Source organism: Ceratosolen solmsi, unplaced genomic scaffold, assembly GCF_000503995.2.
Source record: "Ceratosolen solmsi marchali unplaced genomic scaffold, CerSol_1.0 scaffold11, whole genome shotgun sequence".
NCBI classification, from domain to species: domain Eukaryota; kingdom Metazoa; phylum Arthropoda; class Insecta; order Hymenoptera; family Agaonidae; genus Ceratosolen; species Ceratosolen solmsi.
Genome location: NW_011948416.1, coordinates 11,749,266 through 11,821,354, shown reverse-complemented (window position 1 = coordinate 11,821,354; position 72,089 = coordinate 11,749,266). Strand labels below are relative to the sequence as shown.

The window sequence follows — 72,089 nt, the reverse complement described above, 5'->3', positions numbered from 1 at the left end:
TTTTTCCATTAGTTTTTGCTTTTCGCATTCATTTCTAATGCAAAATAATATTTGTTACAGAAATATCGCGCTGCCATCATTATATAAAACAAAGCTTTGCCAAGCAATTTACTAACGGCCAACTACATTTTTACAGAATAATTAATATCAATGTACCGTTAAAAACCAGCGAGTATCTTATGTTTTATTTCTTGGTCAATGAAATTAATGAATATTCCAATTTTTTCGTTTTTTTTTGTTTTTTTTTTTGTTTTGTTTTGTTTTTTTTTTGTTTTCAATTTTAATTTCTAATGAATTTATTCGATTCGTTCATCTATATGTAATTACGTTATTAAAGCAAAATGTTGTCGCCAACAACTGACAAAGTGCAGCGTAAGTACAGATTTTTTGCCCGCGTAGGAAAACATTACCCGGCCTCTTTAAGCGCAAGAGAAAGGAAATTAAAAGTGCAACAGGTGAAAACGGAAAGCCACCGGTGCGTTAGTATATGCAAGCTAATTGACCGTTCGATGCATGTCAATGTGTACTATGGCTTATTACACGTATGTCGGCTACGTGCATGGAATTATAATTTTACATATTTTATCCACGAATCTCGAACTTTCCATCTCTGATAATATTTTGCAATAAAGCTTATATCATGTAAGAACAATTAGCCTAGCATTACTCGTTTGCTTATCATCTACTTATTTTAGTTTTGTATAACCCATTTTTAATTTAGTGAACTTTCCAACGCATTAATAGCTTCTATAAATTCATAGTCTCTGTGCTTATCGATTCTACGACTACAAAATTGTCTGCAAGATAAATAAAATCAAAGATTCATTATAATAATTATTATTATTGCATTAAAAAAAAATTTTAATTTAACGAAGAAAAATTATATTTATCATAAAACGACTGGTATTATTGTCATTAATATTATTTTAAATAATAATCAATCCGATACAGTTTTGAACAAATTGCATAGTAGTTATCTTTCAACAATTGACAAATTACTTTAATATTTTATGCTTAATGTACGTGCAATTGTTGTTGTTATTGTTGTTATCGTGTTCAATTAAATTTATAATTGAATGTATATTTATGAGATAAAATGTTATTACGTTATACATATATATATATATATATATATATATATATATGTGTGTGTGTGTGTGTGTGTGTGTGTGTATGTACATATACTATGCAACAAATATGGAAAATGTTTTATATTTTTATTATGCTTATAAATTGGTACACATAATTGGAAGAAATATTTTATGTTTGTTTTATAAAGAAGATTTTGAAGCACCATGTAGATTGAGATATTTAAAATTAAATTCACAATTAAAGTAATAATATAAATAATTTTATTATTTACATAGAAAGCATAGTAGAAATTTATATTATATTTTCATTTTTTCACTTTTACTATACAAACTATAGCCAAGTAATAGTTTCTCTTCTTTTTTTTCACATCAAACTTACCGATCCTGGGTAATAAATTATTCAAGAAATAGCGGAAATTGCTTATAGAAGACAATTGAGCAATTGATGCGATCGCGGTTTTTATGAAACATTATTATTATATAATGGGAAACAACATAAGATTTAGTCATATGACGAATATCGAGAGTACAAACGTTTTGCTTATTCGCTTTGAAGCTTCGATAATGTATTTGATTTAAATACAAGACACACTGATAATATGACTCCTTTATAATACGACTAAGGCATATCGTCCAAATAACTCTACACATTCTGAATTTGGGAATCAATTCTGTGATATACATTACAACGAATATCAATTTTTCAATGAAAAGATCTTTAGATACAAACAATTTTACACATAATAATGAAACAATTTGTTGTTTTAACATATGTAAATTAGTTTATCGACCAATGGTATCAGTAGCTGATGATCGATCACATTTCCCGTCAAATTGCTAATTAATCCTGTATATTGAATACTTGCATAAATATATTTTTGTTACATCCCATTAGTTTATAAATTGTTTTTATTACTTTTATGATTGTACTGAGAATCTAGAATGAATAATATGGACATTGTGCGATTTTTCTAATTTAACAACTAATAATGCTACTAATTTTAAACTAATAGTTAATCATAATGAGAAATTAATAATAGTGGTAAACGAAAAATAATAATTAACTTGAAGAAACGAAATCCTAATACAACGATAATAGATAAGATTTTTTTCAAATTCTTCTCGCGGATTATTATTTTCACGACATACATTTATATTCCGGAGAAGATACTTTTGAATAATTACAAGACTATAATTATAATGTTTTAAACGGTTAATTGCTAATAATTTGGCGGAGATACTGCTCTGTAACTTCTTAAAATCTTAGTCTTGAAAATTTCACCTCGAGCGTCCTTTCACTACGCGCAATTAAAAATATTTTCGACATTTAGAATAATGAACAGCCATATGTATTGCGAAAAGTGATTTCTCTCCTCCGCGCTTGAGATAACCCCATCTACTTCTTGTAGAGCACTTATCGTCATCACTCTCCTTTTTTGTTTTATTTTTTTTTCTCTTTCATTTTTGTTTTTTGTTTTTATGCCCTAGGGGCCTCTAGAAAGCTCGTCAGCGCGACCATGAGAAGCGCCTAGAGACGGAAGGTCTCAGAAATATCTCGAGGAGTTTGCCGAGATTATCCAGCCATGTACCCGGAGGCTTATGATCATGGCAAACATTTCATTCATTCGCCCATGCTCCGCACTGATTTCATTACTTTCTAGGCAAAAATTTAATGAAGCACACCAACGTCCAGATTGGTTTATACATAGTTAGTGGCGAGCGATTTGCACACATTGGGCCAACAACGTTCACTACTTCCTTTAGAGTTTAATCTAACTGTGGCGCTATTTCATTCGATACAGAAGCTACTTATAAGTTCCCTCTTGAAAAAAGTGGGAACCCGGTGGCACTGATACTCGAGGTATGTGGGAAATTACGACACATTCTTCGTAGTGCTTACGGTTATGAGGGTGTTTTTAATAGGCATAATAAATTTTGAAGACGTTAATTGCAGTCTAAACTGTGCCTCGCTGATAGTCGTCTCGCCCAAGCATCGATACGCACTTGATGTCGGCTTTTCGTGGAAATCCTGGAAATCCTGGTAATGCAATGCTTTGGTGTTCTTTTTTCGACACCGTCTCCATTCAGCATTGATGGATGCATTGCTTGTCACTAATTCTATTTGATCAGAAAACATAAATTCTTTCTGGATTCCAATCAAGTTCTTCAGTCATCGATGCCTGCCCTGCCAGCCATTAATAGCGTCATTACAAATGAAGTATCAATTAAAGATTAGAATTTAATACTTTTTACTCGAGTAAATCGAATCCACAATTAAGATATTTATCGTGCCGAGGATCGCGGTAGAACACAGTTTTGACGTTTCCACTCGCGATGCTCATTCTATCATTCTATCATTGCTCTTATCTGTATCTTAATTCCTCGAATCGTACGAGAATTATTGAATATGTCGAGTATTTAGCTAGCGAAGCATTATTGCGGCCATTTGTTCAGCAAACCTCTGAACTAAATCTCTCGGCTTTCGGTCAACATTCATCGGCGCAAAAGAATTACTGCGGTTCTGCTCACAATGCTACTACATTGCTACGGTCTGAAAACAAAGATCCTTCCAGTTCGAGTCCTTGTAGCCTCGGCTTCTATTCGCTAAAGCAGCATATAATCTGCCTTTGGCACTTCATCCTGCAATAATATGACGCAACCGCACACAATTTCGATTCTCGTAGGTGACCATCGACGCAACACAAAGTAAGTAGGTAAACGCCAAAGACTTATTACAATGAAATATTAATAATTGCATTATGAATATTGTTGATTATTAAAATAATGAGTAATCGTCAATACGCGTTTATCATGAAGGCGATAAAGAAAATAAAAAAAACAACGCCTTTTATTACTCACAATAATACGATAATGAGCTATTAATATAAGTCACTTTTATATTACGTAAATTTATAGCATATTTTCATGAACTAAACATTTATATAAAATATATTTCGTTTTAGATATTTCTTTTCTTTTTTTTCTTTCTTTGTTTTTATTATTTTTTTTTTTTTTTGCAATCAGTTACCATAAAAATCTACGAATTTCGTTCCAATTTATTGAAGAAGAATGTTAAGCATTTTGAAAATTATGTATCTATTGTAACAAACCATTTAATTATATTTCACCTATCCACCTTATTATTATCAAGAACATCATCGTTTATTTAGCGTAAGTTAATACAAAGTTATTAACAAATTTAGTTGCATACATATAGTGTAAGGTGATAAGTAAAAAATATAGTATAAGAAGCCCCATGATAAGCTAAGGAGGTCTTTTCAATTACCATCGACGCCATCACTCTTTCAACTTAGAACTCGAAACTTTCACCTTCGTCATTCGGCTCGAGTATTGATTCACACCACCTTTCAGGAAAAAAAATAAGTCAAACGAAAGAGATGTTTATTATGAAGTTGGTGATACTTGGTGCCTCTAAAATTTCATGTATTTGTGTCTTGAAAAGGGAATTTTTAAGGTAAGAACATAAACGCACAATGCGAACGAGCGAAATGTGCGTGTTTACGGATGCGCCTGTTTGAATGAGAGAGGGGCGTGGTGGGGTTACGATTGGTAGGGCCGGCAGGGGAGGGGGATCCGGGGTCGAGCTCTGTCTCAGAGGATGTTTTCTTTTCAATTAAAATGTGTTACGCATCTGTTGAATTTCACTACAGCATCCCCATATTGTTTTCTCAACTCACACGACCGCGCCTAAGGGTTTGTCTTCGTGGGCTATTGCTTATACGCGGTCGCGCACTTTTTTGCGAGCGGGTCGTGGGTACGATTTTGACAGTTTAAATATAACTTCGAAACGAGTGTATAGCTTTCTCTTCCGAGAACACATACTAAACTGCCCGATCTATTACGAGTGCCCCGTATGAGTAGATTGGCTTGTGTTCGTAGAAAGGGATTTGAGTAGGAATTTTAATGGCTGTACTGAGAGGATTTTTATTGCTGAAATCGGCGTTTTTAATGTTGAATGGGTTGCGGTCTTAAAAATCATTCTGTAACTGATTCATGTGCTTTGGGAGATTTGTTTTCTGACAATTTCACCCTATCTTACGTGGATGATCTATTCGATTCTTTGTCATCGACCATCGTTAAAAACAATGGTGACCATTATTTTTATTTTTCTCCTTGGAGGGTAATTAATTAATTCTGCATAAATTATACGTATCTCGTAGGAAATTCTTGACCTTACGATCTCCCCCAATGCGGGCCCACATTGCATTTAACGGCGTGCGAGTGTCGCCCTAAAAGACTAAGCGAATCAAAGCGCCGCCGAGCGTCTTAAGCGTCAACGAGTCACGCGGAAGGCGAAGCCATTCTCCTCCTTCCGAGAATGCGCGAGTCAATTATAATCGTAGATGCGTTAATGAGAAACAATAATTTAGTGGTATTCGTTAACCTTCTATTCGACGGTCTTTGGCCGTTCATTTAAAAAAAAAAAAAAACCGGGAAACAAGATCCGCTATCTATCGACTAGATGGCTTCCGGAGTACCTCAGACCGGTAGCTGTATTCCTTTATCGGCATTTACAATTTTCACTTACTGCCGGGCCGCGATAACGAATGAAGCAAAAGTAAATAATTTGAAGAAAAAAAAATTTCGATTGCCCTGCCATTGTTGCGCTCCTATGCGCTTGAAAATTTTACTTGCAATTCCAGTGACATCCCCACGGGCAAATTGCATCAACGATACACGAGAAGCAAAAACTGCCCGGTAGCTGCAAATAAAAAAAGTTTGCGTATAAATAATTAACGCACACGTTTACGTATAATATTCGACGACAGGCCTCGTATTTATTTCGATTTATCATTCCGGCGGAATTCGTATAACTCAGCTCCATATAACTATATAATACCTTGTTCGATTGCGCTCGTATAAGTGAGAGGTTGAGCGCGTCACGAGGGAGGGAAGGAAAAAGCTCAGAAATTCGCCCAAGGCAGAGCAGAAAAAGAAGACATTAGTCAGCGGCCCAGGCATACGTATGCACGCAAGTACGTACGTACACAGTCGCGGGCACGCGCGCGTACACACATAGAGAGTAAAATTGCAGAGCGAGCAGGAGAGAAGTCTAGTGCCACTTGGCGGACAGCTGCCGACGCTCCGTAATATCGATATACGGGCATATATATCCGCGAGCTGCATCACAACGACGTTTGCGATGTCGTCACTTCCTGTCCCTTTTTCCTACGCCGGGTGAGGACATCACGGCTTTATATAAGCAAGCGAATCCTACGACATAATTCGAGGGAGAAACTAGGCCTGGCGCGATAGTGCCCCTCTCTCTTGCCGACTCATGGGAACTCCGAAAATATATGGCGCGCACTAAGCTTCGTGCAAGCGACTAACGCGAGGAATGTCTCTTCGCACTTAGTCGTTTTATTTTTGTTTTGTTTTATTTTTGTCTTACTCCCCTCCAACCACGACTAAATTATTGGCGCGCTGTCTATTTTTTTTACTTAATTTGTTCTTTTAAGGCCTTCGCGAATTTTAACTCGAATGCTATTGCATCCAGCGCGGAACCAATCGATGCGCGCTAATCGCGTCTCGTTTAACGTAACATAAACCTCGCTTTTATTTTATAATTAGACGGGCTGTATGATCTATGAATTAGTATTCATAGTGTTTGTACGGATTCGTGGCCGTGAGCGCCAAGTGCGCAATTGGAAAGAAGAGTAATAGCTTCGAGGACAGTAATGAGCAATAATGTCGACCCTTGACGAACTACTTAAACGGAAACATGCAAAATTATACGATAAAAATGTCTTACTACGCCATGTTAATTGATTAAATTTTTTTTTTGCTTTCTTTTTTTTTTATTATCAATAGTCGTTTAATTGTCTATTAAAAGATTTAATTTAGTAATTATTAGTCTGAGTATAAATTGTCTCAAATGTTTATAATAAGTGAATCATGTTATCATTAAATACAAAGATGTGAGCATTCGTATGACTACTTTTTCGTAATGTCCAATCGGAAAAAATTATCTTTTTATGCGACAAACCCGCTCAATTATATTAGATTATATAAATCTGCAGCACTAATTTTATTATTATCACTTCATAGTTTTATAACTTAAAACTTAATTGATATATATGCCAAAAGTAAAACGACCTGAAAATACGTATTATTAAATGCTGTATTTCATTAAACAATATGAAATTAAAAATTAACTACGTATGCACGTGTAATTGCATTAATACTACATACATACATTTTTTAATCGTTCCAAAACATGTTGTCTTAGACCATTGTCTTGTTCTTTCTTTTTCGTTGCTATTTCTTGTTTGTTTTTTTTTTTTTTGGTTTTTAATTTTCATTTAATTTCAAAATTATGTTATAACTCATTTATAAGTTTTGATAAATAAACCCTCGAGTAACATACATCGGAATACGCCAGGTATAATAATTTTAACATAAAATACTTCGTTTACCGTTAATTTAATTAAAATACTCGCATAATAAGCTTAGGTAAACGAATTTATGGTATAATTAATATAAAATCACAATTTATTAATTTAAACAACAAGATTTTGTGCCTATTTTATTAACTTTATATAATTAGATAATATTTATAGTCAATCGTAACTCTAAATAATTATTCAAGTGCTAGTAAGATGACAAGTATTTTTAAAAACAGTAATATATTTTAAGTCGACTTTATGGCTTAAATGGTTAACATAAGCTGTAATAGATGTTATGGGTGTATGAAATTGAAAAACAGTTCTTTTTTTTTTAAATCATTTATGATTGGCTTTTGAAAGCGAAGCCATATATTATTAGAATGAAAAAGATTTTTATCAACAATTTTCTTTCCTCATTTTACGAAATATTTTTATTAACTTCCAGCATCAATTTTATCAATATGATTATTAATTTATTAACTGGTAGATATAACTTTCTCTTATTCAACTAAAGGCAAGTAAATCCTAATCATCATAAAAACTAGTTAATAATTTAATGGTCAATGTGTGATCAGTGACGAAACTACAAGACAACAAACGAGCCAAACTACCAGATATTATTAGTTTTATCGAACGTGAATATAATAACACTATGAATGTTTCCGAATTGTTTAAAATTAGAGTATTCCAACGGAGTTAATTAATTTTAATTTTATTTTTGTAAGTATAATGAAGCCTATTAAAAAGAGTATTGATAATGAATTATTTTAAGGAATTTATTAATTGATCCTTGTTTAAAGCACATGAAGAAACGATAGTTAAATTTATAACTGGTACATTACCGCATTACGAATCATCAAGATTCAATCAATTACCAAAGATTTAGCCGAAAATATTTGTCTAAGCAATAATTTCTGTCCTTCCCCCTTTCAACGACCCAAACCTCCTTCTCTGCCTCCCCCTCACCCCGCCCCACCCCAGTGATAATCTCCAATAATGTAATTATTTTTGTTTGCTGTTAATAATATTAAATAGGTCAAGCGAGGAAGATGTGCATGAAATGTGCCAATATGGAGAAAGCACGAAACGGCAAATTTTGCCCGTTAAGCCAGCTTTTTAAGACATTCAGTCGCGGCGTAATACTTTTCAAACGTGTTTCAAGAATTAATAAAGTCAGTTGGAATTTTCAAAAGAAAACAGTGCTCGGATTAAATAGCCGTTTATTAAACGCTTTCTCATTACGAGCTGTTTTTCTACAACTTGGCTATAGATTAGAAGAGTTGTCGAGACGTCGATTACGCGACTGCACCGCCAAGCTAATCACCTCGATCCACGTTCGGCTTATTGGCCGATGCGTAAGCCACGAATTAACGCCTCGCGAGCTGCTGCTTTTTACCCATTTCGAGTTTATAAATCGAGATTTGCTTTGGTTTCGATGCAGGACGTAGCCTCTACAATTGCAGTTTCTCCATATTATACTCGTCTCCATATTATATTGCTGTAATTACATCGAGTCCTGTTTGCAAATACTTCATTAAATGAAATCGATACTCCAGGACGCTTTTGATCAAAATGTTTTGTTACAACTTTTCCATTTTAATAATTGCCGCGAGTTATAATGAATTGCGCAATTAATCGATCTTTTCGGAGCACCGTTTTCCATTTTTTCTTATCTGTTTTTACTATGAAATATGTCTAGCTGGACTAGTAACGCTGGAGGTAAAAATAAAAATCATTCCTCCCGAATTCTTATTACATAATAATAATTCCTTCAAATTTCATATAATCGCTTGGCGAGTATTAAACTAATTATTTTAATTACCTAGCCGTCTGTATAATCCCATCGATATTATTAATAAGAGCCGAGTATATTCGTGCGAGAAAATATGGAAAATAATGGCGGAAGACGTAGAATGTACCGATATTGCACATAGTGCAAGCAAAGTGCAATGGCCCTCAATTACGCCGCTCCTTTTCAAAATGCAAAATCACATGTGTGATTCATAATAGCCCTGGAAAAGGGAGCCAAGCGCTATCAAGTGTAACTCGAAGTTTAATCAACAGTAAAAATTCAACGTAATAATTAATAAGTTCATATTACGGTAAAATAACAAAAAATTGTTTTCATTTCAGGCATAATTGAGATGTAATTGAGATGTTGATTAACTACAAAAACAGGGTGTTTATGCACAAATCTGGCTGCATTGTGCCTATTGATTATTCAATCATATTTATAAATACATCGTATATGTCAAGTATGATAATGTAAATTATTATCTTAACTATAAAATGCAATGAGTGATAACTGCCTACGTTGTTGGTAATACCAATTGGCAATTATTAAGACTAATAATAACGTGAAATATAAATGTAGAAATTTAATTTTACACATTGAATTTATTAAAATGTGTCTGCTCTTCTATATTTTAGAAGATAATGTTTTATAATAATAAAGAAACAGATATGATTAATTCAATAGGGAATCTTTTTTTTTTCTTAAAATTTTAAGTGTTCTAAAAAACAAGAGTATTATGCTGAGTAAAATGCATACTAAAGGTTGAAGATCTTTTAAGATAATCAAAAATAGAGTTGAAAACGTAATAAAAACGTTTACGTCGCATATTATGTAATAGAGCGTGTTTTCATAGATGTATGCATTATAAAAATAATGTATTACTTTATTGAAAATTTCGTTTTGATATTTTATTCAAAGCTTTAAGGTTTTAAAGTGGAAGATATTAATCAATACCCATGTAACAATACACAATGTAAATAATTATTATAATACACATAAAAGAATTGAAATTATATCGAATTGTAATACATATAAAAAAAAACACTTGTACTTTATTGTTGACAGTATGGTCGATACATTTTCCTACTAAAAATGTGTTTAAAGAAAGAAAAGAAAGGCTATGTAATTTTATTAACATGCATTACTATAATCGTTCAAAATTACATGCGAATGAATTTTAAATTCTTTATGGCGAGCAACAATAGGATTTTCATAAAGATGCTCATGGGACTGAAAACACATTCATGAGAAAATAAAGCATTCCATTATTGTATATAATATGATGTTGCGATTACTTAACGTAGAAGCTTAAAACAATTAATAATTTATAATAATTACGTAATAAATGTTTATAACTAAGATATAAAAGATCATGCGCTTTTAATATTTTCATACAAATGCGCGTGTGTGAATTATTAGTAAGTACAATTAAAAATTGATAAAAGCCGAATATTGAATAGAATGCCAATAGAGCTATTGATCGCATAATGCTTGTGAAAATTTTATAGTTTATAATTACAATTGATTACGTTCTATCTCAAAAAGGAAAAATTCTCTTTCAACGTTTCTTTCCTTTCATACATAAATAATATATATTTTAAAGACTTTTTCTAGAATGTTTTTACGATATGCATAATCGAACAAATGTATTAACGTCGTAAATTCCTGTCCCAATTCATTCGTATTTTTTGTTATTCTTTTTTTTTCTTTTGTTTAATAAACTATTTGAGATGCTTTATTATGTAAAAATTTTAATCATTTTACATTTAGAATATTGTTTACATTTAGTATTGATTGCAATGGCGTTGTATTACAATAATAGTGGAAATAATTTAATAGCCTCGTTTAAACGTGTTCCAGCATTACATGTGTTATTACAATCAATTATTTTACTTGATTTTCTTATTATTCAAGAACATTAATAATAATCAATTATTATTCAATATATTTTTATATTTATTTTTACAATTTTATATTACTGCAAGAATACTTATTTTATGTATAATAGCATATGATTATTTTGTCAATTGCAATAAATTGAGTTTTCCAATTTTTAACTTTCGAACAATTATTTAAACTAATCATGTTATTTATCATAATTAAGACATTCTTATGTTCACATTAAAGAGTTACTTTCAATTAATAAATTTATAAATGTAAGGTATTAAAAATTTATGCAGTAGGAGTTTTTTAATTTTGATTTTACAATTAGTTAAAAAAAAAAAAACAATTCAAAAGTATCAGAGATTGAAAAATTGAAATTTATTTAGAATTTTAAAGTATACTTTTAGTCTCTTGCAGTGTAAAAAAAGTAAAAATGATCTTTTATCTTTTAAATTCATTTTATAAACAATAAATTAACATGTTTTGTAAAATTGCAACGAAAATGACTATAATGACTTTTATTCATTATTCGAAAATATAAAATCAGAAAGAAAATATTTTTAATTTGTATTTTATTCAATCATTCTCGTCATTTAAAGATGTAATTTTATTATAAATTCATATTCTGAACATTGAATCTTATTATCTTTTATACATTGTTTATACCAGTTCAAAGAACAAAGCATAAGTAAAGCGATCACTTTGGCTTGGAATATTTAATATTTCAAATTTTTAGTTGAAGAAAAATATGCATCAGTGACTCTTTCTTCAAAAACATTATAATGAATTGTTCACAAACGAGATCACACAATTTAAATTGAAATTCATATTATTATTAATTATTACCCATTATGAATCTTCTCCAATGTCCATTATACCTTATGAACTGTAAGGAATCTTGGGAGCTGAATACTTAGGAGTTCCGTTCGATTAATTCCCATGGACTCGATCCAATAGATGATTCCACAAAAGATCCATCATTAAAATAGTAATAAACTAGCATTAAATAACCGTGTTATGCTGCGGGTTAACATACATGAGATAATAAAACTGTAGGATATTTATATGAAATTTTTATAACGTTAATTTTTATTGCAATTTTAAAGAATTTAATAATTTAATATAACGATTAAGCACACGTATAATCATAGTGCCTTATAATTATAACTATTCGATAAATTTAAATAAGAATAGAATATTTTTTTAATCTTAGGCTCCCATTGTCCCTTCATCTGCAGTTTCTAACACCCAGATGTCCGGATTTGCATAGCTCATTATATTATAACTATAAAAGATAAATGGATCTGTAATATACACATTAAGTAAGATTGATACTATGAAAGCATGTTTGAAAAGCTTAAATAAACTTACGGAGCCGCTTAAGAAAAATATTATGTGCGCCTTGTAACTTCATTAAGTCTATCGGAATATTTGCTCTATTACGCATGTATGATTGACAAATTGAAAAACTATTAACCACAAGTAGGCACAGATCGCATTTTCTTCGTTCGCGATACTTGATTTCTGCATAAACTTGTTTTTATTTACTTCTTCGATTTACAACAATTTTATCACGGTTGGATTTTATAGCATTTTTTAATTTTCTTTCCTCTATTGCTTATAAAAAATGGATAGTTGATTAAGTATCTTTGACATACGTATACGAAGATATTGATTAAATGTATTTTTCTTATATTATATTTTCAGCTTTGAACGTATAATTGTGTATGTATTTATTTTTCTCCTTTACTCTTTTATTTTCTGAAAATTTATGTTTCTGTTGTATGTCGATCACCGCTATTCAATACCCTATATATACCCTTTTATTCGCTCTCTCTCTCTCTCTCTCTCTCTTTCTCTCGTCATTTCCCACTGTTTTACTTTCCCTTGAATTGATCTTTATTTATTGTTTGGCTTGGCCAAACTTCGTATTATATTGCTTGCTATATTCATTCCTGTTATATACCATTTATATACCATTGATCCCTATTTTTTCTATTCGTTTTCTAAAATCGATTTTTATATGCTGTTATTCAAAAATATTGTTTGCACTTGAAAGTGATTAGGATGCAAGTTTCGCTGAACGTGTTCACTTTTATGTATTAAGTTTGCGCTTACACTATGAGCTTTACGTCTTTCGTTATGACCTTTTTATGCTGTTCATAGGTACTCTGTTGCACATGCACACAAGTAGTGTCGATTTACATCTGTGTGTGATTTCGGTGTAGCATACAGTTTGATAGCAAACAGATGGTATTTCTATTGCATCTTCTACAAATCGCACATATTAAGCAAATAATATGTTATATATTGACTTATGATCGATTATTAATTAATTAATTAATTAGTTATTGAATTGATCGAAGTAAAGAGTAAGCATTTTACTTGCACATTCTAATAGTATAAATAAATATATAGATTTACAACTTATTATCTATTCTTGAATCTATTGTCTAAATTAGATTGTGGATGGAGCTGAAATATATTGAATATTATTCAATATTGAATTATTTTAATTTTTACATGTTTATTACGTACATTGATCGTGAAGTGGGTTGTTTTTTTTTGTTTTTTGTTTTTTTTTTTAATTAAACAATAGTTTTTTTAAAATCAACCATTTTAAAATCAACGCTATGACATATTTCTTTTAATACCCATTAGATAAACATATTTTACATTTATATATTAAAGATACATCATGATGAAAACGATGTTAATATAAGTGCATTTAATATATTTCTTCGCTCAATTCTAATAATAATTTAAACAATTAGTTGCTTATTTTTAGTGAAAAATAGTTTAAAATTTAAAAGCGATGATTTCATTTTTTTACACTAAGCTCTTTATTGAGCTTCGCTTATCGAATATTTTAGTTATTAATAAAATCCTTTAAGGTGGTCGCATTAAAAGTTTCAGATATTTATTTTTATTGCTCATAGAGTAAAATCTTTTAAAGAAAAATTGATGCTTATTCTGATAAAGTATAATATTAATTCGAGAGGCTCACCTTAACATCGCAGTTGTCGAGTTTAGTCACGATCGATTTAACTTATATACAAGCAACTATAGTCTTCCACAAATGTATTATCCAAATGGAATACGAGATGATTCGCTCTTCCTATCTGTTAATATCGACACAATTTTTCTTTTAGCTTTTTAGAAGGCTTATAGCATCGAATTAATCATCGTCATGGTAGTTGTGGTACATCCGCAGTAAATGTATCTATCAGTTTTTTGAAATGTTTACCTATCGGTGTCAAATAGACTTTTCAAATTTCAATAAGATTCCAATCTATCATTTCTTTCTATAAGATATATTTAAGGAGGAGGGAGGATATGAATTTACACTCAATGTTACGATAATAGATAATTTTAGATTTAAGGAATTTATATGATTTCACTTTTAATTCTTATTTTCTCTGCTGAAAGTATAATAGTAAGAAATTAAATGATCTTAATATGTTGTTGTATTACTTAAATTCTTACGTATTTTATTTTGTTTTAATTAGGAGGAAGTACATGAATATTGGATATTATTTAGTGTACAAGGCCTTTTACGATATCGTGATTCAGAGAAAAGGGATAATTTGCTTTGTTATTTCTTTCTTCTTACTATAGATACAATGTGGATTTAATAAGAAATTACTCTATTCACGGTTTTAGTAGATATTTTTTACCTATTTTGTAAGTTATTCAAGGTAATAATTTTCAAGAACATATAGACTTGATAAATAGATTGTAAGCATGATTTATGCATCGTTGAAATATACTATTCGGATGGATTAAAAATTATTTTATTTCAGATCTAAAATATTCAAGTTACTTAAATTGAGCTATAAATATCTTTAAAAAACTCCAATTGAAGGTTAAAAGCCTGGTATATGAGAATAAAAATGATTTAAATTAGTTAATAGATAAACCATATCAAATAGCACCAATGGAGTAATCGCATTAAGTATTAGTATTGAATAATATTATTGTAAAATAATAATGTTCGTTGCAGTTTTGCGTTAATGTTGAATATGAAATCTTAGAGAATGTGAATTTATTAAATATAAAGTGTTTGAAAATAGAGCGCTCGAGTAAATATGTAGGACAAATCGAGCTAATAGTATTCTAATACATGAGATTGACAAATGATATGAAGTTTATCATAAGTAAGAAATGCGAAAATTATAGCTCGTTATGCGTTGAAAATAAACTTAAGAATTAAAAATAAAAAAATAGTAGTCAATATTTTACTGGTAATACTGTCTGGAAAATTGAAAATAAATGACACTTAAATATAGCCCGAAAACTATGCATTATTTAATTAAACGCATTAAATTAAAATAGAGACAATTTAAACTAAATCATAATTATAATTAGCGCATAATATGAAAATTGGGCACTTTTTCAAATGTCATAATTTATAAATCTTAAAGCTACAAGATTATAATAGATCTAATTACTAATAACACTAATTAATAATAGCTTTATTAGAATAATATTTGGCTAAACCGCGTCCCTACACAAGGGCAATTATTAATCAATATTTATCCCTTTCTAAGAAACTCATTTGTAGTTCACGTGTTCCTATAGTAGACCGAAGGGAGCAAGCGCCTAAGCAACAAATAAATCCATCGCTACAGTCATCATACTCCACCGTCCGAACAATCCACGATCCAAGCACACAAAGATGCCGTTCAAATTTCCCCACGTAACGCAATTTCCACGTTTCCTTTAAAATGTGAAAAATCGATTATGCCCTCGAGATGAGATATAGAATATCGCGCCTGTCAGATGTCGAAACGAATATAGCCAAGACGGTTAGAGATGCTTCGTTGGAGCATCTCTCGTCGCGTTCGTAGAGTCGCCGTACTCGAGGCATCTCGGCGATCCGCCGAGGCTTCGGTAAATTTAGACGAATACGTTTAGCTCCGACTTCATTCCAGAGATAGAGGGAGATTCGGGGATGTCGCCCTTTCATGGGAAAAGTACATTACTTATGCATAACGCGCCGAATCTCTTTTACTCGTGCATAATGCTTTTAATTATAGAAAAGACACGTTAATCCTTTCTATGTAATTGAGAAATTCCAGTCAGCCGGGCCATTGGTATTTATCTGTCGATGAGTTCAACCCTGCACGCCTTTCTATTCTTTCTTAACGAATGATTATGGAAGATTATGACTTTGCGTATTTTATACATCATCTTAATTAGAGGGAAAAAGTTCTTGGCTCCGCGCTGTTTAGAAGTTATTAAAAAATAAACTTACCGCCCACAGCGCTAACATTTCAACAGCTCTTATCTATAAATCTTAATGAATGCGAGTAATATGCATGGAGAAGGTTTATAGTGTCAATAAATAAATTTCTCTTTGTATATTCAAAATTGACTTGGCTCGGTCGACTTAACGCCACTTAACTTAACGCGACGACGATCAAATCCGATCGTACGTTGTGCCGAATTAATAAAAAAAAATAAAACTCCTTCTATAAAATATACACGAATATTTTCATAACAAAAGTTAAATATTATATTGACACTGTGAGATTAATGTTTGCCTAATTTTTTATCGATAGTCTTTGTTTATCTAAACTATCAAAACAATAAGGGACAATTTTAAATGAAAATTGTTCTTTATATTGTGGAAAAATGCAGATACTGTTTTTCGTTCTTTCCTCGCTCTTTCCTCGTGAACTTTAGTATGCTAATCAGCTGAATTTGAAATTGCCAAAGTATTACGATCTTAAATATTAAGGGAAGAAGTAATTTTTATAGTTAAGTACTTGTAATGAAACTGAAGCAACTTTAAAAAAAACAAGAACGAAAAAAAATGTAAATATAAAAATGTGTCTAGACGGATCCCAGGAGCTATGTTAAATACAAGTGTAAAAAAGGCATTTATTTAAATATTTAGCATTAACCGAAGCGATTAATGCAAATAAAATTAATAAAACATTTAATAAAAATACAATCGCGCAGACATTTTCTCAAGTAGGCGGTCTTACGAACGCATTAATGATCGCGTTTTCATATATTCTTTTCGTAGTGGCGCTGCCGAGCCTCGATCTTCATATTTTCCTTTCTCATCTCATCGCGGGCTCTTCATAGAGGGGAAGGATCGTCGTCATGACGTCATTTATTAATAATGACATTAAGCGGGGTCGTCCGAACGACTCCTTCCCCTCTTACGTGCGCTTTCTCCCTCATGAATGGAACACAATGAAAAGACAGAGACTCCGCTGGCTCGGTTCTCATTTGCCTTTTACTTCTCCCCAAATTTAACTCTACGACGATTATATTATCTACCGTCTCGCTTTGTGCGCATTTATGCGCCTTTATTATTATTTTTTTCTTTTGGCTGAGGTGGCGAAGAGATCCATAAGAAGGGGAAAGTTTTATCATTGGCGAAAGTTATACATTGTTTTTACATTTTAATGATAGACTTACTCTCGTATGCAAAAGAGTCTTATAAACTAAATTAGTGCAATTAGTTTGAGGAATTTATAAGTTGGTGAATTAATATAAGGTAAGAATTCTATAGGAGACAGCACTTTCTTTTTCGAAATAAATTACAATATAACATCTCCTTAATGCTGTTCTGTGAGTTTATTCAAATTTCTCTTTAATTGGTATACAAATAATATTATTACAATCTATGATGATTTAATGGAGATTGGATCCTTGTAAAATATAACTATCAATTACATATTTAACATAAAAACAAGAATGTTTACTTACAATTGCCCAAAATTTTATATTAAAAAATTAAACGAAAACTCTAGTTAATTAAGTGCTATTTCGAATGTAATGAGACATTTTTCATAAAGAAATGTATAAATTTTCAAGACATCGTAATTAGTAATCAATCTCATAATGAATGGCTTTATTGATAATATACGGATGAATAAGTATTCATCGATTATTAATAATAATTATTAATAATAGTCAATGACTAAAATTAAAAACAAATCGATTCAATGTTCAATTTTTGGCGTTAGCAGTTGATAAAAATAAACGTATTTCATTAGTAATGTAAATGAAAATATAGCTGCGATGAAAATTTAATTAATTGAATATAGGAAAAGCTAGTTAAGCTAATCAGCTAGAACAGCTAATAAGCATCAACTTGACATTTACAATTCAATGTTTATTAAAATATTTCAATATTCTTCAAAATTTCGTTATTTGATTCTTTAACCGTAAATTCATAAAAAACGTATTAAACTCGTATTTTATTTTAGAGCAAAATGTCCATTTTTCAATCTGATATTCTGAATGTCATACGATTTTATATAGTAAATCGTCGTATATGAGTTCGTTAAATTAAAGACAAAAATCTGTATTAATACTAATTATTGAATAAAAAGTAAATATATATATATATATATATATATATATATAATCTATATGTATGCTAAGATCGAAATGAGAGAATATAGATTTTCATAATAAAGAGAAATAAAATAAATGCAAATATAGGAACTAGATAGATTAATAAGAAAAATTTCTAAATTTTAATAATGTAGGTAAGTTAAAACGTTTAGTTAAAATAACTGTAACTATTGTACAATTCTGTAAATGAAGTTTTTATTATCATAGCAAACTATTTAATTCTCATCGTTAATATGTAATTTGAATGTTCGTTTTTATGACGCAATATCTATAGACATAAAAATTTCAAATATTGGAGATAAAAATATATAGGTGAAAACAAGTAATTATAATGCATGAAAAATCAAATAATTATAATAAAAAAAAATCTTCACTGTGTACGATAATTCAAAATATCATTAAATATATTATACAATAAAAGTAGACTATGGAAATAAAAAAAATTAATATAACCATTGATACCAATCTTATAAATATTGCTAAAATCTTAAATCTGAAATTTTAATTTAATATAACAATTGAAGGATAAATCTAGTTATGTATATTTATCATTGAATTTTATTTAACATTTTTCTTGAAATATCTTATAAAATAGCGTATATGACTTTATTAAAACTATATTACATATATATACATCTATATGATGTAAATTCGTATATAAAAACGTGATGTTTAGTTTTTATTTTGAAATTTTTAGTATTTTTCTTCTTTTCTTTTCGTTTATTCGTACAAATTGCATCTCTTGTGTTTGACATTTCGTTACCTTAATTAAGCTATCGAAATAATTTCTCTTTATGGTCGAGAAAGTGAAAATGAAGAGGGGACAAGAGTAGAAAAAGAAATGAGCGATGAATATAAAATTAGTAGAATAGAAAAAAAAGATATAACCGAAGGAGAAATGAAAAGAGAAGCACTAAATTCTCACAAGCGGACAAACGACTGATTTTCTTTGCTCTTCGTTTTACACATGCCAATTCTACAGTCTTTGTAATTTTACTTCGACAGTTCTTCGAGACAGTATAATGATATTGTTGTATATAACCAAGTTGAGAATATATAAACGTATATATTTGGCACTTTTATAATGACGAAAAATAATCAGAAAAAGTAGATATTGGCGGGAATTGGGTTTATTTTGTCGTGAAAACTCCTGAGAGTTTAAAAAAATCTTGAAATCATTTAATTAAGTTTATAATAATACAATTTGCTCACTACGTTATTTAATAATATAATTTTGTTCAACATATATTTGTTAAATTTTTTAAGACTTTACCTAAATTACGGTAATTTAGATATTTTTCTACTAATAACGAACAGTGGCTTATTTTAGCTGAGTGCTCGTGCATCTGAAAGAATTTATCTTCAAGTGTTACGACTAATAACAAATTATTGCTTCGACATGTGCTTGGCTAAGTTGTTGTATCGAAATCAGTCGTAATTTAACATGCAAACATTCATCATCATCTAAATGACAGCTTTGCCCATTATATTTATGTAAATCATTAATAGTCTACCTTAACAATACTAATCCATCGATATTAATTATAGTTAATGTTTTTCTTTTTTATGTTCGTTAATTTTTTGCGAGTGAATAAGGTACGTAAAATATGAAGTTATTTCTACCATCGGTCAAATAAGAGTTTTACAGAAATTTGTTAAATTACACGCCATTACGATTCGTTGATAAACAACAGCGATAAATAAAAACTTTAACGTTTCAATTTTATTCGAATAGCCAATTTTATTGGACCTGCGAAAGCAAATTGAACATACATTTATTCATGTACGTCTTGCACGTCTCACCTGAATAAAAAAACATTCAAACGTAAGTGAAAAATAATGAAAATGGAGCGGCCCATTTGAGTAGCAAATACAAAGCAAAATCCAACCAATGATTTTATAATCTTGGAAGAAAAATAATTAAAGGACCCAGCGAGAACTCTCAGCGCGTAACTCAATTTTCCATCCTTATGTAACAGAGACACAATTGCGCACATCTGCGTACGGGCTTATTCTGTTTGTAAGCCATAAAACGGATGCCAGTGGTCATCCTACCGAGGGTAAAATAGAAGGGAAGACCCTGAGGAGCTCCTCTTCAATACGAATAATTGGCGGCGATTTTTCCTCGGCGCATGCTGCGCATATGCATGGGACTGTCGCATGTATATATGCATACGTTTGTGTATACGAGGTCCCCGTATAAGCGTAGCACGACGATTCGTATGCGAACTCTTAGTCACTGGCATCCACAGCATTTCCGGCAATGCGACGCCTTGCGATGCTGAGAACGTGAAAAGGAGTGATAGGTTGCCGGAGTAGCAGACTAAACCATACTGTAACCGTCGGAGAAGAGAGAGATAGAGAAGAGAGAAAGAGCACGCGTGCTTGTGTATTTGTGTGATTGCGAGAGAAGAAAGAGATTGGGCGGATGAGTGGGGAGGGGGAGAGCGGAGGCGATAGTGTGCAAAGGAGTTTACGGAATAAAAAGAGAAAATAAATTTGAGTATGGAAAGGAAAATAAGTATTATGTACGAATTGAATATTATAAAAGAATTATTCAAAGCAATTGATTCGTAGAATGAAAATTAAGTATCCTGCTATTCTTTAGATAAGATATTTTATAAGATAATTTATATAAAGGAATATTAGTCTTACACTATTAGTTCTAGTTATTTCACATATTTTTGTATAAATTATTTTGAACTTAATTATTGAATTATTTTACAATTAAAATATATAATACAAATGATTGGCATACCATATAACCTAGTTAGCAACACATTTAATTTCAATTATCATACTTGCTATAATTATATTTGTTAATTTAAATTATTTGATTATCTCTATTTTGCTTCTTGTAAAAACTTTCTAATAGTAATAATTAGTTCTTGCAATAAATATGATTGTACCACATAATTGCTAAAATCATGTTGTAAACACTATGACTTATTTATTCTAATTTAAAACAATTAACTTTAATATTTAATTTTCCTAACAAAAAGTTTTAACATTTAAACATATCGACGTTTTGAAGAAATACATTTTTTTTATAAACTCAATACAGGAGTGGTGAATATATATATATATATATATATATATGGATTATTTTTTATTTGTTTTATCTTATACTGCAAATTTGTCGATAATATTAGCCTATGAATAGTGTACGATAATGTTAAATGTATTGTTATTTTAACACAATTTTATAATGCGACTTTAAAAATAAAAATTAATAGTAATGTATAATCGGTATTAACGAACTGTTATAATTAATAATTAAAATCATTAAATTATACCCTTACAATGATAAATAACAATTATTTTATGAGTTTATCTAATTTTATACATTTAAAAAATGTATTTGAGTTCAAGGTAATTTAAAAAAATTCAACTGTACGTTGATTTTTTTAACACAGCAAATATTAAGTTCATTTCAATATAAACAGATAATGGAGTTAATAATGAAGGATTTTAATTTGAACATAATTTAAAAAGCGTAATGACAATTTTTACCTAACATTAATAAAAATCGTACGTTAATAGATAATAAATATGAGGTAAAAAGTAATTACGAGTCAACAAAGAAATATTAATTGAAGAAGATTGAAAAAAAGTCGAATGTGAGTTAAATTGAAAATGATGGCTGAACTAATAGAAGCGATGGTGATTAAACATAATTATGAAAAATTTAATGAATTTTTAATGCGTTTCACCGAGGAAAATGGGTGGGAGGAAACGACAGTTGGGAAACCGAGGAAAAAACTAGAGGAGCCAAGGAAGTGTACACGAGAGTGCGTGAGCGTACTGTACATTGAGTACTGTATTTAATTACAACGGCTAGCGAGTTTATTTTAATTTAATTTTAATATTAAGCCGCATAAAAGTTATTATTTATCTTACACCTTCCTTTATGATCATAAAACTATGGTCTTATGTACTAGATAGAGTTGTATATTAGTGAGTATAATCGAGCCTTATCACATACAAGAAATGACTAATTAAAAGACTGCAGTCGAACTTAATGTGTTCATAAAGTGCGCCGATACTCATGGTTATACATATTATTATAACGCATAAATAAATTTTATATCACATTTTCATTGACCGTATCATTCGCGTATATTTTTAATTCGTAATTAAATCTATTAATTCATTGAAATATTAGTATTGCCGAATGAGTTGATGAAAATATTCAGCAAATTCAGTTAACGCGCTAGCTTATGGAATTTCTATTAATAGTTGTATTAGTGAAATTAATTTCAATGCTTCATTTATGCATTAAAGATAGTTAATTTGCGATCATTTTCAGCGAACAATTATGGTTTTCAGCGGTATGTTGCCAAAAGATAAAGAAAGACAAACAAAAAAGAAAAAAAACATCAAACGCCATGGCACGGAAAATTTAATGTAGTTGGGACGTCAATTTAATTAAATAACAGATACTTTGTTGCCATTATACTCTCATTAAATTCATCGCTTAATATATAATTTTGATTGAGAATAAATTTTTAAGAATATCCTCCGTCATAGGAACATCGTATTTTACTAAAACATAATTATTCGTCCTTATAAACCGGAAGCAGCTAATATGTATACATTTGAGCAATTAAAAATTTCAGAAAAAAAATTAAAGATATTCACCCGATTAATAAATAAGTGTAGCGTAATCTACACTTAAATGCCCTTTGTTATCAATCCAACTTGTCGCGTCAAGCGTCCATTTGCAACTCTTGTAAAGAGTCAAATTAACGAGAGTTCCGATCCTACATCAATGGGAAAATTTCATTTACCAAATGAACAAGTCAAGTTCCGGTTATTACCAATGGCGCAAACGGTGCCATGAGGCGTTTAGCATTGGCCGACTCCGGTGCCCTTTTAATATTCCAAGACAAGTTCTTGGGACTGGGCACATGGTAAGTGCCAATCCCGTCGCAAAGCCAATTCATACTCACGATTACCTAATACACATCGTCAGTAATGCCGAAGAAAATTATTTCTCGCCGTCGAGGGGGAGAAGGAGAAGACCGGCCGAGGCACAGAAACCCGACAAACGGCCGCCAAGCGCCGAATGAGAAAGGAATAGAGAAGCGGCGGGACGGGGGCGAAAAAAGCGAGCGCGGGAGCAAAGAGAGAAAAAGGCGCAGACGGATTCCGAAAGCGATGAATGCGAGCCCCAAGCCCTTGTGAATAAGCTCGTAGAGCCCGGCGCGATTATGCCCGACACTTTTTCGTTCTTGCCGCGTCTCTCCTCTCCGCCCCGCCGTCTGCCGCTCGCCACAACGCCACCTCACCGGAGTCCTAAAACCCTCGGCGCCGGTCCTTCCCAGAAATTCGACTACCCAGGACCCCGTGGACGAAGAAAGAAATCGCGCGATGCTTTTTACTAGACCATTTTCACACTGAATAACATCGCTCCTTTCCCTCCTCCTCCATCGCCCAACCACCACCTCCCTCGCTCACTATTTCTCTTAGCCGCCGCCAAAGCGGTTAACGCGCGGAAGTAGAAGAAGCCCATTGACCACTTGCGCGATCCTCGAGTACTTTGTAAGCGGACGACCTTCGGGTCGCGGCTCATTTAATAAGCTGCCTTCGTTTTGATAATAATGTGAATTCAATCCTGCTTTTATCTTCTCTCTCTCTCCCCCCCCCTATTGCGCAATATATTGAATAAACGGCCATAAAGATCCTTACCAAAGTATTTGAGAATTTTTTCGTTTCTTTTTTTGAGTTGTTGCGATTCCGGTACACGGAGATTGCAATTCCACTTGGATTATTTATATGTTTGTCAGATCTGAGACTACGCGGTTGACAGACACTATCGATAAATTTGTATTTAATTTGACGAATCTGTCTTTCTTTCGGTCCAGTGCAGAGGCAATTAAGAATTGTGGAAAATAATGAACGGGAAAGTCGAGGAACTCGTAGTTGATACGATATTTGTGCGTATAACAAATGTTTATAGAGGAGGGCTGCATTATGCAGCTTTTGCATTATAAATGCATAAATTTTGAAATTTCGATTTACAAGTTATGTTATGAAATAACATATAATTATGTTATATGGATACCAACATTTTTTTTTGTTAATATATACGTAGAAGGGGTAATAACGAATGGATAATAGTGACTCAACTTATGTTTAACAAATATCCGATGGAACTTAAAGCTGAGTGTAAAATTTTTTTTTATAGAACTTCAATGGAGATAAATCTAGCTAGACACATGTGTAAAATACTACACTTCCTCATGGGAACTCTTTTTATTTTACAATTTTTATTTTACAACTCATATGAATCTTTCCCGAGTAACATTTTTTTCAATCTGAATTACATATATCATGTAACCATAAGTGACAATAGTAAATTTCTTCGTGACAAATGTAAATCTCATATTCTATACGAACGAAATTGAATTTCATTTTTTTCCAGCAAAATGTCTAATTAAAACCATTGCCTTCGCATCGATATTTAACCGCAATTAATATTCGATGCAATAATCTTTTTAAAGCCCGATGGAGGACGATTTGCAGAAATTTTTTTTTTATAACCACTCGGGCAATCCACCTTTTTGTCTGAATTTTCGCAATGTGACATACAACTTTTAAACAATATATAATAGAAGATATGTTATAAATAAAAAAAAGGAGTCCATCCATCATAGATTTTCGTAAATTATTCATGTGGTCTAAATTTGGTTTTAAGCACGTCTATTGGACGTCTGATGACAATGTAGTCAAGCGATTAAAAAATTGTCCGGCACTCGGGAAGTAAATTTCGGATTGCTTGGCTCTGAAAATAGATGCAACGATCTGAGCTTCAACAAGCGATTTGCCGTTTCTATTGCCATTCGTTAAGAACGCCATCAAAAGAGACGATTTTTCGTTGAACCATCGCACATTCGTCGTTTCTATCGCCTATCGCCTTTTATTTATTTTGCCATTATATCCGAAACCTGATAATGTGCCTTGGGTTTTTCAAACAGATCGCGCGTTATATTTCAGACTCGATAATTTGAAAATAGACGGTAAGAAATTGTCTTTAAGTGATTCCGTAATGCGTTTGACGGGTGTCGGAATTCTTATTTAATCATCTATTCTGCATTTTTTTTTCAACGGTAATTTTTAATGTGTTATATATATATATATATATGTATATGTATATATTTATTTATTTATTTATTTATTTAATTATACATGTACATACATTTAATTATCTTTCGAGATATTGTTATTATTCAAATATGCAAATTGTCTTATACATTATTATTCAAAGATGAGAAATGCAAATTTAATTGTACATTTGTATACATATTATTTTACGAATATTATTGGATAAGTTAATTATTTAATTTAAAAAAAAACCTACTTAATATTTCAAATTAAAGATTTACTTTTGAATTTAATTAGAAAGTCTATAGATATATAAATTTCAAACTAAATATAAAAAAAAAATTTCTAAAATTCAGTAGTCCTATAAATGATATTTTTATAAACGTATCCTTTACATTGTGATTTTTTAAAATAAATTAAATAAATTTTATAAGGAAGCATCTGAAATTATCATACATACATTCCTTATAGTAAAATTCTAATAGTTAACTATAATGCAAATGGCCATAGTAAGGCAATCCATCCTTCATTTAAGGGCCATTTAAACAAAATAAAACTTGGAAGTTAATTACTTTGAACAATAAGCTACATTGATAAAACCTAAAATTTTGTAGAGGTATTCAATGAAATATATAACTATTATACTAATAGCGATTTTTTTAATAATCATTGTATAAAGTACATTTGAATTTTAAAATTCAAGTAAATCTACAATGTAGAAAAATTACCAGAAATATATAAGTAAACCAAAATATGAGAGGAATCGAGAAAAATACTTTTTAAATAACGCAGAATATACAAATTTCGGAATGATAAACAAAGGAGAGAGTGATTAAATATTAAAAACTTCAAAGATTCTTTAAAAAATTTTGTCTGACCTGTGACTATTTATCACGTTTATTATACAGTAAAGTCGTGAAAGTATCCAAGCATCGCATGAAATATTGAAAGTAGATCAAAAGCATTTTTTTAAAAAATAATAGAAATAAAATATATGATTAATTTTTTGTATTCCTAATGAATGATATATAAGAGAATTAAACTAGAATATTTAAAATATTTAAATTATTTTGTGTGTGTGTGTGTGCGCGCGCGCGTGGGAATTATTTATCAGTCGTATGATATACGATACATTTACTTATATAATATTATATACAATTTACAATACAACAAATTTCCAGTTTACATATTGAATATTGTATTATTAAATAATATTAAACGACAGATTACAATAATTGAAAAATACAATATACATTTTCTTCGTAAATTTTAAATTATTTTTACTTTAACAAAACAATATTAAACGTTACAAATATTCAACATATGAATGTTAGCAATATTTTTCATTAGTACATTTCATTACACTCGTATTATGTCGAATTATCAGATTTTCATATTTATCATAACAGGTATATTACATAAGATGATTAAATCCAAAAAAAATTCACAATCACAATTTAAAGTAAGAAGAATCTATAATAGCAACGTTACTTTATTATTAGAAAAGTTATAAATAGTTTCTATTTTAAAAGAAACGGATTTAAAATTATATAATTCAGCTGGTAGGTATAGATAAATTAGTTAGTCTCTTCGTTCTAGAAAAACTGTCTAATTTTTAAAGTTATTTCAGAAATCTATATTCTGAACTTTGTATAATTCAATACAATTATTTCTGTTAATAAATGATTCAGGAATTCGTTAATATATATATATATATATATATAATATTGAAAGACTATCGGAAAGAGTTTTTTTTTTAATTGAATCGCTGATTATAAATCAAGTTTTACAAATTAGTAAAAGTATCGTCTGATTTCTAAAATGACAATTGTGATTATAAAAATATCTTTGTAGATTACACTTGTTTAAACATACAATCAAAATATATACGTGTAATTTTCATATTCATTAAATTGTTATTAATTATAAAAAATATTATTAATTATTATTTTGGTAGTATTTATATTTTATATTTATTATATAATGCCCAATAATAATTGCAATATAAATTTCCGAATATAATATTGAATGTACATAGAATTTCCAATATTTAATAATACAAATTTTTAATCATCTGATTAACAAAGGAATAACAATGAAAGGTAGGAGGTAATTTGCCATTAGTTTTGGAATTGATTTGGTACCAAAGATGAATCCAAACAATGTTGTTTCACTCCAATTTATAATCACATCATAAAGCTTATGATGCATTAACAAATAGATTTTGCCCTGTCCGGTATAAAACTTTTTATCGAAAATAAACAAAATTAACGTTTAATCATTTAAATGTTAATTAAGTATAAAGAATTAATAATTATAAATATAAGTCATGTCCTTGTCTACGATTATCCTGCGTAATATAGTATCATATTTTATAATTTGTTTGTGCTTGAAGGAGCCACTGATAAATATTATTACACACGACTATTGACAAACAATATTTACTCAAAATTTTTAATCTCAGGCAAATATAGTTTTTCAATTATTACATACATTGGATGATCCTTTGATTTGTATATAGAATATCTAACTGATTTTATAGAAATATATATTTTCTTATATAAGACGTATTTCATAAATCTAAAAAAAAAGGTATAAAGGTTTAGATATCCGTAAAAACGTCGAGTAACGTTTGTCAATAAATTATGATATTAAACTTAAATTATAGTAATAATTCTTTACGATAGTGATTGTATTTTTTGTTGTTTTTTCCATTGATTTATATATGTATAAATACTTTTAATTCTTCTATTTATTATAGAAAATTGAATATCATCATATGCAAATTTAAATACGATTATCGTCCGAAACTGAAGCACGTAGAATCAACTAGCAATTACTATTGAGAAAAAATCTAGGTATTCAAAAGTATTGAAGTTTTAGTGTTGTGGTATTAATTTGAAATTTTGGTATTGTAGTATTGGTATAAAACAATCATAATTGAAGCTAAAATTATTATTGTTTTATATTTTATACTACATCGAATAACTTTAAATAAACTTAACTGTTCAGCGGTAAATTTCAATGTATCTTCGATTACACACACGCGCGCGCACGCGTACATACATAATGTTGCCTTAGGTACTTTTGGCTTTTTCAATAATTTATTTTACTATTTTATACACGGATAATAGTTGCAGTGCAAACGCACACGCACACACACACGAACACTCCTGTTAAAAATAGTTATCTTGACTGTAAATAAAATAAATATTCAACATTAAATAAGACTTAATAGACTTGAGGTATAAAATGATTTTATAATTTTTCAGTAAAATAATTTGTTTTGTATTGGCAAACTCATTCAGTTTTTATAAGTACCTACACGCTATCTTATTTTCATGCAGTTAATCGGAAAGTTAGTCCATTTTGTATAAAATGATAAATTATGTTAGGTAAAATTGCTACATTATTATATCCTTAATTTTGTATTTATAGTTATGTATAATTATCTACCTATACACAAGATCCTATATGATTCAAAGATTTTTAGGAAAGTAGAGACGTATAATTAGAGTATATATGATTAGACGATATCTTTGATCAGTGGCACGTCATCATAAATGTTTGGTATATAATTATATATAACGACTCGTGGTTTTCCATGATCGCACGTATCTACATAATCTTCGATTAAAAGCAATTTGTAATTAGATATTAATAAAAACTAAAATGTAATTTCAATTGCGTCAATTGCCATACCGCATTGATGTATTTACCGTTAAAAAGCGTCGGCCTGCGATCCTCGCGCGACTCCATTTCTTCTTTATAATGAAATTTTTACAATGCTAATTTAACCCGAGCTCGTTTATCTTTACACGTGTAACGTCATATTAAAATATTTCAATTGACCTTTCTCATAAAATATTCGATACGCATTAGAACGTAAATTTAGACTCGGTTGTTTCAACCGGAAAGTTCCTCCGAGCAATGTGATCGATGGCTATACATCTTCCATGAGAATTCATTCTAAATAAAGTGGCTCCGTATTCCCAGTAATCTTAGATTACAATTTCCGTGCGATTACGCATAATTCTATTTAAAAATTCGAAGCATAAGCTCCGACGACGAAGTCGATCTCTCTTCCTCCACCACCCGTCACCACTTCCCCTTTCCCCATACGCCGACCCCCTCCCGAGCCCAATCCCTATACCTCTCCTCGCCCTCTTCCATCCCCCCATCGCCACCACCATAATGGACGCATCATCGCGCGTCAATCGAAGCCACTCCACGAAGCACGTGAACGCTCGGTGTTGCGAACACAGGTGCCGGAACTCCTCGTTAAAAGCCGACGACGCAACTCGCTTCTCCGTATGCGAGCGCCGACTCTTTGTAAGCGGACCCCGAGGACGCGGAGGAGCGGGCCCTAAGCGCTACGTCCGGGCCTCGTGCGCACCCTAGGCCGCGAAAACGACGGGGGAAACTCGGACCTTGACCCGGATTTTTCGTCGGTCACGTGCGCACGCGCGCCTCCCGATAAGAAACGCCGCGCGCGGGATGAGCGTTGCGCAACGTCTTATTCTCGTATCGCAGATTACGGCCATTCCTCGGCCGATAAGAACCAAGCTGTGCCCGTCCGATTAAGCTCAGCTTTTTTCTCTTTTTCGTTGATGCTTAATTATAGATTTGCCTCCTTCTTTATTCGCGGCGAAGACAATTTTGGATCGGCGATTGCGTGTATCACGAAATTTATCTTACGTGCGCTGATTAACGAGCGACGTTTTTTTCCCTTCGTCGCTGTTCTTACACACTATTTCAGATAAGAGCGTGAAAATTTTGAGACAGAAACGTCGATAATTAGAGGAGACGATTTAGTTTTAAAAGATGAGCGCGCTCTCCTATAAAGTTCTAAAATAACTTGTAAGGTATTTATAAATCGAACATTAGCAATGAAAATGGTGTCGGACTCATGCCAACATATTCTTTCAATTTGAATTAGTGAAAATCCCGTCGTTTGCATTATTTGCAGCTTCTATTAGTCCGTTTGCAAGACCATTTGCATCTGTGAATAGTCAGCAGTAAATAATAATTTGTAAAAATAGTTTGACTCTTGCCCTCGGAATAATCACTTAACAAATTGAATTAATGGCGATAAAGTTATCGTATTCATAAGATTATATACTGACTTAGGCGTATGAAATAAATACATTCATGTTAAAATAATTTCATTGCGATCAGTTCTTTATGCTGCAGCACGTAAGCACGAACGCTTAATTTTCCATTTTTAAAATTATTTAATACAATTATAATACAATTTGATTGTTATTGATGGGTCATACATAACTGGCAAGTATAAAGTATATGTTTATATATATAGGTTTGTTTTTAATTGGAATACCTGACATTCATTTCATATTTCATGATACGTTTAGAGTAGTAAAAATAATAAATATTGATTGTCCTATTGCTTGTAAATTATAACTGAAAATGCCACAAAAATGCGACAGACTATTTATGAAAATATATATACTCAACTTATACATGTGTATAATTTACGCATAAAAAAACATTTTATAGGGATTCCTAATTTTTCTTAAAGTATTTATACTAATATAACGTTGTAAAGAATTACAAGTGTATAAGTAAATCGGTTAAAAAATAATTTTGTTCTTCTACTTAGCTAAAATAATACATTCGAACCAATATCTAGAGAAGAATAAGAATAATAACTGCCACATATAAGCTTGGCATAATTTTGATATTTGATCATTCAATATTATATCTTTCTTCTTTTAATTAATGACACTTCTCGATCTCTTATTGCCAATAAACGTGCACACGTGATATGTTTTTTCATTGAACGATAATTCGATAAATGAAAAGCTCAAAATTGAAAAAAAAATTTGAACATGGTATATTTCTAATATAGCTAATTGATTATATTATACTGTTGATATTTCGTCTTGGGTAAGTTTAATTTGGCTAAAAGTTTTGAGTTTAAATTTATTAATAGTAATGCTAGAATCTGTATTTATCAGTACAATAATTTCGATTCCACAAATGCATATCTATAAAAAATGATTGTTTACTAGAAATTAAATATTTGACAATCTGTGTTTTAAAAGATCTTACACACAAGATATATTATATATATATATATATATATAAAGAATTTAGTTTTGAAACTTGCTTAGTTAAAAAAAATTTATAGAGCACGCGAACGGTTTAAAAATCTCTTAATCGCCTCTTAATTGGGTCGATTTAATATAAACCATAAGCTTATACAATTAAAAACTTATAATATACAAAAAAAAAAAAAAAATTCAAGATAAGTTTTTTTCATTCGTATTCTTATCGAGCCGATAGGTGTATTAAATATTTTTCAAATACGCAAGTAAAATTATAAATTTACCAAAATGAAAAGCTTTAAATTGAAAAGTGTAAAAAATAAACGTATTAATGTTTTTGCTATTATTGAATTTTAATTGTAAATTGTTCTAAATTGTAAATTGTTCTAAATTCTAAATTGTACTTTTGCACCACTTCACTTTATTCACTCGGTATTAACATAATCATTGTATTCAATGATAATGTCTTTTTGAAAAAAGCATTATGAACTCTTGAATATTTAATTAAATTGCTCAAGACTTAACACTAATTTGCAAAAAACTGAAAAAGCTGCTAAAGTTTAAAAAATCACTTTATTTTTCAATATAATTATGAGCTTACCAATTTCTATGTATTAATAATTAATTTTGTACTTTGGTTGTATTACTTGACCCGATATGATTATATCTACATATATGCAAGTGCGTGTATGCGAAATAATAACGCATTTTTAATTATTATTTTGTAAAAGAAAATTAAATGGATCATGAATTTACGTTGTACAATTTTTTTCTTCTTCTCTTTTAATCGTACTTTTATGGCCTGGAAACTATAGATTCTTAAAACATTCTGATATTGGTTATTTTTAATACCATAACGTTGATGCGAGCTACCCTAACGTCATTTATATTGTTTGTTTTTCTTGTTCTTTTTAAATTTAAAAAAAAAAGAAAGAAAAAAGAAAAAGGCAACCCAGAAAGAACCTAACCAATATATACAAAGGGTCAAAGCATCCATAAAAAGTATAATACGAAACAAAAGATGCAGATTACAATACATTAAAATACTATTTCTATTCTAATATATTTTGTTTTATTTATACATTCTTGTTAAATTTTTTTTAACTTACAATACAAACTTTTTTATTTCTTAAGTAATTGTTTTATTGTATTTTTCGATCTAATTGAATTTGCCTTTTTTTTTCTTTCCAATTTTGTCCAATAATGCATAAGTAATTTGACTGTTAGAATAAAAATTTGAAGAATAAATAATGATTGAGGATTATAGTTACATTTATATTGTCTGGTTAAATGCAAATATTAAGACACTGCAGTCTCTCAATATATATCTATTAATTGCTATAACTAAATATAAGAGATATTTTAATGAAACAATATTGTTCCGGTAGCTAATGATTATATTGTTTATTGTTACATATCCTAGCTGGATGCATACGACATAAAGCGACGAAGAAATTGTCAATATATAGATATGTAGTAAAGATCACTCGCTCATTAATAATTCACACAACGTATGGATAAATATATACTGCGCTTTAAAAATAATAAGTGAGCCGATCAATTGTAAATCGATTGTAAATCGTCTGCGAACGCACGATTTTTTCCATATTTAAAATCCATAATTTTTTACGCTTAATAATAAGGCGCGTAACCGCGATTTTATTTTCTATATTAGCTTTGCTACAACACACGTCATTAGCTTATTATTATATTAGTATCGCATGCATTGCCTCCGCCGTGGCAAAAAGATACGTTAAAAGCTTTTTTATGGTGACATCCATCGTTTTGCATGATTTCGTAAAATTACGGAACTCGTGTTCTCGTAGGAAAGAACAACATAGATTAGAGAGTTATATGAGAAGAGGCGCATTTAGTGGAAGGTAGCGAGTGTTCTATTAAGGGCAGAGTCGCTCTGCCTCTTTAAATTCTCCAACTATTTATGCTTTTATAATTAGAACGAACGAGCGCAAGAGATGTGAGCGCCCCATTGTCGGAAGTCCGACTATAACCCAAGTAGAGGAGGTCACACGTCCTCCTCGAGTCTGTCGCCTCTACAGGAGCGTGTGAATATACAACGTCGTTTCACGCACGCGCTTTTCTCAATTACAACGACCGCGACTCCTTTTATGCTCTTTCTCATCTACACATGATGTGCTGAGCTTCAAAGCGGGACCCGACGGGACGTGTCTCGTTTCGGGAAAATGCTGTTGAGCCAAAGTTTCACGCAATAAATCAACGATAACTTTCATTTTTTATGGATGTTGCCATCCCTCCAACTCTTCCGTAGTCGACGAATTATTCCGTCTCATTTCGTGGCCGCGCGTGCGTGCGTGAGTGCGTGCGTGTAAGCTTGAAAAAAGGTGGCCGAATGAAATTCTAGAATCATGTATTTAGATAGAGGAAGTGTTTTTTCTCGCTATGTTTTATCGAGTTGATAAAATTATCAGTGAGTCTCGTAATAAATATATGGATGGGCAGCAGTGATAAAATTTTATTCGGAATAATAAATTAGAATACATGCTTGTATAAAAAAAAAAGAAAAAAAAATGTATATTTTGTGGAAAATTTTTCTAAAAATTAATTATTTCATTGAATCAAATTATCATAAAATTGTGTTATCGATATTTCGTAATAAAGTAGTTTCACGCATATAGATACACTACTAATAATAAATGTAGTTTTTCAATTTAAAAAAAAAAAGAGAGAGAAAAAAAGTAAAAAAGACAAGAAAATGGGATCATTAACAGCATTTATGTGATAATATTACTAAATGTGATAGCTAATTCTTATGAAAAAAATGATTCATTCTATAAAATATTCACAATTTAAAACGATTAATGGATTTCTTATATTTTTCTGCCCTCGAAATTAAAAGTTATGGTTTTCTAATTGAAAAAATGTACAACTTGAAATCGAAACAAAAAAAAAACAAAAGAAACAGAAAGAAAGAAAGAGAAAAAAATAAAATTCTTATACGTATTATAAGTTTTTTTTTTTAATATTTATAATTAAAATATAATCATTTCTTTTAATTTCATTTAATACTCAAGTTCATTGACAATGATTCTTAATCATTTTATATTATACATTCGTATTTTATATCTAATATAGTTTTAGCATTTTCTAAAAAAATTTTCCATAATTTTTTTTTACAAAAAAGATACATATATGTTGAAATAGTAAGTATCGATATTCTTTTTTTGTTCTTTTTTTTTTTATCAAATCTGCATATACTTATAAACATTCATTGTGTAATATTAATTTTAAAAAGAGTTGCCTTCTTTTATGAATCTTATGTCTTTTGCATTATTGTGTGCATACATTATCAATTATCGGCTATCATTAACAGATGTTAGCAACAAATATAATTTGATAAACTTATTGAAAATAATCGATGTTTATATTTAATTAATGTATACGCTTGAACTATTGTTAAAAAGTGTATTAAATTATTGACATATTAACTATATTAAATAAGTCATGAGAAATTGATTAATAAATTGTTTTAAGCGACGAATAATTGTTCAAACGTACTTCAAAATTGCTTCAAAATTATCTCTATGTATAAAAATGTTTATATACGACTTTGAAATTGTTTGTAAAATATGTAACAAAATATGTTAAAAAATCTAGTTCAATCAATGGCCTATATATGTTTTAGGATGTTTTAGATAATAGAATAAATAAAAGAGTGGACTCGATGATGGAAGCTGGTTTGATTCAGGAGCTTCAGGACTTTCATGAAAGATACAATAAAGATCGTATGAAAAAAAATGAGTGAGTTAATTTGATTTACTACTTCTATTATTAATATGGCCTGCGTATAAATGAAATATGTATGCATTTGGATAAAATTATAGAATAATTATAAAGTAGTTAATGTGGGTACCGAGCTGTTATTTTATTATATTTTCTTTATCTTGTTTGTTTTTAATTGAGAATAATGTGAGTATAAAAATGTAATTCGTTTGTACATTAAAATTTCTAATTAATGATTCGTATAATCGTAATTAGATGTTCTAAATAATAATGGGAATTCTTTATAAAATTATGTATAATTCTATATGCATATAAATATTGATAATATTGTCTATATATATTTGTTACTCGGACAACTCACTTGTTTATTACTGATAACATAATTATTCGACCTCAGCTACCCTAATAAAATTTCTGTTAAATCTATGAATATTTGAATGATTAAGGATTACCATAATTCATCGGTGATCTCATTTATCTAATAGTTAACGCGAATCTTCAATCCTCGTCACCTTTTAAACAATTTTAATTTCAAAACTTTTAATAATATATATGCAGGTGCGCAAGTTATTAAGGTGATCAAAGCCTTTGTTATCGTGAATTTCAAGAATAGTAAACATTGTAAATGCAATGGGATTCGATTCCTTTGGCGTTTTGAATCTACTTTGGGTTCGAGACACGTATCTTAACGGTCAACGATTCTTAAGTTCCAACAATCTTTAACGAATGGCAAGTAAACTATTGTAAAAGAATGCCACGTCTAAGCATCTTTCGGAAAACGTTCAGGGACACCGCATTCTCGAGACATAAGAATTTACGCATAATTAGAAAGGGTTCGTTTTTAGACCTTACTTTCGAATAAAAAAAAATACTTCGAAGCTCGTTTAAGTTATATTAAAACGAATTTTAAAAATGATTATTGAAATAGTGGATAAGTTATGAAGTTATATGGGCATCGGATAGATGGATAGGTGATAAAGTGATGTAATATTAAAATAAAAAATTAAAATAAAATTTAGGCATTGAAAGATTGTGGAAAAGGAGCCGAGGAGATTTAGAATTGTTAAGCCTATAGAATTTCACTCGCATCGGATTTTAAAAATAAGAGGGAAAGTATCGATCGTGAATCGTTATTTTGTCGAAATTGTAATTTGTGTAAACAGTGGTCGTCTTATATGTGCTTGTAATGTTAAAATGTCGGCTTTGTTCGACCGCTCAGCTGGACTTGCGCACAAACCTGTCGTTGTGAGATTTAATTTAAAAAAGAAGTAACCCTACATTAGTAAGACGATAAAAGTTGCAAGTCGACGAGTAAAAATCGACGGTCAATTGGTGACTTTCGGTAAAAATTACTATTACCATGTTTATTACCGAGTGTTGGAGCCGTGTAAAATTATAATTTTTATAAGAGTTTTAACGACTCTTGCGTGTTGCTTTCTGCATTTAGTGTTGTTTCAGGAAAGCAGTAATCTTTGGTCGAATTACGGCATATATTTATTTTAGTTATGAGCTAATGATTATAGTACTGCTAATTTTCTTGTTTGGACAGTACTTATATTTGTATTTATTATTGGAATTATCAGCCTCGATAAGTAATAATTGGATGAAATATATACAGATTTACGTCTAATACTTTAACTATACATTTACTGAACGTATGATAAAAATGATATTATTATTTAACAATTAAAGGATATTTTAACGAAAGCAAATGAAAGATAGAAATTCAGCTGCGAGTAAAAATTATTAAAACTAATAATCGTTTGCAATAGCGTTTCTCATTATTAATGATTTTAACGATTATATAATTGCCGATTCAATGAATCTCATTTATAGATACTATTATATTTGTATGCTATTGATCTATTAATATTACCTTTTTATCAATGTTCTCTTCAATAATATTCATGAATATTAAGAAGTGAAATGCTGAAATCAAGTCGATAAAAATTCGTTTAATTCAAATCGTCAGCAATTTTTTCTTGGTACCTACAAAAACCACTATATATATATATATATATATATATATATATATATGTAATCGTGACTGTAAATATTTAATTAACATTCGCTGTAATACGAAAGAAAGGAATAACTAATTATCCGAAAATGTTATTGTTCTCCCAACATAAGCTTCTTACATATGTTATTACATGTAATAGAATTCTTTGCTTAAATACGAGACAGACTGCAATTACTATCAAGCACCAGTTAAATAATCATAAAATTCGTTGATAATTTGTCAAGTGCAATTTAGCAATTTATATCAATCCATTAAAGAATTAAATGCAGCATAAAAGGAATTATAATCACTGCGTTTACACCGTGTGGCACAAGAAACGTGAAAATTCTCCGATTTCTTACTTTGCGAATCAAGCGCGCACTCGCGTTTGAAGAAAAGACCAAAAATGCCTAAATTGCATTCCTTTTAAGTCCTACGCTGCAAATTTAATTTTTTTCCTCTTTACTTTAAAAAGCACCGTCTCTCGTGTCACGTGCTGAACGTATTATCCCCTGAGGTATTATTCTTATGTGTGTCGCTCATTCACTTCCCACGATTGTGTTAGAGCTGTCATTGGATTCCGCGCGAATCATCTTGCCGGTGGTGCTTGCGTTTTTCCAACCTTCCGAACTATGCGCGCGGGATTTTCGGAACGAAATTCGGCGGCCACCGGACACTTGAAATGCCGATTGACGGTAACGTCGTCGTGGTCGGCCTCGACTTCAACGCGAAACTTTTACGCCGTAAATCGCCGTAAATCGCCGCAAAGCACGCGGCCACGTGCATTTCCGCTATTTATACGCATGCGGGGAATCGCGAAGCAACGATGTCCATGTGAAAGCAGTTTCATTCTTTCTTCATACAAGCTGCATAATGCTTTATTCGTTGAAACGATGCTTTTACACAACAAGAACATTGATTATTTACTGCAATAGAAATGCTACTCTTTCATTAAACTTCTCCTGATTACTTAGGTATATATATATATATATATATATATATATATATATATATATATATAGACATTACTATTCAAGCTCTTGTACATTATTTTCTATTTAAAATTATGCATATATCATATAAATATCGTTAGAATATAAACTTTAACGTTTCTCAACTAATAAAATATGTACGGAAAGTATGAAAATAACAATTGCAGATTTCGAAATGTCTAAATAATCTTCGATAAAAGTAGATGAATAGAAATTTTAAAAGTGTATATTAATACAAGTTTATCCAATGATTATTATTAATAAATATAAATAATCCTTTAAGAAGAGGGTTAATTTCTTTCTATTAAGTTTTTAAATAGAAATTCAATTTCCACTAGATGGTGTCTGTCTACATTGATTCATTTCATTAAACTTCATTTCTTATTATTTAAATAAGTAAAGATTGCAATATACTTAATAAACATATTAGTGTAACGTCTAATAATAACAAATTTTATTATCATGAACAATGTATGAGAGAAAATGAAATCTAAGTAAAAAATCTATGAGCCCAAAAATTATAAACTCATTATTTCCAGAATAACAATTAGCGGCGTTAAAACTAAAATCGCTAATAACTTATTAATAACGAATAAATTAATAGAGTTTTCAGATTTAGCCGTTATTTAAAAATTGTAAGCATTAATAATTGAAGAAAAGCACAGATATGAAACTGCTCCCCTGAGATCCCTGTTAAATATCCGAGGAAAATTTTCCGATGAACCTTTAAGCATGGAAATTGTATCGTATCTATTAAAACATCTGCATAGATTTGGCTGCTATATCGCTCAGCCTGAAATAAAAAGACAATTTTCCAATGGCCGAGGTTTGTCCATTCGTTGTGCATCGGTAGTGTGCAACGCATCATTTTCACGGCCACTTAATTTCCATCCAGACTTGCCTTACAAGTTTAGTATCTCTTTTGTAAACTTGGTAAGCAGAACAACTTTCGTCCATATCCTTTATTTATGAGCATCTGCTCGATAAAGACACGGATTCGTAAACTCTGTGTGTTTGCGTGCGCGCGTGCGTACATGTACTACATGCCGTCCATTTCGAAAAAAGTTTCCTGCAGATCTCATGCTTTATTCAGATGTCTGTGCCAATTCAATTCGATCGCACAAAGTCAAATGATGGTGTACTCAGGTGCGCATAGATACATCTTTAATGACTCGATATCTTTCCTCCCGGGTCGACTATCTTCGACACTCTATACGTTCGTCGGCGATTTGACGTCGTCATCGTCGTCGTTCACCTCGACCTAATCCAGTTATCGTTCCATTTCCTTCTTCGAATTCTATTTTTCTATTTTTCTTTTTATTCCCCCCCCCCTCCCCGATCACCCACAGATACTTATTTCTTAATATCATTCGTTTTGTGTTTGTATATTTTGCACCGATCGTTCTTAATTACTTTTATACTATTCCATTGTTATTGGCATTTAGCTGTGGTCCATTAGAGATGAAATTTTGATCCACATTGCATGCCCTAGATGAAATAATGCATAATAATGGAGAATAATAATGATAATTATGGGCTAAAGATATTGTTCTAAAAAGTTTAATAATATTTATTACGTACTTTCTAAATTATAATAATATGTTGAGCGTGATAATGTACGAAAATTTATTTACCATTTTGCGATAAATTTACGAATAAATAAATAGCGGTTGAGTGGTACAGATGAAGCAACGCGAACAAAGATTCGTATTTAATAATTCTAAGATAAAAAGCCTTTTTGCAGAGTTTGCAGCGTTAATTGGAAAAGTAGAAGAGTTCGGAAATATTGAATGGCGAGAAAAAAAAATTATTTATCGATAGTTAATCATTATACACGTTATTATGACTTTGTTATTTTGGTAATACACTATTTTACAGCGATTTTGTAGCCAAAAACAACTTATCACACTCAAAAAAAGTTTATTCACGCTTTTTGAAAACCAGAATTGATAATACTATTTATATTATTCGATTGTCGATATTTATGCACTTATCGTGAAACTTGTTATTTTTCATTGCGTCTCCGCCGTTCGCTTCCCGCCACAAACACGCAGACACGCGCGCACGCGCGCGCACACGCCTTATCTTTCATTCATGCCGATCACTGGAAGGCAGGATGCGCGCTATTTTTTTGCGTAATTGCCCGATCGCAATGAAGCAAGTAAATCCGTGTCTTGAAAATCGTTAGTTTTCTTTTATCGATAAAATTCGACAAACAGACTGGCGTTGATCGGCACCTTCGATTAAATATTTTTATCGAGTGCTCGAGATTTCTTTGTTTGCCCAATAGTGACGAGTCTTTTTTGTGCCTTTTATGGGGTGACATTAACTTCTTCATCTTCATCATTATTATCATACTCATCCTCGTATACATCTTCATCGGTAGAAATTCGCTGTTGAGAAAACTTTGGGAAAAACATTGCGAATCCTTAATTTTCAGACCCACTGCGAATCCTCGTCCTATTGATGCCATTTTTCTCTTCCCCCGCCCGCTTGACAAATTATAAAATTAGTATTATAAAGTATGTGAAGCCAAGAAGCGGATTTTTAACGTAGAGGAGGATAGTATCGAATTAACAGCCGAGACCCTTTACAGGCTGAAACGAGCTTCTGTCGAGTCGCTGATAAGACAGGCGATTTTGACACATGTAACTTGTAACGTGAGCGACGTTTCGATCGCAGGCCAATCCCAGTAGAGGGCAGTAATTGCGCGCGCAAGACCAAGTCTTAAAGCGAGATCGCATTTTATGAGAGACAGACATATCTAATATTAGTTGCGCTAGCTTGCCGGATACTTAGAGTTGCTGTATTTCCGTCGCTCTTGAAGTTTAGATCCATGGGTAAAGCGCCAAGTTCAAATTGCCGAAATAGAAGAGTTAGGATTAATTAGATCGGGTCTGGCTTACTTTGGCTAATTGATTTAAATACATCGGATTAGGATATTATATCATTGCAAGGATAAAGTTTGGTGCTTCGAGTATTTGCACGGAAGCTAGGATGAGATTAGATTTTTCTTCTCCTTCGAAATTATCGATAATGCCAATAACGATATCGATAATTATTCTAATGTAATTTAGCTTATTGGTAAATTTAGTTCAACATATTAATATAATTCTTAAGTCCATTATTATTTATTGATAAATTTTCACTTTTCTTTTGAATTTTCTTCTCTTCCTAATTGGTGTCGATATTGCATCGATAATCGCGTAGGTTTGAGGTGCTTTAAGGACTTTGAGCCAATAATATTTCGACACTAGGAGATGATTTTTAGATTCAAATCTTAAATAGATATTGACTGGCGCGTTTTCGAATGACGAGCTTGATTTAAAAAAAAAAAAAGAAAAAAAAAGAAAGAATATATAATGATGACGAGTGCGTTTGGAAAGGATATTTGCAACTTTGAAATACGAACGGTAATTTAATATTCAATTCATGGAACGTACTTTAATGATTTTGAAATTCATTTCTTACAATAATATAGCCGAATAATTATTGAGAATGTCGAGAGGTTATATTGTAGTTATGTACATTTTGGTTATCATTTTTATTACGCGATATATTAAATTCTTATGTATGAGCAAATTTCTTAAGAAGCCCGACGTGAAGAATTGACTTTTGAAACAGCAAGACAAATTAGTATTTGAGATACTTGACAGTTAGTGTTCAGATATTTAGAGTAGATTAAACAACAGCTACGAGTGTCTACAATAAGCTAATAATCGCCTAAATGGTTATCGAGAATAGACTGTTGCTAAACATTTTATAAAAGAAACATTTTTATAATCTCGGATTTAATTGTAAATGTTGGATGAATTGCGTGAGCAAAATATGCTATCCAATGTTCAACGATTAATTTATTATTATTGGATTTTTATGGCACTTGTCATAATAGTCCGATTAATGATAATTCGTGTACCGTTACACGTCTGAATATAAAATATCGATGTTCATTAGTTATTGTTTTTTTTTTTCGTTAACTTTTTCCATTACATTAAATTTACATTAAACTAGTGCTGCGCAACTTAATTCAAGCCTAATTATTACGCAATTTTTAAATCGCTGTTACATAGGTCGGGACAATGTCCGTTCTTCATATTCTTGATATATTGTTTCTTACATAATACGACGAAACGTAACTAGTTCATATTCCATGTACTTATTAAACTTGGTATCGATACAATTATTGTGATACTCTAATTTTCTTATTTATCATCAGAATATTGTCGTTACTTTAAATGCCTATGAAAATTCTTCGTTAAATCTACCGAAGAAGAAGTTTTTCTGCCTAATACTTTAGCGCATTACTGTCTAGTATTTTCCAACATTACGGTTACTTTCTATAATAAAATTTAAGTTTTACTTTTTCACTAGACAGCGCTTCTTGTCTTAAAGATTTAACGTTATTTAGTGTTACAGCTCGTTACCAACTAGCCAATATCTTTTAGTAAATCTAACTTTAGCTAAATTCTTATAAGTCATTAAAATTAAATACATACATATATACATCTTAATATAGATATCTTCAGTCTTAATACTCATTTTATTACGTTTAAAAGAATTTATCTTCTTTTTTCTTTTTCTTTTTTTTTATACCATTAAATTCAAAACTTTCATATTTCATTTCGATAATAAAATTGTTGCATTACTATTTCATTTATCATTTACGATACGTTCTATTTCATTGCTTGTAAAGAATTTCAGACTGCCATTTGTTTAATTGAATTTATTGTAATTATGAATATTCGTTTTTATGTTCATTGATCTATATTATGGCTTATATAAGAAAGTAACAGTATCAATTTATCACACAATGCGTAAATTATTATTTCGAAATGGTATAATAAAATAATGGATGGATAGAGTTGGCATTGTCCAATATATGCTGGTATTAACTTTTTGGTTATAGTACGCTGCAATTTTATATTTTTATCTAATGTAAACTTTATCATTGCCATTGCTCAGCCTGAATTGAATAATAAGTTAAGTATTGTTGTTGAATCAAATGAACCAAAGTCAGAAATCTGTCATGTAGTTGGATTTTTACTTTTACATAGTACAAAAAATAATTTTCCAAAATACGTATAGTTGTGTTTCTATACATTTTTATTAAATATAATTTTTTTCGTTGTAAGCAATTTTTGATCAATGAATCGGCACTTTTATCTAATTAATCAGTATTATCTTGGCTATTATTTTATCTTTGTATTCAAAGACTATAGTCATGCGTTATTAAACTCCAATTCGTTAAAAGAAACGAACGAGCAAACGGTTCTTTCACGGGACATGGGGACCTCTCACATTAACAACGATCCTTGTCTATATAATCCTGTCTATCGGCCCTCAGAAGATAAACTTCGCCGAAAACTCAATTTCTCGATCTTTATTTAGAGACTTTTTTTTAACGTTGCATTTCCGGCTTCTAGCTCACATACAACGAACATATCATAATTTTTTTTATATTAAATTATTTATATTTTCGATCAAAATGCGATGAAATGATGCTCTTAAGCACATGCATATATATTATTTTTATCAGCACTAGTCAACAGCACTTACAGCACACAAGAACGACTTATTTTATTCTGTCTAAATTTATAATATAACGGTCAATTTAGTATCTCTCTTAATAATAATATTATAAAAAATTTTATTATAAATATTTATTATAATATTAAATTATATAATATTTAATTATAAATATTTGTTTGTATTTTGTTTTCTGTTTTCTCTTTCTGTTTTGTTAGAGAAATCGAAAGATTTTACACATTTAAATCCTTCCTGCAATATTATGCAAATACAGAGTACAGTGCAGTTGAGTCGAGCAGCAGTTCTTTAAACGCAAGGATATTCCTCGCTTTTTTTCTGTGTACATGCAGTTTTCCTACAACTCGATACACATTCGCCGTTTAAAGAAATTCATCCTACGGACATTAAAGGGGCTCGAAATATATTATTTTAAAGCGGTTGTAGGAAATACGTGATAATATAATTTTTACGTGCTAACGGTACTCTTGGGACTTTTATTTCTATTGCCGCTGGAGAGTGAACAATTGCCAAACCACAGTATCGCCCTCTTTTGCTAATTAATCTTGCTTGTGCTCGGATAAAAAGCTATGAGAGCTGAATGGAAGCGGCACTGTGCTCGAACCCTGCGCATCTGTCATAAGCAACAGGCATTAGTCGCGGCCTAATAGAGGCGCCCTTTAGCTAAAAGTAACCTCTGTCAGATCCGGCTTGTGATAGAAATGGCCGAGACTGGAGATTGTCTGCCTCGGATTGGCTTGTACCATAAACCGGTCGGTCTCAAAGTTTCAGCGACTGGCTTATGCCGGAATTTGCCGGTACCAGTGCCATCCTTGTTATGCCACTAGAATTTACGCGTGGCCGCGATTTACATGCATCGCTGATGAAACGCGAGGGAAGATAGAATCGTAAGGCTCGAGCGATAAAGGAGGAAAATTATGTTAGAGGAATAGTAAATCGTATAGAAAACTTTTATACGAGCGCTGCGAATGGCTGAGATTTATTAAGACACTATAGCCGACTTGGCTAATTTTCATAGGCGAAAGCGCCCGACCAATTAAAAATGCATATCTCTCTCGATGAGAGTTAGCGCGAACGACTGCGCTTAGAGAGTGAAGAATACAGGAATAAGAATGAAGAATAAATGCTTGACAAGCGTGGATGGCTACACTTGGCCGGCTTATCGGCGCCGCCCAGAAAACTTCGGCCAGGTCTCGTATGAAATTGCACTTACGCTTAGAGAGAGAGAGAGAGAGAGAGAGAGAGAGAGCGCGCGCGCTCGCACACACTTTTATCGGGGTAATGCGCTATTCTTGAAATACATACGAATTGGAAATTGTGCTGAAATTGCGCTGTTAAGTAACACGTAATAAGCGCAGTAAGAAACGTAGAGAGAAGCCGTCGTCGATTCGTGGTGTTTTGGTAGATTTTTGGTGGCTGTGGCTACTAATGCGATATTTTCCTTCGTGCGTAAATAAGTTTTAAGATTAACAAGCTTTTAAACATTTCTGACAAGGCGGTGTATTCGAACTTTATAAATCAATAGGTCATTCTCTATATGCTTTCTACATTATACGTTTGTTTAACAATTACACTCTTACGATATAAATGCATCCAAGCATTCTTTTTCAATAATATAGCAAACATTAATGTTTTCATTAAGTCATTAAGTCATTTACAACTTTAACATTTACAATTAAAATATCTCATCGGCTGGGATATTGTCGACGTGTGCATGATATTGCAGAGGGAATAAATGGATATTTTGACTTTTTTATTTGTCAATGCAATCTTTTCAACTTAGACTTATTATCTTGTAATTAAAACTGCCAAAATACTAATGAACTTCATGTTGTATATAATATATCTTTTCATTAAATCTTTATGACAAATCTCTATTTTATTTAATCAAATATATCCCGTAAAATCATCCACGCATTTTTCTGTGCATTAAAGCTTTGCATTCAAAGTTCAATGAACGTATTTTTTATTATATCTTATGAAATGGAAATTTTCATAAATCGAGTAATAAAAATTGCATTCGTAATTGTAATTTGCAAGGTTGTTAGTAAAATTTTCCTTAATAAAGTACTGAAGGTTTTGCATTCTCAATTTTATGGATAAATTATTGTAATTTTTGTCTTTTCTCGCAAAAGAAGCGACGTATCAGCAGGCATTTATGGGAGATTATCCAAACATAGAAATTGTGCTTTTATTTTTAGGGAAGATTTCGCGGTCGGAATAAATTTTAACGTTTATGCATCTTTGACAACCGCAGACATTCTTTCGTTTTAGAGATCCACTTTCGAGAGTGCCAAAGCATCTTATTCTCAATATATTGCAGCGGCGTTCCTCAAAAAATCCTCAAAAGGAGCCAAGCAAAGATAATTCAAAAAGGTGCCTTGTAAGTAACTTAGAAATTCTAAGCTCCGGCAGGCGTGTAAAAAAAGCAACGAGTGGACTTAACGATGCGGCGTTAAAAGTTTCGTTGGCAATAGTCTCGACGGTCCGAAGTCTCAATAATTATGAGTCGCAATTATCATATATCCAAGGTTCGCGGGTACACATACGAGCACACGAGGGGGGTGGTCGATGGTGGGATCGGGAATGGATAGCGGCAAGGGGAGCGGAGATGGTGTATTATGTATGGGTGGGTGGGTGGGTTGGTGGGGGGTTAGGGGAGGGGGTTGCGAGACACGCGATTTGCGATGCATTTTCTATGCTAATTGCCGAGCGCGTGCATGGATGCACACTTGTGTACGAGTCGCTCGTGTTCCTCGATCCACATTTACATAGTAGTTGGGGAGGAAACGTGCGAGACTCGATCCAATAACCGTTAACATTCATATAATTAGTTTTTAATGCCTTTGTAATAAGATTAGTCCTTGGAATATCCGCGTCGGGCGGCTTTCATCCACGACGTTTCTACAATTACACACTGGTTTATTAGAAACGAAAGTTATAATATGGATTATGATTAGCGTACGAGATGCTTCTGAAATTTAATTTTAACGTTAATAATAATAATAATAATAGGAGGCCAATTGCTGGTGGGAGTGCAACTTATTTGAGTTGCGTGAACGAGCTAGTGATGAGATTCGCTGTTGGGGAAACTTAAATATTCCTAAATATAAATTTTTGAGTGCAAGCGGAATTCAATTAATTATTTCTTTGTTATTTTGAGATAAAATGATGATAGAATTATTCGAAAACATAAGTAGTGCGTGTGTTTTTATGTTTGTTCTTATATTTATTAAAAATATGGCATCTCTTATGGAGTAACATAGAGATTTTTTTTTAAATTATTTTTATTCATTATTTTGTATTAATTACAGAGGTATTTACATAATAAAAGTAATGGAATTTCAGTCCAACGAAAATTATTCATACAATATATAAATTAACCACCTATAATGAGCTAGATCCTTGTGCATTTGCTTAATAGATAATAATACTGCGTTCCATCTTATTAAATGGAAAAGTAATAGGAATGTTAATAACGCATAAATTTTTATAAGTGTTCCATACTTTATAAAATTAAATAGATGAGCAATTTTCTTCTTTACATTATTTATTTTATATACATCTTGTTGCAATATAGTTAAAGAATAGGATTTACGTATTTAACCATATACAAAATGAAGTTCCAAATAAACACATCGAATAAATTAATAAATATATAAAATTTGATGTTCGTAAGTGAATTTTCATTCATTTATAATTGAGTGTATAATAATCGTTTAATAGAACTATAATATTAAACTTCTTCTTTTTTTTTTTATTTATAGAGTATTTAACATAGTAGAAAATTTCTTTTAATTGTTAAATCTTAACAATCGAATGTTAAAGTTAATTATGCAGTTGCAAAGAAATTAGTAATTAACGAGGAGGTAAATTTAAATTTAAACTAATTCAATTGTAAAAATTCAAAAAATGTTAATTTAACGCACTGATTATAATTTCCAAATACAAGTCTAATTCAAATATGCTAATGCGCTTCTTTCGTAGAATTCAGTTCACAATGAATGGATGGTTTTAATTTCTAAAATTATTAGTAATAATCACAGTACGAATTTGAGAGATAATTACAAAGTTTTTCCGCCAAACGTTTCGATAAAATATATAAAAATAATTTATTGAATAAATTTCAAAACGACAATAAACAAGCATAAAGCTTGAGCTTATAATAAAATTGAGTTAAATGAAATTTAATTTGAGAAAATTTATTACAACTAGAGATCCAGATCAAATTGCTAAAGTCTTCTGTTTGCCTGCGTTTACCATCATCGCTTCGTTAGTACAATTATTGTTCAACGTATTATTATGCGTTCTTTCGTCAGTTTACTTCAACACGTACATCATTTTTGGACACAATCTGGTATTACAGTCGTTTTTTCATTTTATTTAAATATTCTTAAAGGTATTAAAATTGCACATAAATTACTATTAAGTATATTTAATTAAAATACACTCCTAACTCTTCATCATCTAGATACACGGAGTTGTTTTTCAAAAATTAATTGACATAAATAAGCCGGATAAAATTGTGATCGTTTACTTTCCATTAGTAATAATGATTAAATTATTTCGAGAAAGCTACCTAAGACTTCTCATAAACGTAGGGAAATACGCGCGATGCTTAACACGGATAAACAGAAGAAAAAAAAAAAATATATATATATATATAAACTCATAAGTGAGTGGCTAGTATATACGACTTGCTTATTCTCTCTCTCTCTCTCTCTCTCTCTCTCTCTCTCTCTCTCCCTCTCTCACAGTGTGCGTAGATTATCGATTTCCATACCAGGTACGCTATCGGCCATCAATCGTTACAGCCGCTTTTGATCGGACAATCTCAAACGATTTACCGCTTCTCCGGTTGTGCGGTATCTCGCTCGGCTCGCCTCCGATACCCATCGTAATAACACAGATGACCCGAATCGCGTGCTCCCCCGCGTCCCTCGATCCCCGAGCAACCGGCATCTTCGAGAGACATGAACCGTGAGCTCCATATCCAGTAGGCTTTGTCCAGATTTCCTAGATGGCTCTATTTGGGGGGCTCGTACGCCACATGAAATCCGAGACGGACAATAAGTTTTGCATAACGTGGGAAGCTCGGGTAGCTTTCCTACATTTCGCTCTCGATTACTTTATGCCTCGTCCTTTCTCCTCGCGATCCTTTATTTGATGTAGTATTGGATTTCTTTGCGTGATTTCGTATGTGCGGCGACTCGGTATGTGCCATTCTGCGATCGAAAGCTACATTTATCCGACAGCGAAGCACATTTGTATTTTCGACCGTTGACCGCGGGTTGAGAATTATACTTTGCAATCGATAAATTTCTAATCGTTATATGTTCTTGCGGACCTTTTACCACATTTCCCAAACATCTATACGAGAAGTTAATCTGTAGAAAAGCACAAGAGATTCTTACGAGGGCTTTGTAGCTGTATAAATATATAATTTTATTAAACTTATATTTATGAAATTGATCGAACTTGTTTTACTTCAAGTATGCCTATCGAATTTGATAATAATTGGATATTGGCCGAACTTGTTAACCTTATTTTTAATGTTATAAATGAGCGTTAATTGACGTTTACATAAAAAGAAGAAAGGAGAATCTGTAGATTTCATTGAACGCTCATTAACGGATAATCGCTTATTAAATGAATTTGGCAATAATTTATATTTATTATATTTCCAATATAAATAATGTAATAAAAGTATAAGATTAAAAAAGTATTCGGGTATGTAGCAATACGTCGAATATAAACACGACGTTTCATTATGAAAGTCCCTTGTAAAATGCGTTAAAAAAAAAAACAATAAATCTATCGCCTTTTATCATTTTTGTTGGTACATTATCCCCTCGGGAGTGAGAGATTTTTAACAAACTTTATTACTCGAAAGAACAGCATTAACTTAATATCGTCTGCAAATATTATGGAAACAGTTAGAATGTTACGGAAATCTATTATATTATATTTATTATTAGTTAATCCTTGTTTTAAGTATGAGGTCAAACTAATGCCGCTCTGTGCCGTTTCTGTAACATTAGCCTTCACGAAATCCAATTTGACCTTCAAATACTAAACTCTTATATATCTGGTAAAAATTATTATTTAGATGTGATAAAAAAAAAAAAAGAAAAAAATAGCAACGTCAGTTCTATCGCTGTTAGTTGAGTTTTTTTAGTTACTTCAAACAAATGTAGGGATGAAGTTTTGAAACACTTGTCATCATTATAAATCCGATAATTACAATATCTAACAAGGTATAAGATATTTGTACTTGAGTTTAAGATTTAAGTTATTTTTTTATTACCATACATACTAATAATAGCCATAGAAACGTACGCAATAAAAAAAATTCTATAATTATATAAAATTAATGAAAACGAATAAATTATAAGATTATCTTAAAATTCTTGATTAATAAGTACTTATTAAAATTTAGCAAGATTTTCTTTATACATCAATTTGATATTTTAATTAATAATTTTGTCAATATTTGTATTTGTTAGACGCTGTGTTACAGTTCTCCTATTATACGTTTTATTTGATGAAATAATTTCATCTCAAATCATTGCATTTTGTGTTATTTGCTTGGCGAATATAGATTGCTTATATTGCAACTGAAATATTATTCGATACACTTAGGATGACAAAGTTACGCTTTTTGATTTCAGCGCGATGATCTGACGAAGGTTAATGGAGTTCAATTTATATTTTTTTTCCTGCCTTTTTGTTTTCATATAAATAGATAATTATACGTTTATGTACTTTTGAAATATTATTTCATTAACTGGTAATATTTATTTTTAATCGAAATTCTATTTTTCGGTTCAGTCTACATACCATGAAATTAATTTATAGTATTATTTCGGCCTATAAATAAAAAATTATTATTAATTAATCAGCCTTAGTATTTAATACTTTAATGAATTTGTAAGTTTACTTTTGAAATAAAACGTCCACGGAATACGAATTATTTCCTTATTTAATTAATTTTATTTAATTACTCAACTTAATTTTATATTAATTTCAACAAATGTAAATTGTATCACATGCACGGAAGGTTATGAAACACTTGAGAATCGAAATATCATGTCAACTTAGCTCGTGTATATTTTGTTTTGTTTATTTATATAAAACAAAGGAAAATCTGTGTACACTAGTATTAGCTCTTAGGCACGTCCGTTTACAAATATTATTCAAATAAAATTGTTTTCGAACCTTGATTTTCTATATTTCTACTGCTCGAGGTAAAATATTTTGTCTGAAATGTATGGGGAAAATAGCATAAAAAATATGTATAATTAATATTTACAAGGAATGTTTGAAATACATTTCGAAAACATGTTTAATAAAGTACGTAATGTAATGTATTAAATACAATCTCTTTTTTAATACTATTTATAAATTAATCAAAATTATTTAACAAGATTTCCAAGATACAAAAACATGATGTATATGTCGAAATTCAAATAAATTTAATTTTTCAATATTAAGTATGTCTGAATTAATGATACTGGTATTAATATCTGTTACAAATACTTTTATCATTTAGTAAAAATAATATTTAACTTGACCTTTAAAAGAAACTCATTTGCTGCTATAATGTTGTATTGATATTAATTTTTTTCGTACGTCTATAAATAAGTATAAACATTTGTGGTAGAGGAAATGGATTATTTTACGTTGCTTTAAGTCAGACTTGTGATATAATAATAATTTCTAGCACTATTTTATATTTAAGCTAACATGTGAATAAACAATAAAATTAAATAAGGAATGTTAAGATTATCCAAAAGGATAAAATTTAAAAGTTCTAATTACATATAAAGTACATAATTATAAAAATACCTTTCTTAATCGATATATATATATATATATATATATATACATTTATTTAATTTCACTTTTAATTCGTATGCATATATAGTGCTTTTAAGTTATAATACTTTATGACACACACGCACGCACACGCACATATTCATTATGAATTTTAATATTTTATTTATTAGTTTTAATAGCAACGTAATTTATACATGAATAAATTATAGGTAAACTGATAAAAAAATGCATTTTTATAGCGCTGAAAAGGAAGATAATTCTGCAGAAGCATATGATAAAGTTCCTTTTCATTGAAGAAATAATTCGAAAATTTATATAAATATTATTAATGTTTGATGTATTCGTAACTTTATTGGTTTAAATTGATATGAAAAACTATCGAGTTTATGCAAACATTATTTTTTTACGATACCATTCTAGAGCAGCTATAAAAATAAATTAAAGTCAATTAATTTCGGTTTTTAATACAAAATCATGTTTCTTAATAAAGCTTAAGATATTTTTAAAATGAATTCAAGCATTTAATAAAGCCATAAATAAAATGGATTATTTGATTTTGAAACGATGTTTAAATTAAAATTTTAAAGGATATCATTAAATAACTATCTGCTGTGATTATATATTGATCTCGGTATTTGATATTTGTACGAAATGGGAGATTAATCTTAAATGATAAACATAATGTATTTCTAATTTTCAACAAAAAAAAAAAAAAAAAAATAAAAAAAAAAAAATAAAAGGAAAAAGAAAAAAACGATGAATCTAATTTTGAGACTTTTTATAGGCGAGTCCTAAAATAATTTATACATGATTACGCACATAACATTTAATTTATATATCGATGAAGAAAATTCCCTTTTATAAGTAATGTGACACGCGCATATTTTTACTATCACGATACCAAAGACTTTCATTTTTTATAATTTTCCATCTCAGCATTTCGAATATGTAATTGAATTTATAGTTTTCTAATATATAGTTTTTTTTTAATTAAATAATTTACCACCATTCGTTAAATCTTTACTTTTGTACATGACACCCTTCCACGAATTGAGGTAAACAGTAGAAATTTTACGGAGCCGATAAATCGAAAACTGTCAAATCTAATCAACGAAGAACTTTCCTTCAATATTTAAGCGTTCCTGGGACCGTTCCACTTTTATAGCGTTAATGCCTCATTGCGTATCGTTATGCAAATTTGCTAATTCAAAAGAAGACTCGAAGCTACCAGCCACTATTAAAAAAAAAAAAAAAATAAAAAAAATAAAAAAAAAAACATAATGGGAATGTAGCTTTTATTTTAATTTTTTTGCTCTTAGATGTGATCTTAGTATTATTTCACCTCTTACGTATACTATTTATCTACTTATAGCAATAATAATTGCTAATAATAGTTCTTGATTTTCTATGTGTGTCTTGAGTTTTTTTATTTACATTTTACTCGACGATAATTTACCTGCTTTCCATAAAGAAAATAATTCAATATCTAATGGAAATTTATAGGTATTTGCCAAATTGTCGACCGTGTATTTTAAACGTTTCTACCGATTCTTTAAATTATTGAGAAATTATTGAGAATACAAAAAAATCAAATCTTAATTATGTCTACCTTATAATTTATGTAATAATATTTTCTATTAACAGTAGTATTAACGTTTATTCGATTTTCGTATCATTGAGACAAGATTTATCAGTGTAGCTTCTCGATCTTTCAACAATAAAACTAAATTTATTCGAACTATTTCAATCGGGTAAATATATTTTTACCTTAAATGGATTTAAGATCCATTAAGATTAGTACATTAAATAGTTCTTCAATACATTTTCACACTTTGAAATAGCTTATCCTTTTCAATAGCTCATAATTTCTTATGAATCCAAGAACTTCTTGAGTCATACAATCGTTATAAATGACTTCATATTTTAGCGAACTTTTCAGTGTAAATGTATTTTTAAATTGGATTATATGATATATCATCAAGACTAAGAAGATATGATTATATTTTTCAAATGTGCGACCATAAATTAATAATCAGAACATTACACAAGAAAAACTAACTAACTTAAATAGTTAATTTTACGTAATTTTTCTTAATTTATATGTACAGTCTTTTTACTACAATTAATAAATATAAATACAAAACTGTTGCAATTGTTGTGAAATCCCACTAAACTAACCTATAAAAATAGACATTAAAAAAATTAAATTAATTTTTAATATCCAGTTTCTTAATGAAAATCATCGTGATTTAGGCACATCATTAAGAGAAATAAATCGAATGAGAAGAATAATTAAGCCAAACAACTTCGTTTATGATGCGCATCTTATTATTTTCTTTTAATATTTTCATTTATTTTTTTTGCATCCTCTATTTTCAATTATGGATAAAAATCGTAATACGTAGATATTATATTAGTACATAATCACTTTGGTTTGACGTGTTTTATTTATATTTTTTTTTATATATTAGCGTATGAACCTGAAGTAAGAACGTTAAGTAATTATACGATTCGTTGAATTAATTGATAAAATATTTAGATATTAAAATATGTTTATTATCGTCGCAAGCGACAATAGTATCGATAATTCTTGTGTCCTAAATTAAACTAACCATTAAAACAAAGTAAAATATTTAAACATTTTCATTTTCACGAAAGAATGTATTATATTTAACTGGAGGATAGCAGGTATCAATCACTGTTCAGCAGATAGTGAGAGGTTGAAGGTACCCCAGATACCGGACGGTTTGTTATAATGATCATCCTTCCTTCTTTATTTATGCGTGGTGCGCGCGCTTGTTGTGTACGTGTGCGTGTGCGGTGCTCGAAGATGCCGACATTCGTTAGGTTCGTTACGAGGCGATGGGTTCATTTTGATTCGCGCATAATATTGGCTCGATCGCCGTTCATGATAGAGGCTGCCCATAAGAGACTTTACGGTTAAATCATGTCTGTTAAAATTCCACATCGAGGTTTTGGAAGAGTTTCGAGGTAACTGCGAATCGGAGGAATGTTGAGGTCACTAATTAAGAAAATAGGTTTTAGAACGCATACTTGGCTTTGCCGCATGAGCCTAAGTGTTAGATTGTTAAGTCTTTGTGAAGATTTGGCACTCATGAACTTGGTTTTTATTTTTCAGTAAAGGGATTATATATGTCAAAATTAGCCTATAAGTAGATCGGCTTCTGAGATCGGGCAATTTATTATTAAATGGGATTGGTAAAAGCTAGGTATAAAAATTTATAAGGAAATTTATAATTTTCGTTTGATTTGAAGTTATTAAAATTTTAGTCCAATATAGTCCAATTAGATTCATCAAATAGAATTCATTAATTGGTATGGCTACAATCGTGATTAATGGCAGTCAATTTTATTCTGAGAATATTTTCATTCCCATTTAATGACGATAGGGTACCCTTTATTTTGTTTTATTATTGACATTATTATTGCATAAATTGCAATATTTCCATGTATTAAAAGCATAACTCTTATTTAGATCTTTTATTAAATTAATGCACGTTTGCACCTTATGTTTGACTTTAATTATAAATATCAAATGTGAAAGTCTAAATTTATTATTAAAGTAGAAGGTATGTTTAAAAATGATTGTATTATATATTTGATAAATAGCTTTTCATAATTTATCTGAAAAAATAAATCAAGCAAATTTACAAAAGCTGTATCTTGTAACGCAAAAGAATTCACAGAGGTTGAGAATTTCCTAATTTCAAAAAGAAAAGACCTTAGGATAATTTAAATGGTCCAGGAGGAACATAAGACATTAAGAAATACATATTTGTATCTTATTCTTATTTAATTCTGAAACGTTGAAAATAAGCAATTATCATCAAGCTATCAAACGATAATCATATGTCCGTTTGTAATAATGTAATGTGTTGCAATGCTTTTAAATGTTCGTATTACAGGTTGCCTGATTATACAAAAGGTATCTTCCAATCGATTGGTTTCAAGGAATTTCACAAATACCTTATTTTACCCGAAGAGAAAAAAGACACAGTATTGGTATGTTTCAACCTTATATACAGATGTATTATACTTTATAAAATAACTAATGTACGTTTAATATTTCGAATCAACTACAAGGTTATATATCCTAATATTATAATTCTCTTTTTGTTATTTATACAATTAAATTAAATTTTTTTTAATGATATAGTGTGTTTAAGCTTCTATATTGTACATTAAATTTCAAAATATGATTTTTTTTTTGAAAGAATTTTATTGAAACTCTAAATATTTATAATTTTTTTAAGTAAGCTCAAGACTTATATTCAATATATTTTACAGACATATTAATTATTATTAAAAGATATAAAATCATGAAGATTTGTAAGTAATTTCTGTTACATTTGTGTAATTAGTAATTATCACATTATATTTTTTTAAAATTAACTGTTGTATTAACTATTGTATACACACACACACACACACACGCACGCGCACACACACACACAAAATACATGTATTGATACTATATTTTAATTTTTAGATATTATAAATTTAGATTTACAAATATCTAAGTTCCACACACACACACACACACACACACACACAAAATACATGTATTGATACTATATTTTAATTTTTAGATATTATAAATTTAGATTTACAAATATCTAAGTTCCACACACACACACACACACACACACACACACACACACACACGCACACGCACACGCACACACACGCACGCGCACACACACTCACACACACACGCACGCACACACACGCACACGCGCGCACACACACACACACACACACAGGTTTATGAGCTTAGTCGACGGTGAATCTTACAATGTTAATAATTGAGTCAATAAAGGTTTTTCATTTATATGAAATAAAATTTGTTTTATATACGAAAATTATTGAAATCCAGTTTCTATTCAATTAGAAATTATCAGATAAGTTGAATAATATGGGTATATTATTACTTAAATGAGGCAAATGTAAGCTGTAGATTTCCCATAATTAAAACTAAAATGTAATTTACATATGTAAAATACATTTTAAGCGTCGATTCCTAATCTACTAAACTACAAACTAAATTATAAAAATCCATTATGTGCAAAAATATAAAAATATTTATGTTTGTTAAGGTTAATTGCAATTATGATGTTTAAACTATTGTGGAATTTTGATTATTTTCTATTCATTAATATCCATACTTTGTTTTTAATCTTTAATTATTTTTTAAATATTCTTTAAAAAATCATAATGCCAATTTTAATAGATGGTTTTAATTTTTTCTTAATTTTTTTTTTCAATGCATATTAATATGCTTCAATTATTTTGAAAAATTAAAAAATAATTGCGTTGTTGCATTTAATTAACGTATTTCTTGACTTTCATGTGAACATAAATTTATAATTCCTTCTAACTTAATAATATTGTCGTCTTTGTCAATAACGCTGATAATAATTGCTTTATCAAAAATCATACTGTTTATGTTTTATCTTGGCTATCGGAACATTTTTTCTTTTTCAGAAGATTTTTTATGATTAATGCATATATAATATGTTTATATAATATTATATATGATTCGTGATAAATTATGATTAATGCATATATAATAATATTAAGATTACATAATATTTAAAATAATCATTTATAGTTAGTTAATTTATCATAATTATGAGCACATATATTTTTGTTTTTTTATTATTTTATCGGATATTCGCTCGTAAGTCTGGACAATTATATATATGAAATAGTCAATGAATATATCAAGCAGACATTTGTATTTTATTAATTTTTCAAATTGGAGTACTTTAAAATTCAAAAGTCCTAAGGACAATATAATCAGTGCGTTTTTATAATTAGAATAAATTTTTGGATTAGCTTTATCAACAAACTTTCATGTTCATTCGTAAGACTCATAGTGTAAGAGATAAATTGCGTTTTATGTAAAAAAAAAAGAACGAAGAAAAAAAATTGATGCTATATCAAAAGTGTAAAAAATAAAAAATAAGAGGTGGCTTTGAATTACATAGGTGCAACCAAGACACATCGTAAAAATAATCTGCCTTTCTTATTTTATTCTACGAAGGCATGTGAAGAATAGGAGGCAGTACAAGATTATGTGCTCTTTTTGGGTAGGAATAAAGTCGAAGAATGCCATAAAGTTTTACGGAAACATTCATTTTATAGGAAAATTTTACTGTAATGCTCGGGATAAAGGGAGGAATGTGCATCATCGACATCAATCCTCGGTTTTTTCCCAAATCGTACAGTCCGCTGATGAATTGACATAAGTTGTCACTGGGACATTGCGAACGCAAGCACGAGATCGCAATTAAGGAATCTTCATTGTTCCCATAATAAACAGTGTTACGCTTTACGATGTAGCGCGTGAATTGTAAATCTCTGGCCTACCAAAATGTAGACGATGGTAAAGATACGTGGGCGGGGGCGTGTTATATAGACAGAAAAGTTTAATAGCTCCGGAATGCGCAAGATCGTAAACATGCATGTGCAAATGAAGCCCATGGAAAATTGCAAGTCTCTCCCTCTGCCCCCAAGTCGCTGCTCAGCGCGAGAGGGTTCGAGACGAGACGATAAAAAGGGCAACCGTAAATTTTCGAAAGCGACAGTACTATCGTGAAGTGCACCGGCTTCCCGACGTTATTCGCTAACGTATTCGCGCGCACTCGACGAACTGACTTTCTTACATCTATCGAGCACGTGGAGAAAAGTAGGCTATGCAGGCCTGGGAGAGTAATCGCTCGAGGCACAATATTCCCGACTCGTTCTATCGGGGCCCTATTATATGTATGATAAAGGCGTTCGGTCCGGCCTCGATAATTACATTCGGCATTAACGTCTGCAAAAATTGAAAATAAAATACTAAAGAGGCTTTAAGCGTACATTGTTATTATTGGTAATAACGCTGTCATTGCTTTTGCTACCGTTTTTTCTCTCTCACTTTTTTTCTTTCTTTTTTTCTTCAATCCCGTGGATAACGGTTCGCATTACTTTTGATCATTTTCTTATAACTTAAGTACTCGAATGAAGTAAACGTGTAGGTAAGATTAGGTAGAATTGGCATGATTAAAAATACTCGATTAGGGATTTGATTGTCGAGCAATTGTTTGAAATATATATTGTGTCCCCACCAATTTCTATACCTTTTCCGATTTACCTTTACCGATAGAATGAGCATTTTGCGAGTTATATTTCTCATCGTTGGAAAGCTAATTAAAATCAATATGATCAATATGATAAAAGGTATCAGGGCCGATGAATCCTTTACTTGGATAATGGCGATATTTATATCCGGCTGTTTAATCTATCGCATAACTTCGCATTCGTTAGTTTAAAAGTCCTAAATATGACATATCGCCAAATACCTTTAGAATAGTTAAATTCGAATTGGAAAACGTTGATAAAAAAAAAGAAGAAAAAAAAAAGAAAAAGAAAACAGTGTTAATTTGGAAAATTTACGTTCGGTTATAAATTTGCACGATTGGCATATACTCAATTGCAATTGAGTTCTGTAATGCAGTGCTAATACTTAATTAATCATCATTATAATTAAAAACGTCGATTTCTAAATATCGTTAAAGTCCCGAACAATAATGTCCCACGCGAATTTCTCCCACGTGACTAAAAGTCTGGAGTGCGTGACTATCACCCAGACTAAATATATTTCCAAATAATTATAGTATTATGTATTTCAACAGGGCCAAAAACTATTAAATGGAGCCATTGAGACTTTGAAGCAGGTTACGAAGAGATACGCCAGAAGACAGAACAAGTGGGTGAAGAACAGATTATTGCGAAGACTGGACCGACAGGTACTCGCTTTCATTCGTTTCGTTTTATCATTCGCATGGATACATGTGAATTCAGGCGTATACGCAATGTGGCCTGCGACTGCCTTTGTGCAACTCAAAACAAACGCCACATTAAGTCTTGAAACTCTAAATTTCAAATTCACTTTGCTTGTGAGCTGGTAGACGAGTTTTACATTTGTATTATTAGGAGAGAGTCATCCGAGTTTAATATTATATTCCCTTCAACTTATTTGGTCGGGCGCTGATACTCAGTACATATTATTATGATAAAAAATTCAGCTGGCAATTATTTAATAGTTAATTCAACGATATTTGACGAACAATGGTTTATGTTATTAATACTACGCGGATATTGCTGTATAGAGAGCCTCGGACATTATTTTTTCTTGTCAAAATAGTTTCGTACAATTATGAATTATCGTCATTTCTTATCATACCTATCGCTAAACTATTCCTTTTTATTTATTTTACATTCGAGCGATTATTTCGTTTCACTTATTACGTGACAATGCTTGTTTCCTTTTGATTTTTTTTTTAACGTCAGAATAATCATTGAATCAACTACTGTGCCTTTCGTTTGCTTTAACCATGAACTTTAGAATTTATAATAAATGGTCTTTTCTTTTTTTTACTATATTGATTAAAATGTTGCTCATGATGATTCCAAGATAATCACGATTAGATTACATAATCTTAAGAATGTTTGTTAATAATTTCGATTCTTTGACGCGGTACAATAAGGAATCGCTTGTGTCATACTCAGGCTTTATTAAGATTCAATATTATTATTTTCAAGTTTATCAATTTGCAAACTAATTTTTGCGACTGTTTCTGCCTCTTACATAAATCGAATTATAGCGTGTACTGGAACTTACATATAATTGTAAAAATTTTTTAGTACAGTCGCGTAACGTCTTCGCCAATATACTATTTTCTAAGGCACTCAAATAGAAATTCACGTGAAAATTCCTCTTTAATTAACTAGTCGCTCGATTTGCAGGATAAGCATATAATTTGAAGAGCTCGAACCTTCCTAGTTCCATTAATCAACAAAGCAAAAATTCGATGGATTCAAATTCATTTGCGCTAAACTAAATAATAAGCAACGATTGCTCTCAACCCCGTTGGGCCGGTTGAACACAGTGCCTATATTAGCTTTATTTGTTGACTCTTGAGTACCGGCGCTGTGCTTTCAGGTGCCGCCAGTTTACTCATTGGACAGCACCAATGTGGAGCAATGGGAAAGCGAGGTTTATGGGAAAGCGGTGGAAATCGTATTGGCAGTTATGGTGGGCGAAAAGCCGCATAACCCGCCGATGAGTATCGATATTAACAATGCGAAATACACCGACAGCAGTAACGTTAAGAGGCATTTCTGCGAGGTAATTGATGATGACGCGGTGGCGCCGCTAAAAGCTTACGTAATCTTTTCTTCCTGTTGTATGTTTTTTATTTAGACGGCACTGTTTAATATTTCTTTGTGTATCTGTGCTTTATAGGTTTGCCAGAAAACTCTTTTTACCGATGAACAGTGGATTGCGCATTTACATGGGGGGAGACATACGAGGACGGTGAAGAAGCTTAAGAAATTGGAAAAACAGGATGGATGTGGCGAGGACGACCCTGCCAAACGGTCAACAAAGACGGGCAATAAACACGAACATACCGAGAACGTTCTCGCGATGCAGATATATAGATATATTTATATATATATATATATATATATATATATATATATATATATATACAGTTGTAAATTTAGCCAAACACTACTATGAAAATAATGTAATTGTAATGGATTTTAGTATTTTTTACCAGCTGTAAATGACGACATTTTTGCTTACTTTTTTATTAGATTTTTATACATTATGTTTTTCGAGCTCAGATGACGATTAATTATTATTTAATTCTGACTTTTCCCTTTGAATGTAATTTTAAAATGTAATTTTTTCTTCGAGCAATACCATGTACCTTTTATCTACAGCGAATATAAACATACACTTTGTAATATTCACATTTTTCGCCGCTATAAGTTCGTTTCTATATTACCTACCTTATCGACCGTGGTAATATTGTGGCGTACTTTACATCATTCGTTGGAAATGTCGGGATTAAGCAAAACTCGCACACGCCAGCAGCGATAAACGGTATGATATTACCGATCGTTATATTTTTCAAACCTTTCATGATCTTTCGAATCAATTCTTATTTTCAATTTTATTTTACTTTAATTTCTTTGCACCACCCCTTTCACACCTTCTCCCTCATTCATTTGTCTCTACTTATATATCTTTTTATTCATTTCCAATTGTCAAAATAGTTTTCTTCAATATTACATGCGTTTAAAATTATGCAAGCAAAAAAGAGAAAATAACATAAGTAGTAGTGTAAATAATATAAAAAAATTGAAAGTATTAAATAAAAAAAATAAAGAATTAAATAAATAAAAAATTGCTCTTTAGAGCAGCATAACCTCAATATGAAAGGCAGAATTACGAGAAATGCATGATGATGAATTGTTAATTAGATAAGTGTAACTAATAATTGATACGTTATACATATTTCAGATAACGAAGTTTTTTTTTTTTCATTGTCTATATGCATTGCTTCACATTGGCGTTAATTTGATTTATTTTCCAATTGGCTCTAATTTTTGATTCTTCTTTTTTTTCAGTTTATTATTGCTAAATTTATAGTAAACACGGAATAATTATAATTATGAATGTCCATTGCAAATATGCATAAGAATTATGTTTTAAAAAATATTTCAAGTCATTAATATCATATAAATTATACTTATAAATAATAATTACCATAAAATGTAATAATATATTTCAGAAATGTCGGTGGCGCTTATTTCTGAAAATTCATTTAAAAATTTGAAAACGTTTAAATTGATGGAAAAGTAACACATCGTAGGAATATTTAGTAATTGCTAAGATAGCAATTTTATCAGATTATCCAAGTTTAAATTGAGAGTACTCGAGAATCATTATAAAAGATATGAAACAGCGCATTAGCACTGGCTCTGTCACGATTAAAAAAAAACACACACACACACACACGCGCGCGCGCACAAATGAAGATAAAAGGATAGTCAAGAGGCGCCTGTATGACATAAATAGAAATGAAAAGCATCTGATATATTTTGTGTCTAGGTCATTGTTGGTGCTCATGATTAATTATATGCTGCTATTTCCAAGAAATATTGTTTTCTTCTTATTTCTTGGAACCGCTGTTCTTATTCCACTTTGTAATGTCGAGATGCATGTAGAAGGAATGAAAATGTGGCGCCAAAGGAAAAAAAGTAAAAAACAAGCATGTAAGGCTATTTATGAGAATGAGCGATCAAATCATTTCACTAATCGCCGTGATGACACAATTTATATTGTCTTGTACAGATGATTTGGTTTACATTGAGATGTTTCAGATATTTTACATAATGAAGAGTGATGAGATCCGGGGCTGAATAATGTCGCGAATAAATTGATGAAATCAGATGTTCATCAGCTACTTTACTTTTTAACATTTTACTAAAGCTCTATTTTTTTTTTAATGTAATGTATGAATTGTTAGGTTTATCAAAAATGTAAAATGCTTTAATTATAATGAAATAGATTCTTCTGGGATACTGTGATTATTACATTTACGTTATTATTAAAAAAATGAATGTAATGCTTTAAATAAACAAATATAGAAAAAATAATATCTTTTTAGCACAAAGGAATGTATTCAGTTTACGTAAGACTGTAAATTTCATTGACCACGGAGTTACTTAATTTGTAGTTTAAAAATTTATATTTATAATAATAAAATATTGACGAATGAATGTTCAAATTAATGACATAATCAATTCATTAATAATATTCATTGCGTAAACAGGCTTTTAAATATGCAACTTATTTTAAGATTCTTTTAACCACTATTCATAAATTATTCAATTCATAGGTGTAAGTGTCTGGCGAAATTCTGAAAAAGTTAGAAGTATTTGCTAAATAACATAGTATCGCAACCTACACGCAAAAATTTAGGCAAATATTTTATCTACGATTTTTATTAGGTAATTATAATCTTTTTAAAATACTAGTTTAAAATAAGATAAAAGTCTTGATTCACAAATTAAGAGTTTCTAAGTTGTTTCATTTATAAATTTTTCTTTTTCCTTCTCAAATTATTCTCTTCTATTTTATTTTTCAGTTTGATTTCATTTTTGTATTGTAGATAAGTCATTTTACTAATAAATTATAAAATTTATTACGTGATTCTTATATTATCAAGTAGCACAAAGTTTAAATTGAAATCATATTATTAAATTATATCAAGTAGTCGTATATACACCGAATCAAGTAATCTGCAAATATAATAATAAAATCAGTTAATAATTATTAATTCTGTTCTGTATAATGATTGCGAATTTGCAAAGTTACAAAGGCAATCGTTAATGCTTATAATGTCCATTGCTTCTATACAAATACGTTAAATTCTATACAAAATACGTAGTATGCGTATGTAGTTTGTGTATCTCAACTAAATTGGAATGCGACAAATTTCTAAATTAGATCTGACGGTGTTAGAAAGTTCATAAAATCCAGCATTTACGAGGCTGCAGAGATGCGACAGATGAAGTTTTTGGCGCCTTGCTTAACCTAAGCAAAGTCAGTAAGGAGAAAGGAGAGCGAAAGAGAGAGAGAGCGAAAGAGAGAGAGAGAGAGAGAGAGAGAGAGAGAGAGAAAGAGAGAGTCGGCGAATGAGAAGAAAAACTTTTGTACGAGCACTGGTTGGCGAACAACTTGCGTCGTTCTATAGCTACGATGAAAGTTCTGAACACGTGCTGGACACTTCATACTTTTGATTATGTCACGGAGGTCCTTTTTTTTGCGCTTTGTTTATTTTCTTGTGCTGCGTTCTAAGTATAGCGATTTTCCGCTTCGTGCATGACTATTTTTAAAAGAAGGTATTTCACTGAATATTTACCCCTCTGAATTATTTATTAATTTTTTAAATATATTTCGAAGTTTCAGAATCATTGAAAGTCATGATTATGATGCATACAAAATTATGACAAGAGAAACAAAAATTTCCATTTCTTATAATATATGCGATTACTATTCGTCTTTAACCTCAATGAAAATGCCATTTTTCTTTTTTAACCTGGACAAATATTATGAAATCGTACAAATATTAATTTATCTTGATAAAATATTTTTTTTTTTAAGTTATTTTGTGAATACAATTATCGCGTGAGATAAATTTATCATCAATTTAAATTAAATCAACATAATGATAATTCTGTTAAATAATTTGTTTAATTATTTCTAATTAAATACTGATTTTTTTCCCCGTGAAAAAGCATATTAAGAATTTATTTCATCTGTTATATAATATTATAACGAGTAAGGTTATATTATTAATGAACAAAATAATTTTTATAGTTTGCTAATAAACAGTGAGTTATTAAAGAGTAATGATTATTAACGAAATACGAAAACAGATGCCTTCATTTACAAAAATATTTACTCGAAATGATACTCATTAACCTAATAGTAAAGAATTAGTTGTTTTAAAAAGATAATTAAATTTTAATTCAATATATTGATAACAAGTTATTTTAATTGAACAAATATTTATCACCTGACAATTAATTATAATTATGTATGAGAAATTGAAATAACAAAAATATATAATTATAATGAAAATTATAAGAGTAAAACATGTGTTTGTAATAATTAATTATGAGCATAATTGCGCTACACATTAAACAATTTAAATAAAGGTAATAATATTAAATTGGATTTAGAGGAAGTTGGACAGAATGAAATTTGTGAATAATATTTTTATTAACATATAAATTCAAAAGAATGGCGTGTTTTAATGCTGAATCGATGGTCATTAAATTTTCAAATATCAATAAAAATGTTTGTATAACAGTTTAAAATAGTAGCATAACATCTATATGAATAAATATTGATATAAATTAATATACAATAATGATTATATAAATACTAAATATTGATAATTAAAATGTTTTAATGAACTGCAATTTATATTTATTGCAAATTAAAAATTACATTTATCGAATGTCTTCTGATCGATTTAATTTAATATAATTTTTTATTTATAGTGTATTAAAAGTGGGATGGGACGAGCGAGAGAGAGAGAAAGAGTGATAATAGATAAAATTATAGATAGAGTTACATTATAATTTTTAAAACATTGTAAAACTTTACATGAAAAAGATAATATTATAATTAATACTTTAATTAAGATATGTTATAGTATCGTTTTAATTAAAACTGAATTACCTGAAATATCGAGAACTTTTTAAATTTTCATTTATTTCATAACTGTAATTCTAATTTTATTTTGCAATCATTAAAATTTTTTTTTAACAGCAAATCCTTATCTTTTGCAAACATTTTTGTTTATTGATGTTAATATTTTCTGCAATAAAATCGCTACTTAATATATCTACAATAACGGAATTCAATGAAATATTTTTTCCACTGAAACGTTTCAGATGCAATCAATATGCAAGAAAAGTAGCTTCCAATAGAAACAATTTCTCGATTATATATTATAATTTTTCATTAGTATTATTTATACATCATCATATTATAACATAATAACTTAACGAAATACGATCTAATATCATTGCTTATTTTATATTTTTTTCTACATATACCCCATTTAATGGACTATTTATTTAAATTTAACACACATACGCACGCACGCACACACTATCATTACATATATACATGTACAGGATATGTTTATTGTTAGAATAAAATTATTTAAACGATATTGAATGCGGATAAGTGTAAACTCGGTAATTACTATGCATACCCTAGATCTTAAAAGGTTACTCACCTCTCATGTCATACAATTCCACTTTCTGCATTAATTAACTCATGCAATATAGGAGATACCATACGAGCGAAAGAAAAAAGCACTAGTTTTATCAACGATAATCAACCGTATATCTGCTGTATAAAGAAAATTTACCTCGTGTGTGTAGTTCTGCTAATGAGAATAACTCATAGAGGAACCTTTGTTGTGAAAGTTTAGTTAAGCATACAGTAATTTATGTATGCCATTTCCTGTTTTACTCGTTAATTGACTAGGAATAATTACCATATGAGATATTCAAGTACTATTTGTTTCGGCTGTGTCGAATAATCGAATACCAGGGAGTTTTGATTTAAATTTTGAATTTCGCAGAAGTCGATTCCAGTTAATTTCATAATTGTACTCCGAACCTCATGGAAACTATATTGGAGCGTCAGACTTAACTAATAGAAAAATTACTCGGCTGAGTTCTCGGATATACTTAAACGTCCACTGTTTGCTTAATGTCCATAATTTAGTTTACCATGATATGGCTGGCGTATAAAAGTTTTGCAAAAAGTTCTCACTTTATTATTTCTTTACGTGATCTTATATGAATTACGTAGCAATTTTTGTCCCATACCATAAAGTATAACATTTTCTTCTTCTATTTTTTTTTTTTTTTTTCGTTGCTTCGTGTTATCTTCATTTACCTTGAAAACAAAAAACACTTTATTCATATTTTACATGAAATAGAAATATTTATAAAAAGCTGTTGATATAACCTCGAGCTATTACTTATTCTACTTGACACTTATGTGTATACCAGACTCGGTTGTTCCGTTTGGTGCGATCGTTATTTATATTATAATCTATAGATTTTCATTATTCTCTTAAAAGTTTGTACTTATTAGAATTACTGAGTTATTATTTAAAACAGCATGAGTATAAGTTAAGAGCACTTAAAAAATATCTATTGTTATAAATGTATGTGTAAAAATCCGAGAGCCTGCGGCATTTACGAGAGTTTCTCTTTATTAATTTAAAAGGTATACGTCTAGTTTGCTTTAGATATTTAGTTAATTTTATATGCCACAAGCCAAATCTTCTTTACTCCTAAAGAATGTTTTAATATTATTATTATAATAGGAACATTAAAGAGTTTTGTATTTTCGTGCAATTTAGCTCTAACAAGTTCATAATTATACAGCAAATAGACAAAAATTTTCTAGGTAAAGTAATACAAACTTTAACTCAAAGTTTAAATCAGAAAAGATCGATCGATCGTTCTTTACGAATTACTTCTGAATAAGATACAGATGGATCCCAATGGTATGTTGGTAATCTTCGTGTCCAATTAATGCTGATAAAATTGTTTGTCTTCCAGTCAACTCATTTTCCCTTCCGTCCTTTATTTATAGATTTTAGCCCTCGACGACTTTATTGACTGTCAACGACTCTTAAAGGCGCATTATTCGAATATTAAATTAAGAGGCGTTCATATTTTCACGAATTTTCCCACTAGTTCTCTCGCTCATTGTTACTCGAAAGAGCTGACATTTTCAATCACAGGCGTTATTCAACCACGTTTCTCCAGTTATTATTAAAGTGCAGCGCTGCTTTGCTTTTCGTATAAATTGATAAGTTTCGTATAAATCGCAATGTTATTATCGCCGTTTTCAAATTTAAAATTTTTACGTGTGAAATAGAAATTTGTGAGAAATAGATGGTAAGAGTCGTTTTTATGAATAATTGCGACCGAATTTATTAATTACGAGGAATTTTAAGAATATTGTTAGAAATTGTCGTTCAATTATACAGAATTCGATAACTTTATTGTTAAAATAAGATTTCAATTCGACTGATTTTAAGAAAGCGTCGATTAAACCTTTCGTAATCTGTTTCGTATCCACAAATTCATGTTGCGAGATATTTTATTATGAATTTTTTATTGAATTTTTTATATTTGTTAACTTATATTTTATTAATGGTTATCATTATTATTATATTGCTACGTTGCTTGCATTGTTAAATGCTTACTAATTATGAATTACGTAGACTAGAATTTTAATTTAATGATATATAAATTCGCTTCCATATTTACGAGGCTTGGAACTAGAATATTATAAGTAGTTGAAATAGTACGAATTTTCTACAATATATATATATATATATATTTTAGAATAAATATTTAAGTAAAAATTAAATCAACTACTTAAAGTACACTCGATACGATTAAATAAAACTTCAATTAGCTTATAACTTAATCTTTACGTTTGATACATATCGAATGTAGACGATATTATCTTAACATCCTGCACACTTTATGAGTAATATAGATATAATAAAACATTTCGATGTTATTATATGTTATTGGGTAATAAATAGTAATTGTCGGTAATACAGATTTTTTCGTTATCATGAATTTCAAATCAAATAATTTTTATATAATAAATAAGCTTGCGCAAGCTTCCGTAAGTTGATAAACTACATAAGCATGTTAAACAGGCATGGAATTTTCTGTAACTATAGTTCTTTTCTAAGCGACAATTGCATATAATTGTTGCTGAAATTTAGTAATCTTCTATGAATTCTTGTTTAATCATCAATTTTTTGCTTCTAACTATACAAATAAACCCGAAACTAAATTGATGGTCCGTCATTTATGCTCATAGAATATACAAGGACGAGTTGATTAGCGTTAGGATGTTATTGTCGTTGAAAATAAATTCTTACAAATAATTAATACGGAGGATGAAAAGTCATGAACTAATTTATACGTAAATTATAATTTATTATATTTACAAATATACCACTTAATAAACGATGGGAATGCATTAAAAAAAAGAATGATTGATTAAATTTTAATATAACGTTATTACAAAATTATTAAAAAAAAAAAGTTGAATTAATGTTTTATTTTATTTTTATCAAAGAATTCGTTAGTTTTCAGTATTTAGATTGATTTGAATTTCCATCGAAGATTCTTTACACATTTGATTTCAATGTCTTCAAAAAATAATATCCACCATACTTACTTTTAAAAATTAGTTTATACACAAATCTAAATGCACAGGATAGAGTTGGGAAAATAAATTATTTAGTATTTTTATAAAATTACTTCTCAAAACTGAATATTCAGAAAGTAATGGATAATCGATTAAAGACATTAAACGAACATCTATAAGTAAATTATTAACAAAATAGTCGTAACATAAAATTAAAAATTTTTCCAAAGTACAAATCGGATTTTGGAAAAAAATTAAACGGTCAATGAAATCAGTTATTTTATAACATTATTTTAATTCAATTAAATTCAATTCAGAATTTAAGTCACCAAATAACTAAAATAACAATATCTTTGTTTTTCATAATTATTATTATTTATTACATACCAGCATAAGTCTAAAATATAATATCTATTATTTAATGAAGCATATAATTAAGTTAACTACATGTAGCCACATTTTAAATTTAATTTTCTATGGATTTAAAATTATTTTCATTATTAAAGATAAAACATTTTGCTGAAAAGTTGTTTTAAAGCTTGTACAAGAAAAGAAAAATATTATTTTTAATTTAGGTAGAATTTATATATAATATAAAAAATGTTACAAACTTACGAAGACAAATTTTTTTCATTTTTTTTATAATTTTTTTCATTATCTTATAATTCTACGTTTGTAATTTGCAGTTATCTTTGATTTATTACATTTTATAGAAAAATAAGATTGTTAGTCCTGATAATATCTTGATTATTAAATATTAATAATTTCAAATACAATCCTTATTCTATGATATATTTAAGTAACAATATTGTAGAGTCGAATGTATTTTATCTTGAAAATATATTTTATTGTTATTTATATGATACTCCTTGAAAAGTATAATGGTTTAGTAATAAAACTATTAGGTACGTTAATTTGCCTCGATTATATTTAAATTTTGTAAAAATAGTATTAAGATTCTGCCTGCTTCTTTTGCTAAGAGCGTGACAAAAATTTTAATTGCATCGTAATTTATCAAATTAAAATAAAACGCATAGAAACAACAACAATTATCCGCTAGTAAATCGATTGCATATGTAGATAGTCTTTTCGGTAATTCCTACACGTCGAATAGGTAGATTCGCTGACATAAATTATTGGCTGAACTTTTAATTAAAAACGTTCTTCATAATGAAAGTTTACATAACGACGATCGCAGAATTTTTTCTTTTAAAATATTTCCAACATTTCATGTTTAATGTTGAGTTACATTGGTCCACATCGAATTAACGTTTCGTCGATTCCATCTGTTCAAAAAAAAGAGAGTAAAATTCTAAAGATTTCATAATTTGCTGATTTAATAAAAAAATTTCATTAATCACACACACACACACACACACACACACACACACACACACACACACACACACATAATTAAATAAATAATATATTATTTAAGATATTGAAATATTATTAAATAACATTCTTATTAAATAGTAAAATGTGAAAAGATAGTCTCAGAACTTTCTTAAGATACAGAGATTTATAAATTATTTTATAAATAATATTATTAGAGTTAATTATTAAAAAAAATAGTGTAACATTATATTTATATTTTTATAATGCTTTCATACATTTTTTACATATGTTTAAATATAATGAAGTATACAAGAATTCATTAGTGTATTTTTGAAATTGTTTATTAGTGTTTTTTAATGAATATACAATAACTACATAATTCTCTTTCCCAGCAATTTTATTAATTATTTTTAAATAAATCATCGATAGCTTATCAAATAAATATATATACATATATTGAAATATTAATTAGATTAAACCGAATCCCGAAGTAGTTTTCAAAATTTAAATATAAACTTCTTCTAAATCTCATCAATTACCTATGATACAGTAATACTCGTAGTTCTATGAATAAAATATTGAATATTTATGTAAGGCTTTTTCTTTAAGAGTTTTATTATAAATAGAACAAGTTTTTAATGAATATTTCCTTGCATAGGTAAAATATTTCGTATTTGAATAAGAAATGTGATCCTTTAAAATGGATGTATACATTTAAAAATGAAAGCATTTCCAATGTTTTATTTATATAAATTTGTAAATTATGTCGCTCAATTTAATGTAGATTTTCATTTATGTATTTTAAAATATTATTCCATTATACACTTGTCATTAATTAAATTATAAATAACAAAACTACTTTTTTTCAATTATATTGTAACCGCATTTTAATGCATATTTAGATACTTTTATTCCGCTATTTATATTTTGTGATTTCAGTTATATTATTATATAAATGCATTTAGCTTTGTATTTTGATCAGAAAAATGTTTATTCTGTCGCGCTTAATAGGTGATCGGTACATTGATTTTTATTCGGGATAAATAGTTATATCAATCTATACATTTTGTGTAAAATGTTTTTGTAAACGAAATTAAGACTCTATTTCAAATACTTTTAATTAATATTTATATCGCTGTAATTATTAAATCGATTATTAATATTAATATTGTACGTTAAAATTTTCGCCAATAAAGTCACAATTACAAAGAAAATAAATTATAATAAATAATTCTG

The 72,089-nt window shown here is 29.9% G+C and overlaps 1 protein-coding gene across 1 annotated transcript; it reads left to right on the top strand.

Annotated features, from left to right (window-relative positions):
• Nucleotides 1–30,512: 30,512 nt before the first annotated feature.
• LOC105359521 (tRNA dimethylallyltransferase, mitochondrial-like) lies at nucleotides 30,513–63,151 on the top strand. Its single transcript, XM_011496134.1, has 8 exons — nucleotides 30,513–30,529; nucleotides 35,394–35,509; nucleotides 55,795–55,891; nucleotides 59,569–59,682; nucleotides 60,879–61,064; nucleotides 61,182–61,366; nucleotides 62,841–63,004; nucleotides 63,084–63,151. The coding sequence occupies exons 2-8, from the start codon at nucleotides 35,433–35,435 to the stop codon at nucleotides 63,149–63,151; spliced, it is 891 nt and encodes a 296-aa protein (XP_011494436.1). The 5' UTR covers nucleotides 30,513–30,529; nucleotides 35,394–35,432.
• The last annotated feature ends 8,938 nt before the right edge of the window (nucleotides 63,152–72,089 follow it).

Bases quoted from the DNA above. Each gene is read 5' to 3' on its own strand.
- LOC105359521 (XM_011496134.1), top strand. From the start codon at position 35,433: ATGATGGAAGCTGGTTTGATTCAGGAGCTTCAGGACTTTCATGAAAGA. The intron at 59,683-60,878 runs GTACTCGCTTTC...CTGTGCTTTCAG, and splicing joins TGCGAAGACTGGACCGACAG to GTGCCGCCAGTTTACTCATT. The intron at 61,367-62,840 runs GCAGATATATAG...TTTTGTGTCTAG, and splicing joins ACCGAGAACGTTCTCGCGAT to GTCATTGTTGGTGCTCATGA.